The following is a 72,089-nucleotide window of genomic DNA, read 5'->3' as shown; positions in this document are numbered from 1 at the left end:
ATTTAAAAAAAAATGATAAATTCTTAGAGAGGAGAAACTAAATATACATCTTTTTCTTAAAAAAGAGTTTGAGGATTAAATCCATCAATATGAAAATATAGGGTCTTTGACTACTTTTGACAGATAGTATAAGGATGAAAAAAATATATTTTTCCAATTACAAAATATACTACTAAACATAATAAAATATTAAAAATTCAATATTCTTGTATCTATTTTTTTTATAAATATTTAATAAAACTCTTTAAATCTTATCGATACAAATTATAACGCTTTTTGTTTTGATGCAATAATAATAATGATCAAGTTTGCATTTAGGAGTCTGTCCAAACTATCCAGACATCTACCACTAATTTCACCATAGTGGTTTTAAAACAAATCAAATAATTTTTTTCACAAAAAAAACATAATCTAAACCCTTCAACAAATTAAATAGTAAAAAAAGTACTAATTAATTAGACATACTTATCTTAATTATATATAATAATTAGATTAATGTTTTTAATTATTAACTTTATATTATTGATGGGCACACACATAGAGAGTTTGGGGGACCAATTATAATATCATCAATAATTGTATATACAATGTAACTTTTACCAATCTAATATTTGAATCATAATTATACATTACCTTAATTATTTGTGTTAAATTTTATAGAAATGTATTACGTCAATTTTGATTTTGTCAAAAAAGCTTTTAGACACTTCCAATACTACCAGTCAATTGGCACACCAATGCTACTCAAATGATTATTGCACAAGTTCAAATAGGAAACAATGCCACCCAAATATATTTACTTATCTAGGCTTTAGGCACAAGGGAATCTCACTAAAAAAAAATTGTCAACAAAGTGAAAAAGATAGTGTTAAAGATTTTTGAACTCATCCAAAGGAAAGTGCATGGGAGTTTGTAGGGATTGTTTAACTAATTGTATCAATCCACATTGACAAGATTATATCTATTTTAATGTATAGAAATGAGGTATGAAATTATTAATATATTTTCTCATCAAATAAATAACAATACACTATTACAATATAAAAAATGTAATATTGACACATTCTCAATCAAAACCTGTTTAATGGCGAGTCAAATGTAAAAGAAATTTTAACAAGTTTTTTAGATGAATAACTATATATATGTTAGGCCTTTTTTGTCCAAATCGATGTTCTTCTTTATTTATAAAAACTAATAATATACTTTTTATTGATGACTCTAAAACTTAAACTTTAGTAGGCTTGCAAGCCGGCCTCGTTATCAATTAATATGCGAACGAGTATTAATATTACATATTTTTATAAAACTCTTTGAACTAATTTAGGTTTTTTTTTTAAAATAATTAATTTAGTTAATCAATTAAATTTATAAATTAATTATACTATTATTCTAAAATTATAATTTTTTTATCTCTCTATTCACTTAATTATTTTTTATTAATATTCGAATTAAGAATAATTAAGTCAGAATATATAAAAAAAATTAATGTATGTACAAATTAAAAAATGGTCTTATATATAAAATGAGATAAATAAATTTTTTTTAAAATCTTATAATTAGAGATAAAAAAAGTATTTTAGTATCAAGTTAATAAATATATATAAAAAATTCATCTCTATACAATTAATATCTTACTGTTATTCTTAATTTTGAGTTTTTGACCTATGAATCATGTGCTCGAGCCTTAAGCTGTCCTTGTCTTCTTCTGACAATCATTCACTTATCTTTTGCAGCGCCTTTCTTTATTCGGAAACTCTAACAAACACACACTCCACTATGGTTGGTTTGGGATCACCTACATTTCAAAATATAACCGCACCGTCCAGCAGCTACATCGAATGGAAGTATAAAAGGTTAAATTATATGAAAAACATTTTTAGTGGTCCAGATTTTGTGCATTCAACTATATTTATACATACACCCCTAAACATTCAACTTGCATCTCAACCCTCAGAATCATCAGTTAGTAAAAGAAAAATACTCACAACTAGCTATGTCAGTTTTCTTCTTCACTCTTCTAGTGCCCTTCTTAGGGTTTCTCTTTTTCTTCAAAACCACAAAACAACAGCAACGTAGTCATAATAACAACCATGCACCTCTCTCACACCCGATCATTGGATGCCTCGTCTCCTTCTACCAAAACCGCCACCGTCTCCTCGATTGGTACACCGAACAGTTAGCCAATTCCCCGACACAGACCATAGTCGTGCGCCGCCTCGGCGCACGACGCACGGTGGTGACGGCGAACCCCCGCAACGTGGAGTACATTCTAAAGACCAACTTCGGAAACTTCCCCAAAGGCAAACCCTTCACCGAAATCCTCGGCGACTTTCTCGGGTGCGGCATATTCAACGTGGACGGCGAGCTGTGGCACACCCAGCGCAAGTTAGCGAGTAACGCGTTCAGCACGCGCTCCCTCAAGGACTTCATCGTGAAGACACTTCAAGAGGAGGTTCAACAAAGGCTTGTTCCATTACTTGAGCACGCCGCACGTGAGAATCACGTGATCGATCTGCAAGACGTGTTGAGTAGGCTGACGTTCGATACTGTGTGTAAGGTGTCGCTGGGCTACGACCCGTGCTGTTTGGACCTCTCGAAGCCGCTGCCGCCTCTTTTGACGGCGTTCGATACCGCGTCGGAGGTCAGCGCCGCCCGCGGCTCTGCCCCGGTGTTTCTGGTGTGGAAGATGAAGAGAATGCTCAACGTTGGATCAGAGAAAGCATTGAAGGAAGCAGTGAAGCTAGTGCACGAGTCCGTGATGAATATTATAAAATTGAAGAAGGAGGAAATTAGGTTCAATAGAAAAAACGGCACGGATTTGCTTGATCGTTTGTTGGAGGCGTGTCACGAGGAAATTGTGGTGAGGGATATGGTTATAAGCATGATAATGGCGGGGAGGGACACCACTTCGGCCGCGATGACGTGGCTGTTTTGGTTGTTATCAAGACATAGGGAGCAAGAAGCATCGTTAGTGAAAGAGGTTTATGATGAAAATAACCAAAATCAGGGTTTGGGTTTGGATTATGAGTGTTTGAAGGAAATGAAGTTGTTGAAGGCATGTTTGTGTGAGTCCATGAGATTGTACCCACCAGTGGCATGGGACTCGAAGCATGCTGGTGGTGCTGACGTGTTACCCGATGGGACCCACGTGGAGAAAGGGGATAGGGTAACCTATTTTCCCTATGGAATGGGGAGAATGGAGGCTCTGTGGGGGGAGAATTGTTGTGAGTTTAAGCCACAACGTTGGTTTCATGAGGAGAATGTTGATAATGGGATTTTAAAGTGTGTGAATCCTTATATGTTTCCGGTGTTTCAGGCTGGGCCAAGAGTGTGTCTTGGGAGGGAAATGGCTTTTATTCAGATGAAGTATGTGGTGGCTTCTATTCTCAACCGCTTTGTGATTTCGCCTGTTTCTGATGAGCAACCTCGTTTTGTTCCTCTTCTAACGGCTCATATGGCCGGAGGGTTCATAGTGAGGGTCCACAAGAGAAATGGAACTGAAATTGAGAAGTAAGAGTGAATCACAATTCACAAGTGTGGAGAAATTATAAGCTAATAATGTCTCTTGCTCGGTGGGACGGTAGCATGCTATTTTTGCCGTTGATTAGCTTCTTTGGATTTTAGTTGTTGTGTTGGATTAACATGCTTGAACCAAAAATCATGTTCTATATAAAGTAATCTTATATTGTTTGATGTGATTTATCTTAATGCACTTGATTGTAAACTTATAAAAATTTGTGTAAAGATGCTTTTAGTTTATATGTGTAATTTGAAAAAAATTGTTTGAGTCCCTCTCCTCAAACGTCTTCTGCTCAAATGTTGTGTGGCAGGATGTTTAATAATAAGAATATAAATTAAAATGGTTTTCATGTAACTTATAATTTATTAGTCGTGTAAGCAAAACTTTCTAATAATGATTGGGTAAAGAGACTAAAACAAGTTTTTTTTTTTTTCAAATTATAGGAACTAAACTAAGATTAATTTTAAATTTGAGAGACTAAAAATAAACTTACCTTAAATTTGAGAAACTAAAATATGTTTAAGCATTTATAAAATAATACAAAAAGAAGAGTTTGCGAGAGGATAAATATTACTGAAAGAAATAGGACAAGTAGTTATGAGTTCGTTTGGTTAAAAAGAATGTTTTTTCATATTTTAAGTTTTAAATATGGTTGGTTTAGTTTTCCATTCTTCTTTATTTTAAAAATGAAAACATTGAAAATGTATATTTATTTTGTCAATTTTTAATAAGCATTCTACGGTAAGGGAAGAATATCTTCTCCATAAGGGAAGAGCATTGAAGGGTACCGCTTTGATAATAGAAGATGGTGCAGCCACTTAGATTGATGCTTTAATAAAAGGTTGTTTCAAGAGAGACACCTCTTGATGATAGAGCTCGGCCAAGCAAAAGACGGGAGTTAAGTGAAAAATAATCAGAACCACACAGAAAGTAGAAACATTAGATGAATGACTGATCATAATTACCTATGTAATGCATGCATGAGAAGTGAGGGGTTATGTCCCTGAGAAAGGTTAAGAAAGCCCTAGTTGACCAGGGTAGTTGAGTTAGCCTAAAGTGTTTAGAGCATTCACTGAAACAACATGTCTCATTTCTTTCAGTTGTATAGTTTTCAGGTTAAGTAAGTTTACTCTCTCTTAGGGGGGAACCAAGAGTGTGGAACTGTTTGCAAAATAATATGGCTTAGTTGTCCCAATGCATGGGAGTTTATGTTTTATGTTTTATGTCCAACGATTTTCATTAGTTATAATTTATGCTTTTGCTTTTAGTTTCCGCATAGAAACCTTTGGTGTTTTTATATTCACAATTTCTATTCATATATAGTTTCCATGCCCTAGAAGTCTAGGCATAGTAGAAGTAATACCTTTAGGGTGTTACATACAGGCTCAATATATCATTGTTAAACACAATCAATAATGTAATAACACAACATTACAAATTTGAGACAAAAAGAGAAAAAGGTAATTTATTTAATGTATGTGAAATTGAGTGGGTATCATTACTGCAACAAATACATTTTAGTCGCGTGTTAAAATAAAGTGTACTTAATCATTGGCATGAAAATACCATTTTTTTATTATTAGTATCTACTACTTTATTTTAAATTATTGATTGAAAATTCAACAATATTTAACAAAATTAAAAGATTAAAGAAGAGAAATCTAAAAATAGCTAGGCTTTGTAAGGGCAAGGATAGAGAGTTTGGAGAATCAACAAGTTTTTTTCTAAATAGCTCAAGGATGAAGCGATGTTAAGAAATCTTAATCAATAGCATAGGGACGAAACAATATGAAGGTTGATTCCCATTGATTGACTTAATTATGTTCTTGATGGAGACTTTCCTTCTTACGCTCCTCCAAACCTCGCCCAACAGTTTTACAAAAAGAGCAAAAGGGGTGGGGGGACGGAGGCATCTCATATTAAATGTCTAGAAAGAAAGCAAATGTTTCCCACTTCACTATAATTTTAGAGGGAAGCTTCATGGATTGATCTATATCAACTAGAAAATGAGTGAAATGCCCAAATGCTCTACTTTTAGTAGCCCTTCCAAGCGCTATAGAGGTTCCTACAGCACTGGCATTTCAAATAAAATCATCGATCTCCAGTATCGTTAGGGGAGATCAAAGTTTATAATCTAGACTTGGGGATGTGTTTTCCTTTTTGGTGTGCGGATTAAAATCTTGACTCCACTAGTAAAGGTGTAGCAATCCTAGTTGAAGATTCTAGGATGCCACCACCCAAACACTTCTCAAGTCTTCCACAAAAACAAAGATGAATTCGTAGTATCCTCTCCTAAAGGGAATCAATTTTCAGAGCTTCAATAACTTTTCCCTATGTTCAAGAGAATAGGTTTTGAACCTTTAGTCAAAATCAATCGTCGATGAAGGTTGTTTCTGCAACTTTGCAGTACCTATTGGTGCTCCACCTCTAAAATTTATATTGAGATTGCATCTCCTTTAACACAAGGTTTAGGGAGTTGGCTCCGAGGAATGTCACACGAATTGGATAAAGCTATGGGAAAGGATTTACGTGTGATAACGGAACGTTCTGGTGGGGCAATGGGCCCTGGAGATTCTAAAGTTAGACAGAGGAATGATCCAGGACAAATAGCGGCAGAGGTTGCCATGGTTTAGGGCGAAACCCCAATGGAGGTGGTTTTTCTAGAAAACTCTCTCCCCAAATTCAAACATGTAAATGAAGATCTTACATTATTATTATTTTGTTATATATATAACTGTTAAATATGAGTTAAAAATTTAAAATATAATGAAAATAACTTTAAAAATATTTATTGAACAGTTATTTATGTTTAATTATTAAGAAATGAGTTTTTTTTATTCATGATTTACAGATATAAAAATGAGGAATTAAAAGACAAAAAGATGCAAAAGATAACAAAAATATGAAAAAGGCCCAACTCAAAACGCGCTCAGTGCGCAGCATGCGTCCAGTGCGAATACAGGCACTCTCGCTAAGGGAGAAGAGACACGTTAAGCGCGCACTGACGCTAAGCGCGAAAACAGGCACCCATGTTAAATGAGCAGCGCAGGCTTACCGCGCAAGCCCAAGTCCACTCTAGCAACTATAAAAAGAGAGTCAAGCCAAAAAGAAAAAATACACTGAGTCTCAGAGCACTTTAAAACACACCCAAAGTCTAAGAACTCTTCCTAGGGAATTCTTTCTTCTCTTCCATTATTTTCTATTCCTTTTTTCCATCCATTCTCCTTCATCAATTTCTATACCTCTTTTCAAGTGTAAGACCCTTTATGGTTATGAGAGGCTAAACTCTTAGTTAGGATCTGCCAAGTCTAAAAAACCAAAAGATATATTGTATGTTTCATATCTATCAATGTAAACAGGTATTTTCTTTCATATTATCCTTTCTTATTTTAATTTCATGTATCATTTATCCTTGCATCATCTTTAGGAGTTAGGTGCTCGACAGAGGGTAATCCTTAATAGGAATACTGTTGGATCGAGTGGCCTCAGAATAATTAAGAAGGGGGGGTTGAATTAATTATTCCTAAAACTTTACCAATTAAAATTTTACTCTTTTAAGGCTTTTACTAAATTGTTAAGAGAAGAGGAGTAGAAGAGAATCTTAACAGAAAGTAAAAGCGGAAATTAAATGCATAGCGGAAAGTAAAAGAGTAGGGAAGAAGGAAACAAACACACAAAGATTTTTATACTGGTTCAGCACAAACCCGTGCCTACCTCCAGTCTCCAAGCGACCTGCGGTCCTTGAGATTTCTTTCAACCTTGTAAAAATCCTTTTACAAGCAAAGATCCACAAGGGATGTACCCTCCCTTGTTCTCTTTGAACCTAGTGGATGTACCCTCCACTAGAACTGATCCACAAGAGATGTACCCTCTCTTGTTCTCAGTCAAACCCAAGTAGATGTACCCTCTACTTGTACCACAAAGGATGTACCCTCCAATGTGTTAAGACAAAGATCTCAGGCTGTTACACCTTTGATACTTTTGTGAATGGGGATACAAAAGAATTCTCAGGCGGTTAAACCTTTGAACGCTTTTGTATTAGGGAATGGGAAGAATCAAACGAATTCTCAGACTGCGTCGTTTTGAATTCTTTGACAAGGGAGAAGGGAGACACAAAAGAATTCAGACGGTTAGTCCTTCCTTCTTTTGGAAAAGAGAGCAGAGAGACACAAAAAGAATTCAGGCGGTTAGTCCTTGGCGAATTCTTTTTGACAAAGGGAGAAGAGGATGAAAAGGATGAATAGCACAAGTTTTCAAGGTTTGGAAAACCAGAAAACTTCAGAAAGCTTTTGGTACAAAGAAGAAGAAGAAGAAGTTCAAAGAGATTTCAAGAGATTCAAGGCTTGTATAGGATTATAAGAGATTGTTAGAAAGATTGAAAAATGATTGATTCAAAATGCAAAACAAAGCCTTGCTTTTATAGACTCTTCATGTCTGGTCAAGAAGACCATTCAGAAGAGTTAGAACTTTTAGAAAAACTTAAAACCCATTTGAAAAAGTCAAAACCTTTTTGAAGAGTTACATCTTTAGATTTTTCAGAAACAAACACTGGTAATCGATTACCAAATATGTGTAATCGATTACACAAAGCTTTTGAGTGAAACAATGTGACTCTTCATATTTAAATTTGAATTTCAACGTTCAAGGACACTGGTAATCGATTACCAAAACATTGTAATCGATTACAGCCTTTTGAAAATATTTGGAACGTTGTAAATTCAGTTTGAAAACATTTTCAAACTTATTTTGCTACTGGTAATCGATTACAACATTATGGTAATCGATTACCAGAGAGTAAAAACTCTTTGGTAAAGGTTTTGTCAAAAACTCATGTGCTACTCAAAGTTTTGAAAAAAACTTTTTAATACTTATCTTGATTGAGTCTTTTCTTTATTCTTGAATCTTGAGTCTTGAATCTTGATCTTGATTCTTGAGATCTTGAATCTTGAATCTTGATTCTTGATTGTAGGCTTTCTTCTTGAGTCTTGAATTCTTCTTGATTCTTGAACTCTTGACTTGTTCTTGATTCTCTTGAGATGGATGTTCTTTGATCATCTTTTGTTGTCATCATTGTTATCATCAAAACACCTTTGAATCATTGTTGGTTCATCATGAAGCTTTGCTTCCACAAATACATGGAAGGTCTTATATGCATCAGTTCTAGAGATTAGTCGCTTGACAAAGGGTAATTTCTAATAGAACTAAAAGGAAGGGGTATCTTAATAAAATCATTGTTAGACATAGAGTGATTGCATTATGTCCATGCATCAAAGCAAGCATCTAGCTAGAATTAGGACTTCATGCATTTTATCTATTGAGTCTTTGCAAAGACATTTGGGAGATAGATAGGTAAAATAGACTTGTCATCATGAGACATCAGGGACAAGTATTCTAATAGATGTGGGTAGGAAAAATTCGCCTAATTAGTAGATAAAAATATAAAATAATACATTTTAGGCAAATAATGCATGTTAAGTCCTAACATTCCCATCTCATTGAATTCCTTATTATTTTCTGTGTCTTCTATTAATAGCTATTATTTTATATCCTGTTTTTTTTAAACTCATCTTTTATATATCATTTATGTAGTTGTTATCATAAATAACTATAACCTGCATCAAACACAAGCAAAATCAGTAGACCAAAATAAAAGAGCTCACCTTACTATTTTACTATACAATTATGTGTCCCTGGTTCCCTACCCCCAACACCACTTCACTACACGTGAAGTATGTTAATAAGAAAAGACGCCTCCAGCACACTCACAATGTATTCATTCCTCCCTCCCCAACTTATTCCAATTTCAACAAACCATTGTAAAGCATCACGAAAACTCCGTTCAAGATTGATCATCTACTAACTGAAAGAGAAAATAGAATTACCTTTGTGAGCCTTGAACCAACTCCACACTATAAAGATGCTTTACTGCAATACTTTCTTTTTGTGGAGTACCCTTCCTCTGAAAACACACTCACTGTGTTGGTTCCAAATACACCCAATAATAGCCCCCCATGAGATATCTATGCATTTTTTTTCTTTATAGAGTTTTTCCCGAAAATTATTTGATGTGCATGTGTATGTCCTCAGACAACATAGCGTAGATTCCTAGCCATGACATCCATTGCTTCCAAATTGATTCCATTTTCGAGCAAGAAAAAAAGAGGTATGTCACAGCTTCTGTAGCAACACCACACAATGGGCACATGTTCAATTCTAACTCTTCTATGCAATTTCTTATCCTCAAGTTATCAAGCATAGGTAGTCTATTGAGACATAATCTCCACAACAATATTTTAGCCTTGGGCAGGATAGAAAACTTCTAGATTTATGAATATAAGTCCACCTTTGAGCTTCCTTTCACAGAGCATAGAAGTTCCTTATATATAGATGCATTGTAAATACTCTGGTAGTGCTTCCTCTCCATAACCATGTATCTATCTCACTTTTTGATAAAGTGACACCATTCATCTTTTCAAGGAACAAATTTTTATCTAGTATTTCACATCCAAACCATCCATACGTCCATATCAAGTCTCACCAACCAAATTCCCTCAATTGCAAATCAAACCTTCTTTTTGTTCCAAATTTTGGAACATTCTTAGGAAAAAAAGCCACCAAACTATTCATCCCACACCACTTATCAAACCAAAAAGATGTTTAGCCCCCCTCACCTAGCTTTCACTAGGCTATCATACCAACCAACACCACTCCCCCCCCCCCCCACATACATTTCATGGATCCCTCTACCAAATAGATTCCTTACCCTTCACTTCTTCCCTAACTAGGTTCCTCCAACCACCATATCTAGACACCAAAGCCATGATCCATAGGCTAGTGTTAGAATGGAAAAAGTTTCATCTCCACTTTGATAAGAGAGCATCATTACAAATAACAAGGTTTTTCACTCCAAGTCCTCCATGACTTTTAGGACAACAAATCCTCTCCCAACTCACCTAACAAATTTTGTTGTCACCCTCACACCCACCCCACAAAAATTTTTGTTGGATCCTCTCAATTTTCTTTATGACACCCTTTGGAAAAAAATTTTTTTAAAAAAAAGACATGAAAAAAGGGGTAGGGAAGTTAAGACCAAGTTTATGAGACATGCCCTTCTGGCCAAGGATAATGCTTTGTGTTTCCAAGAAGCCAACTTCATTTGGAATTTGTCAATGACACTCCTCCAAGTTTGTTCACGTGTTGGATTGGCACCAATCGGTATTCCCAAATAGACAAAAGGTAGGTTCAAAGTCCTACAATTCAAGAGATCCGCAAACCGTTCCACATCTTTCACATCCACCCTCACCGCCCCAAAGTTACTCTTGTGGAAATTTACCTTAAGCTCAGAAACCAATTCAAAACTCCTTATCAAGCACTTGATAACCTTCACATTACTCAAAGATGCCTCCCCAAGGATGATATTGTAAAAGATTAACATCTACCTTTTTCTTTCACATAAGGAACCCTTTGAATAAGATTTTACTTATCGCTTCTCTCATAAGATCACTCAAACCTCTACCACAATAGTAAAGAGGAAATGGGTTAGGGGATCTCCTTTCCTAAGGCCTTTCTCCCATTTAAATTCCTATGTTGGGCTCCCATTTACAAGAATTGAGGCATAGCTAGTGGACAAGCACTCGTTGATCCATCTCACACATTCAAACAAAAGTCCAATCTTCTTAACATGATAATAGAAAATCCACCTTGAAAAGAAAGCAGCTTCTTTTTCTTTTTTGCTTTGTCAACCGCTTCATTAGATACAAGAGCACTATGAAGCAAGGACCTACCACTCAAGAGCGCACTTTGTCTTTCATCAATCACCTTTGGTAGGATTCTAGCCAAGATCTTAGCTAAGATTTTGTACATAGAACCTACCAAGGAAATTGGTCTATACTTCCCCAAATGAATAGGATCCTCTACCTTAGGGACAAGACAAATAAAGGATGAGTTGGATCCTCCTAGGATAATACTATGTATGTGAAACTCATCCAAGGTCATTTTTACATCAACCTTCAAAAGGTCCCAAAATTTCTTAATAAATTTGAAATTATACCCATCAAGTCTGGGGCTTTTCAAGTTCCTCCTAAACGAATTCCTTTATCTCCTCTTAACCAAAGGGTGCCACTAATGCAAGGTTATCATCTTAGGATATCTTATTAAAATCCTCCTCATCAACTTTGGTCTTGTCCACCTCTGCTCCTTAAATCTTTCACTAAAGAAATTGTGTACCTTTTCCTTCACTTCCTTTGGCTCCTCCACCCACTCACCATTCATTCTCAGTCCCCTCAACAAGTTCTTTTTTCTCCTCCAATTTGTAACAAACCCGGATGCCATTACATGAAGCACAAAAACTTTAATGCAAAAAGATTCACTTTTACTCCTTATAAACTCTTGAAATCATTTAATTAATGAAAATACACATAAATTTTTCATGAATACGAGCATATCATATAAACATCATTGATAAAAGGTTCTCGAGACATAAAACATAAAGGTATGTGTGCCCCAAGACACTACATCATTAAACCATCACAAACAAAACTTCAAATAAATCTGAAGAGTCCTATTAAGGAAATAAATACAACATAGAAAAAAAATACATATGTAAATCCTAAGTTGATCCCCACTAGGACAAAGAATAGATAAATGATTAAGAGTCAGATCTCGCCCCTAAGCCTACCACCAAGTCCATATCAACCCTAAGTGACATGCTCCTCAGAAGCAACACATAATTCGTTCCCTGTCAAATGACATGATCATTACAGTTCAACAAAAAATGCAATGGTAAACTCATTTTTAAAAGAAAAAAAATCATATAATTGAAAACAATATCTCACAATTTCACAAGATATATGGAAAATTCTTCACATATCCAATAACAATGTAATTATACAACTCATCAAGTAACGCATTATTCTCAAGTCACAAATATCAATGCATATGTCTATTTATCATGTTATGTCATACTAACTCTTTACTCTTGGAAGATTTCACCTTTAAGCGACTAACTCAAATGCATCCCTTAACATAGTTATACTCTATGATCTAACCATTCATGGAGACTCAAATTAACCCTATAGAGGAATTATGGTTTTATCAAAAATGGATGAATGGTGGGTAGTGGCTTACCTTGCTAAGGCTTCCAAGGACCTAATCTATTTAGGGATTCGCCCACCTATCCATTCTATAGGTCCATTCTTGTTAGCCACCACCGACAACCTCCAACACTAGGTTGAGAGCCTTCTTAGCACCCTCAAGTTAAATGCCTACTCACATGCAATGTCATTCATAAAATGCATGCATGTTATGATCATATATCACATTCAACATATCATCAATTCATTATTCACATCTTGTTCAATTCATCACCGATTCACCATTCATGTCCTTCTCACCAAACATGAACTCTCCCATAGTTCATTTAAACATCATGAGACTTTTCACACCACAAGTTCCCATAATCAAACACCAATCATATAAATGTGAATTACATGAGAATAACAAGATATGTCACTCCATTCATCCCATTTAAGGATCACACACACCTTAAGAAGCATTTAAGATTGAAATTCAAATGATATGCAGAAAAGAAAACTTGACAGATAGCCTCGCTTAAGTATGATTACCTTGTGCTTAAGCTTGGGCATTATCTTCCTTTCTGATGACTCTTGCTTAAGTGCAACTTGAGTGTAGCTTAAGCGCAAACTTATAATAGCTATCTCCCTTGTCTTGCTTAAGCGCATATTCGGTGGTGCTTAAGTGTGGACTTACAGTAGCTAACTATCCTGTCTCGCTTAAGCACACCCTAGGTGATGCGTAAGCGTGGACTTCCAGAAGTTAGCTCCCCTGCCTCACTTAAGCGCACCTTGGGTGACGCTTAAGCGCAACAGGTTTGCAAACTAGCCTGTGTGATTTCTGTCAAATCTCCTTTAATGGCTCCTAAATAGAATTTCAACTCAAATTTATCATTTTCAAACATGAACATCAAACTAAGACACATTTAGGAAACCAAAAGCAACGATTCAACACACATAAAACATAAGATTAGAGATGGTTTAAGCTTCTCTTACCTATCAAACACAATGAGTTGGCTTTAAGATGAAGAGAAGGAGTAAAAGAGAAGACTTTGGGTCCAAGATGAACGCTTTTCTTCACTCCTATAGTAGTTCTACATCATCCATACCACCCAAAACCCCAAAACCAATAGAAAGCACATTAAAACCTTGAAAATGAACACTTTTATAAAGTTTTGAAGAGTGTCCATGGGAAAACAAAAATGAACTCAAGGAGAGAAAAGGGGGGGGGGGGGGATTGCCTCACCTAGAGACAGCCAACAATACTAAAGGGAGAAGAAAGGAACTCCCTTTTTGCATAACACCAAAGCTTAAAGTTTCTTCAGTGGTGGTTTTTTTGGAGAAGATGAAGTGAGGGGAAATGAAAGATTCTCTTTTGTTATAAGTTTATGAGATCGAGGGGTTTTTGGGAGGTTTTTTTTACTCTTCTACTTCTCTCTATTTACACCTTGATTCCACTAAACACACCTGCTCCTCTCTCATAATTCTAAAGCCCATCACTTTAGGCCTAAATACTCCAAAAACTCACTAATACACATAAAACACATATTCAACATTACTAACTCATAAATAAATTAATTCATTCAAACACTTAATGTAAATTTAATTTCTCTTGTAATATAATTAAATCACTTGAACAAATAATTAAGAAAATACAACATTACATAATTCATGACCCTATGGAAAATATTTAGTATTACTATCTCTCTCCAAAAGTCACATTGCTCTTGACTTTTGCCTTACTAAGGACTCATGCCTTCTATGAATGTTTCCAAATTGAGATGAATTCCACTCTTGTGAATTTGACTTCAACAATTTTAGCTTTTCCTTTAAGACATATGCCCCATCCTTCTACATTCAACCCCTCCCTAGACAACTTCACAAACTCCTCAAACCTTCCATCGTCAAACCAACAATCTAAAGTTTTGAAGGATCTTACATTATTATTGTAATTGAAAGCTCATTACCCATTTGTCTTGTAGCATGAACACAACCTATGTTAGGGATTGATGAGCTTGAACATTGTTATTTCGTAAAAAGGCTTTATAGCATGAATTGCACCGAGTTAAAGTCTTAAGAATGTGTTTTTCGATACATTATTTATTTTGTAAATATGTTTAAATATGGAGTATATTTAAATACATAATATATTAATATCATTTAAATATTGATATGAAAAATATATGCAATTATATTTTGTAATAATTGGTTTTATCATTTAAAATTTTGTTTCTATTGGATGATGATGATGATCACTTAAACTGATGACCAATTAAATTCATAAGAACTTTACTTACTTTAAATTACGTGCTAGAATTTAAAAATCTAATAAACTAATTTTACACTTGATTTTCTTGTGGTAGTTTGTAGTTTTTTTTTCACATTCTACTAATTTTTTTTGCTGTTTTGTACAAAAATCAATTTTTTATAATGCAACTCCGGTGTTGAACGGGGAGTTGCCCAACTGTGTTACCAAGTGACCTGATAACTCGTATCCACTAGGGTTGGACACCGGTGGATTTAAAAATATTTTTTAGTGAAGTCAAAAAATAATTTATAATAATTTTACACATGAAAACATCATAAGATTTTACAAAAGACATGATTTTATGACAAACAAAATATCAAAATATCTAAAGTTTTACAAATTAAAATTTTCTTCTGTCCATTTTCATATTAGGTATTAAAAAGATTAGAGAAATTCAAAACGGTTAAAATTAAAATTGGTAAAGTGGGAAAATTAAAACCAATTTATTTTCTAGAGTAAAATTAGTGTCAATTTACTTTTCTTTATGTAAAGTTATTACTAATTTTTTTTAAGCTTTTATAATTTTTTACATTTATTTTTAAAATAATTATTTTATAGGAATAATACTTATTTTTATGGGAGAAAAAAATAATTACTTTGAAATATTAAGTAAAAAAAAATACTTTGTGGGGGTGGCCACATTGTGGATCCACAATTGGTCGAGCAAGTGGTGGGGGTTAGATTAGCATACATGAAATAATAAATTCAAACCTTTATGCCACTATTTAAAATAAAAAAAAAGTGACTTGATAACTCAAGACTCGAGATGAAAGGTCACTAAAAGATTCTATTCTCACTATCAAAATTGGTATTTTCACTACAAAATTTTGTGAAATGATGAACCTCCTTCCCTTTCTCGCACCCTATTTCCCTTTCCTTCAGAATCTCACCCTTAACCTTCATCCCACCATCGTGCACCATCCCTCCTCTATCACTATTGTGTGCCACGCCTCAGAATCATGTTTGTGTTACCAAACCACCACGCCTTGTTGAGATCTGCATTACCCCACACCGCGTTGACCACCTCACCCTGTCTAAACGTATATCTCGCCACCCATGCATTGCCCACTTCATGCCACTCGTGCATCACGCCACACTGACCCGTGCCTGTTGAGATTCAAGCATTTTGCATTTTTCATTTTGCTGACCTATTGATATTAGAAAGAGTAAATACGTGGTATCATTTCGGTTTTGAAATTAAATTTGTGTATCCTTCTCAATGGAAGCATTCTTTCCGTTTTAGTAAATTTGATCATCTTTTTCGATGGAAGTATACTTCTGTTTTAGTAAATAGGGGTAAAGAAAAGTAAACAACAACATGATTTATTATGGAATGAAATCTTGTTTTTATTGTTTAATTCTTTTTCACCTCGACTTTGTACATAAAAAATGCGGTCCCCATTTTACTAGTGAACAACTGAATCTTGTTTTCATGGGAAGGGTACTTTTAGAACTTAATAAAAACTACCCACGTGGGTAGTGAGAAAAGTAATTTACGCAGTGTGAATAGTATCTCCCGAGGTCACTTGGATACGACTAGATAAGATCCCCTCTCCACCTGATACACTTGGATTGCGCAATTTTCCCATGAGAAGTTCAGTGTAAAAGAAAATGAATTACCATATCAAAGGAAACTAAATGAGCTTCAGCCTATAGGAACAAGAGAAGAAATTCAAAGCAAAATAGAAGATGAGAAGAACCATGTGCCTTCGGTTCTATTTGCTTGGGCCAACTTGAATTGTAATCTAAATTCAAATGGTTCGCAATAAATAGAAACAACAATTTTGAAAAGTAATTGTTCTAACCTCTTAGTGATTAGCAAAAACGTGATCCTTTTATGAATTAACTAGATGTTGGATATATACGTTGATGCACGACCATATTATGAGTGAGGATTTATATTTAATTTATACTATTTTTTTATGCATGTAAGTTAATATTTTTTTTCTTATAAATTTATTTTTCTAATTTTAATGTTTTTAAATATTTTTTTTTAATTTTGATCTCGGTAAGATATTTTTTTAGTTCCTGTCAGTTCATGTTTGTTCAATTTTAATCTTTATAAGATTTAAATTTTTATTCATTAATAATTTCCATAAATATATCTACGCTTGCATGAACACTACTAGAAAATAGTCTTTATACATCGGTTCTTTTACCCATTTTATATCGGTTATGGCGCGTCATCGTAGCAGGCGATGTTGAAAGTCACGCGCCCTACAACGACGGTTATCTGATCGATGTAGAATCTCTCACGTTCGAAGACGGGTGTCTTGTAAAACCCGTCGTAGAATTGTGAATATTCTACATCGGTTGTTAGTACACAATCGATGTAGAATAGTGAACATTCTACATCGGTTGTGTATATAACCGATGTAGAATACCATCATTTCTGTGACACCCTCTACCCCGACATATATATATATAAATAAATAAAAGAAATAAGAGATCAAATTTAATTAAAAGTTTTTAAAATACATTTAAATACAAGCCTTTCAAAAGGGTAAAAGGCTCACATTCACTTTTCTAATACCATAATAAAACTTGTTCAAATAATTAAAAAATTATTTCGACTCAAAACAAGGTTGTCTAAGACCTCATACAATTAATATAGCAACTTATACCCTAATGTCACATCCTATCAGAGCATTGTGTCCCGATGTCCTTCAGCACAAGGTTCCTTAAAGCACTTCACCTAGCCATCGGCTTTCCCGAACACAAAGTTCAAGATCATCACAAGATCCAAACACAAACAACACACAGAGAGTGAATTATCACATTCCTAACTAATAGAGAAGCAAGATAACTAGATATACATATCATATAAACAAAATAAAACTTACTCAAATATAACTCACATAATTCCTCCACTTTGTCATTCAAAATTCACCTTTCAATCGTCAATCACACTTTTCAATCATCAATCACATTACACATGAATCACACACTCTGCTTAAGACATAATAACACATCAATTTCATAATAAACAACTAGCAAGCGTATGCAACAGTTATGCTAAGACTCAATCCTATATGTAATGTGGTACCATGTCAGTGAAAAACCACCCTGAGACGCTTAAGAGTACATAACAAGACACACCACACAATGAATTTGTCAGGTCACTCTCATTAAGTAAGATCATAGGGAGACCATTCAGGGTCACGATGTTTTGCGAGAATGTTCCAACCATATGGGATCAGCATAGGCTTAAAGGAGCACTCAAACCCGGTGACCCCCAAGGCCTACACTCTGAAGAGTCCATCAGGGCCTCTCCCTCCTGATTCAGGTCCAACCCCTAAAAAAATTTTGCATGCAGACACTGCTCATAAATTATACAATACCCACGACCTCACACTCGTGTTTTAAACACGTTCAACACAATTGTGCTATGATTTAACACTAGTTCCTAAATAGGAAACCTACACTTTCTCTTTAACACTGGTTCCTAATTAGGAACCTACATTTTCTCTTTAACACTGCGCATCAACGCTTTTCTCAAGATAACACTGGTCGGGTTATTGTACAATTCATAGCCTACAACACAAGTAATGTAACATCAAGTGTTAACTACACACTTATCCACAACCAAAACTCTTTCACAAATTCACGTCTCATAGTGTCACAATCCACTATCACATGTTTACACATATCACACAAATTAACGCATGTTTAACTTTACACTTATACTCAATCTCAATAACAGTATTATAATCTCAAAGCAACATGTTATTCCATAATTCATCACATATTCCATTTATAAACACTGCTCATGAATTACACAATACCACGACCTCACACTCATGTTTCAAACACGTTTAACACATTGCGCTACAATTTAACACTGGTTCCTAACTAGGAACCTATATTTTCTCTTTAACATTGCGCATAAACACTGGTCGGGTTATTGTATAATTCACAACTCACAATACCATTATTGTACATCAAGTGTTAAACACATCCACTTATTCACAACCAAATATCATTTCCACAATTTAACATCTCATAACTCATATACACATCACACAATAATCATGTTTGCATGACACAAAACATATATATATATATATATATATATATATATATAGTAAATCAAGCTACATTATTTTTAATCAAAAGAGTTTTTATAACAATTAATTTAATGTTACATCAAAAGAAATTACCACTAGGCATTAACCTTACAACTTTATTTAATTTATTATTTTAGTATTACAATAAATATATACACACAACATGTTGATCATCGTCGTGGAAATATATAGAATAAGATAATAATTCATATAAAATAAGTCATTAAAAATAATACTATTTAGAATATAATTCACGTTAATAAAAAGAGTTCAATTTCTTTTTAAGGGTTCACACTCAAAACAAGAACACATTAATTTCACAACAATTTCTCATTGGGACATCAACTAGTTCATCAAACATATACAATTCATATATAATTAACAATTATAATTATAAGGATAAAATAAAAATTGCAGGAACACCCCAAAACTCATTCCAATTGATACACTAAGGATCCATACACATGTTCTCACTAATTCCCAATTGTGAATAACTCGTCTCTTACCTCTAAGCGGACTCACGTGTCTTCTAACAACGATAGAGACATCTCTAACAAGTTCCTAAGATTCTTCTTGGTTGCTCTGATAAGGTTCTCAAACGTTTGAGAGGATGAGAAGGGATTGAAGGCTCCATTTGTACTATCTTCATGCGATTCCTTTTTCTCCATCCACAAACATTATCTTGCAAATCCCAACGGTGAACATGTGCGTAATTAAATTTCAAACAACATATCCAAAATTTAAGACAATCCAACGGCTAACGAAACCGGTGAAAGGAAAAGGCTACGATGTGAATGATATTTCTCTCAGCTCAAACATGATATCGAAATTCCCAACAGTGAAAATTCTCGAAAATGGGTTGCGAACCTGGTAATCAAATTTCACGACGATCCAACGATGAATGAGTCTGAGATCGTCATTTTTCTGAGACAGGTTTAGTGGCCTACGGGAAAAAGAGAGGGTTTTGGGAGGAGAAGAGAGAAAAACGAAAATGAGGGAAAGAAGAGGCATCGTCGGTGTGAAAACTGAAGTAACGCTATATATAGCTAGGTTTACTCTATTTATTTATTCATTATTTTATAAAATAAAACTCTATTTTATTCTCTATCAAACAAATAAATAAAATACCTTTTTTATTTTCTCTCAAATCATTATTTTAATTAATAATCATATCTCCTTATTTATTTATAAAATCTCATCATTTTTCTAAAATTCTATTTATTTATAAATAACAATTCTTTTTAAATTAGCTTACGAAAAATGTAATGTTACACTTTCTACATCGCGTTCTGTCAAACCGTAGTAGTATCTTAAATCATTCTACATCGGTTGTTTTGATAACCGATGTAAAATGACAGTTTTTCTAAAATCATTCTACATCGGTTATCAGCCAAAAATCGTGTCTTAATGCACCGTAGTAGATGCTAAACCATTCTACATCGGTTTTGGTTAATAACCGATATAGAATGGCGGTTTTTCTACATCGTGCCTTAGGGCACCGTAGTAGATGCTAAACCATTCTACATCAGTTTTGGCTAATAACCGATGTAGACTCGTGCACGTGACTGTATGAAATGCGCATTCAACGACAGTCCTCTGGATGAACTACCTTTGAATATAACAACCAATTTACCAAATTGTTATTCCATATTTACCTATAAAGACGGTCTGCCGTAAACATCGTCGTCATCTTCGCAATAATTACAAGACTACCACCGCTAACCAATCTACATCAGTTCAATAGAACCATAGTAGATTGAACGTCGTTAAAAATGGTTTTTTTTAGTAGTGGAACTTATTTAATGTTAACAATGCAATGAAATGAAGTTGAAAACCATTTCATTAATGACAGCAAGAACTTCCATCCCATTGCAATAGAGAATGTCATCAGTATCAGTCTCATTTGATCTTTGGATAGAAGGAAATAGCAAAACCGTTATATAAAAAGATGTAGAATTAATCCTAGATTGTTTAAACACAATTCTAAGAATTGAAATTTTAAGTGTTCATTTTGGACAATTGGAAATTTCTTCTAACTTTACTAATCCTAGATCTTGACAATGAAGCTCAAACAATAATCCATTTTGGAGTTTAAAAAAAGTTTAAATATATTTTTGATTTCTACTATATATTTAAATTTTGCTTTACTTTATAATAAATTTTTCCTTTATATTCGTTCTTTGGTATGAGAAAAGTTAGTTTAATGTCCTTGTGACGATTCAATCGTCAATATTCAATTTGGAATTAAAATTACAATTTCTAATAGTCAAAAACCGCTAGAATAAAAAAAATTATGACAATGACTCCTTCCTTAGCCTAATCCATATCCCTCCATTCATAAATGGGTAATTGAATCATAAAAAACATTTGGGCTACCAAAGATGATGCCTATGTAGATAAGGATTTTACTCCTGCGTTGTTTGCATTTCAATTAAAAGCGATCAATCTATCACTTAAGGGAAACTCCATAGTGGACATAAGAGAAATACACTTAGAGGAAATGTAAAATGTTGAACAACCAATTTGAATATTTCCACGGCCACAAAACCAAAGAAGATGCAATGATACTTCGATTGTAAAACAATTCACAAAAGCACAAAATAACAAAAAAAAATACATTATTTAAAAATAAAGGTTTAATTTTACTTCTACAAATAGGAAAATAAATCCTAATTAAATGTGAATCAAATCGAGTCAAAAGCAAACTCAAATCGAAACATAGAACCAATGAAGAGCTGATGAATTTGGTGATGGCCTTGATGCCTTCGAAAATGACATGTGTGACACCTTCTACCCCGACATATATATAAATAAATAAAATATATAAAAATATCGGTAAACAAATTCACGTGGGTAAAAGGTTCACATTCACTTCACTATTATCAATTAAAACTTATTAAAACATATTCGACTCAAAATAAGACTGTCAAAATTTACAAAAAATATTTTGTTAAATTAGTAAGGTAAAATAAAATAGACTAACAACATGCAATTAATATAAAAACTTATACCCCAATGTCACATCCTACCAGAGCATTGTGTCCCAACGTCCTTCAGCACAAGGTTCCTTAAAGCAATTCACCTAGTCATCTGCTCCCCCGAACGCAAAGTTCAGGATCATCACAGGATCCAAACACAAATAGCACACCGGGAGTGAGTTATCACATTCCTAACTAATAGAGAAGCAAGACAACTAGATATACATATCATATAAACAAAATAAAACTTACTTAAACATAACTCACGTAATTCAACCACTTTGTCATTCAAAATTTACTTTTCAATCATCAATCACATTACACAAGAATCACACACTCCGATCAAGACATAATAATACATCAATTTCATAATAAACAATTAGCAAGCGCATGCAACAGTTATGCTAAGACTCAAGCCTATATGCAATGTGGTACCATGTCAGTGAAAAATCACCCTAGGGCTCTTAGGAGTACATAACAAGACACACCACACAATGAGTATGTCAGGTCACTCTCACTAAGTAAAATCATAGGGAGACCAGTCGGGGTCACGCTGTTTTGCGAGAATGCTTCAACCATGTGGGATCGGCACAAGCTTAAAGGAGCACTCAAACCGGGTGACCCCTAAGACCTACACTCCGAAGAGTCCGTCAGGACCTTTCCCTCCTGATTCAGGTCCAACCCTTAAAATAATTTTTTGCATGCAGACGCTGCTCATGAATTATACAATAGTCACGATCTCACAATCGTGTTTTAAACACGTTTAACACAATTGCGCTACAATTTAATACTGGTTCCTACATAGGAAACCTACACTTTCGCTTTAACACTGCGCATCAACACTTTTCTCAAGATAACATTGGTCGGGTTATTGTACAATTCACAACTTACAACACAAGTAATGTTACATCAAGTTTTAACCACACATTTATTCACAACCAAAACTCATTCACAATTTCACATCTCATAGTGTCACAATCCACCATCACATGTTTACACGTATCTCACAAATTTACACATGTTCAACTTTGCACTTATACTCAATCTCAATAACAATACTATAATCTCAAAGCAACATGTTATTCCACAATTCATCACATATTCCATTTATAAACACTGCTCATGAATTATACAATACCCACGACCTCACACTCGTGTTTCAAACACGTTTAACACATTGCGCTACAATTTAACATTGGTTCCTAAATAAGAAACCTACATTTTTTCTTTAATACTGCGTATCAACACTTTTCTCAATATCAACACTGGTCGGATTATTGTATAATTCACAGCTCACAACTCAATACACATGTACCTCAAATCTAACCATAATATTCTCAAACTCCAACACTTGAATAATTTTTGGAATCACACTACAATATTATTTACATAAAATATTAATATAAATAAATATATAGCTAAATTTATATATATAAAACCAGCAACATACATCATATTGTGTCATGAATTTCAAAGTAAGCTTTCAATGTACCAATTCTAAATAATTATATGAACAATTTCCCGTATATATAAGTATACATGAATTCATATATATTATCTAAGAATACAACACACAATCTACTAGAAATCTTTGGTCAATTTCAAATATAATATTAATTTTAAACTATAAAAAAACCTAAAAAACATGAAAAGGAGAAAATACAAAATCAATATCTCACTCTCTCTTACGTTAAATCTTTACTTACTTAATTTCATCAATTCACGCTAATTAGACAAAGGTTCAATTTATAGGATTCACACTTAACACAAGAACACATCAATTTCATAGCAATTTCTCATTGGGACATCAATTGGTTCATCTAACGTATATAATTCACACTTATAATTATAAGGATAGAATAAAAAATTGCGAAAACATCCTAAAACTCATTCCAATTGATACTCTAAAGATCCATACACATGTTCTCACTAATCCCCAATTGTGAATAACTCATCCTTACCTCGATGTAGTTGCTCCTGCGTTCTCTGTTATCAATTGTGACATTTCTGGTGCTCTCTAGAGCTCCTCATCCAGTTGTTCTGTTAAGGTTCCCAAATGTTAAAGAGAAAGAGAAGAGATTAAAGCATCCATTCCATGGTCCTACGTGCGATGCATCTTTCTCCATCCACAGACATTATTTTCAAAATCCCCACGGTGAAAATGTGAGGAAATGAATCGTGAACCTCATATAAATATTTTATGACAATCCAACGGTTAACGAATCCGGGATCGTAGTTTTACCGAGACAGTTTTGAGTTTCTGCGGGAAAAGAAAAGGCTATGATGTGAAGTATATTTCTCTCAGCTCCGACATGATTTTGAAATTCCCAACGGTGAAAAGGCTCGAAATTGAGTTGCAAACAGGGTGCCTGAATTTTACAACGATCCAACGGTGAATAAGTCCGAGATCGTTATTTTTCTGAGACAAATTTGGTGGTCTACAGGAAAAGAGAGGGAAGCTATCGTCAGTCTGACCTAACATTTCGTTATTTATATATAGGGTACTCACAACCTATTATTTACTCTATTTATTTATTTTTATTATTTTATAAAAACAAACTCTATTTTATTTCCTATCAAATGAATAAATAAAATACCCTTTTTATTTTTCCTCAAACCATTATTTTAATTAATAAAACTATTTCTCCTTATTTATTTAATTATAAAAACCTCATCATTTTTCTAAAAATCTATTTATTTACCAAAAAAATTCTTTTAAATTAGTTTACGAAAAATGGGATGTTACAACATGCATGGCTAACAATGCCTCAGCATCGTTGACACGTTCTTCTCCCACCCCCACTAGCATCTCTAATTTTTTCATCAACGACCCATTGTTCAAATCCCTTAAAGATGTCCAAAACCAAATCCACTGCATCCAAGGAAGGATCTACCTTCATGAGGGACGCAAGGTGACAAGGGGGTTACCGGCGGTGACATTGATCAAGATGTGATGGTGCAATCTTTGGTGGCAAATGTCCTAGATTTGGGTTTCGAGGCGAAAAATCACGATCTTCGCATTAGGCTAAGCTTGGGTGGTGTCGATGGGGTGACTCTACTCAACGTTGGAAACTGAACTTGGATAGAGACAACGAGACGATTCTGCTCGACACTAGAGATGGTGGTAAGGGAGAAGCCTTTGTAGATGAGGCTGGTTCCAGAGAGAGAAAAGAGAGAGACAAGTTTTTTTGTTTATATGAATCTCGAGGAAAGAAAATGACAGGATAAAAACTCGCCATGTTAACAAGGGAAGGTGACCTTTTTTACATGTGTGTTTTTTATTGCTTTAATTGATTCTAGCGATTTTTAAACTATTAGATGTTGTAAGTTAATTCTTTACATGACTATTAGGAGTTTTTAAATCATCACAAATTGTCTTTCAAAATATTTATTGATCACATCATCATTTAACTGATGGTAGGAATCTTACAAAAAACTATTCAAATATCAAGAAGCAAATATGTTTTTTTTATTGAAAAATAAACACAAAATTTAAATATATGTTAGAGATTAAAAACATATTTAAGTCTTAAAAAAAATAATTCTATAACAGTCTTTCAAGTTTAGGTCTTAATCTTTCGCTCATTACCCGATATTCCTCCCATTAGTTTACCATTATACATGAAATTTGATTTAAGATTCTTTCAAACAAGAAATAATTTTGGTGTTTTAAAAAACAATCATATTAAAGCATTGACAAAAGAGTCGAAAAGGGGGAAAGATGAAGTGAAAGAAAATGAATTACTTGTAACAAGGGAAATGAGATTCAGCCTAATGGAGGAAGAGAAGAAACACAGGGCAAAAGAGAAGACCCACATGTCTTTGTTTCAGTTGGCTGCAATTAATTGTTATAACTATAAAGACCAAAGTAATTAAATTTAACTTCAATCAGTAGCAATCAAATCAAAATTCAAATGGATGGTGAATAAGAGAAGCGATTACGCTAGGAAGAACTTGCTCCTGAGATTAATAGAGATGTTCTTTTTCAATGGTAGTAACGAGTAAGGACTAACAACTAAGTCTTAACATTGTTTATAATGAGTAAATGGCTGTGCTATAACAATACCATAAGGCGATAAATCATCAATGGTTTCCTGTATTAGTCCTGAAGCTGAAATAACGCTTAAATGATCCAGCTATGTTTTCAATGATGAGTTGAATTGAAGCCATTTCAGTTTAAATCCCAAATGTAGTATAGTAGTTTCATGTAAATTTTGTTCAAGCTCAAAAATAAATGTCTTGGTCATGTAAACTTCAATACAAACTCAAGATTTGATTCCTTTTTTTTTTTTGTAAATTTGTTTTGTTGTGTTCCTTATTTTTGTCTTGGCTTAAAAATTCAATGGCTTCTAAGGTTGTTGCCATTTCTTCTCTCTAATATTCCAGTTTTACTGTTAAAACAAAACTTCGAAACCGTCTTTTAGCAAAGACAAGAAAAGGGACAGAAAAAAACCAGCTACCCACTACCATTGTTACTCAACATTGTTTCAAGATTCTAAAGAACATTTATCAAACATAGCAAAAACCCAAACTTCAATCTAATTGCATTAACTTCAAGACAGTAGTTACGTGAAAAATTAGTTAGTAATTTGGTCTATCAGCCATTCAATGCAAAAGAAAAAGTAATGTCCCCTGCATTTCAGCATTTTCTTGTTTAAAGCAGAAATTCACTGGTGTCATGTAATTGTTATCATACCTTTGTTATGATCACTGGTATCCAAAATGTATGTGCCTCCTTTTTAATGCGCTAGCACAAGTTGGACTCATTTGAAACCAAGATCCCAACCCAAGAGTACATGTTTCCCAAGCACCCTACGCTTCAGCAACAAGAGCATTGATAACCACCAATCTACACTTCAAACCTTTAATCCTCTGTCTGAAACTTTCCTTGGTCAATCCACCACAGCCAGAAGCACCAATCTAAGGTTTGCAGACTCCAAAGAATCTATGTTTACCCAACTATCCTTTCATCACCATCTTTTATCCTCATTCAAATTTTCTTCTTTTCTGTTTTTGTTTAAAGTCATTGGTGGATTCCACTTGAGGAGAAATCCACCCAACAACAGATACATTTTCATCGCGACCGGAAACAACAACATTCTTATCAGATGCATGGCAATACTCTAATTTCTTGTCATTTGGATTTGGTTCATCATAAATGAGATAAACTGTTGTCTTCTTCACAGTGAACCCATTCTCAAAAACAACAGCAACCTCCACTTTGTTACCAGGTTCTATATTTGATACTGCTCTCTGCCATTCTTCATCTTCGAAGGATACTAATGTGCCTCTCTTATAAAGCTGAATGGTGAACTTTGTGTGATTTATCACCAACACATTTTTAAGGCCATCTGATGTTATGTTGTCAGGGGTAAAAGAGTGGATAATGAACATCATTGTCTTCAAGTTATACCCATTCACTTGAGGGACATCAAAAATTACAGAAGAACCATCACAATTGAAGGTTAACCAATCAGGATAATTGTCACCTGGGTACAAACCACTGTCACACCCACTTGTAGTCATATTCTGGAAAAAAATAAATTGAAAGTATCCTCAAATGTTTGTAGAACAATATATTAATGAATACAACCTTAAAATTAAGTGACCAATTAAGGGTATAATTTTAATTACAAGATAATTACTTAAATTCATATCTGTTAGAAATAATGATTAGAAAATATATAAAGGGTTATGAGTTATAATAATAATTTGTTTAGTGAAAAAAATAGAAAATAAAGAATTATGAGTTACAGAGTTAGTTTTAGAAGATTAAGAGGTGTAAATTAATATGCATTGGGAACACTATTCTTATATATATGTAACCACTATGTATAATTAGAGGGTAATTGACATTATGTTCATTTGTGTTAATTGAAGAGTTTTGGAATGGTTATCGTCTACCAACTCGTGTATTTTAAGTGCCAAATACAATAGAATCTCTTCTATTTTCTCTAGTCTTGTCTCTATTTTTCTAACATTATCAATAAAATAAAAGATCTTTTGATTACCAAAAAAACTATTTTGAAGTAATGATAACTGATAGATAACAGTTAAATTGTTTTAAAAAATAAGCTTAGGCATTTTGAAATACCACTCAATTGTGCATTTTGAAATAGTTTTTTTCTTATATGAAACTATATATATATATATATGACATCACTCGTACTACTACATTTATCTGAAGTGAAATTCCATAACTGGATTTCTTTTTCTTGGGGGACAGGTTATGTACAGATACTAGTTTCCTAAAGTGAAGATATCCATTAGTAGCATGCTCAATTGGTTTACAACATCATTTTTCTTTTAGCATATTTATGAGAATGTTAGATTAGAGTATGGACTTAATTTAATTCAACCCACAAAATTAACTTATGAGATGGAGATTATCCTTACTTTTATATATATATATATATATATATATATATATATATATATTACTCTCATAATATCATTTGTCCATATGTAATTTTTAACAAATTCAAATATTAAAAAAGACTCAACTACAAAGACTATAAGGCCATAATTATAATTATTACTGATTTTTTTTTTAAGAAAATAACATTCATATTTCATTAACTTAAATATATTTTTGATTTTTAATAAATTTTCATATTTTATTTTTGTTACCTAATATTTTTTAATAACTTTCTACTCTAATGAAATTTTTATTTTGCTTTCGGTCCCTAAAGCGTTATTTGAACAAATTTAGGTATCATAAACAAAATAAAAAATTTATTAGGGACAAAAGGTTAATAAAAAATTAATAGAGACAAAAAATATATTTAAATTTATATCATATATTAAAATCACAAATAGATGCACAGGCAAGAGTGAGATGATAGTAGAGATAGAGACCTGTAAAATGTTTTCTTTTAGAATATTGGAGCCTTGGCAATTCGTTCCCATTTGAATTAGAAGAGATTTCAAAGAACTTTTTGATCCAGAAATGTGCTCTTGATTGCTACATTCAATTAATGCAGAAGTTTTTGTGTTTGGGCCATGTGATGTAGTTGTGGTACTTGATTCTTTTTCCTCAAAATTTGTGTCAGCATGTAAAGCATCCAAAATTATTCTTGTATCTTGAGATAGTTGAAGTTTGGAGTTGCATTCCACCCAAAGACTTCTAAGCTTTGGCAGTTCTTTGGAAATAGTTAGAAGATCGTGGGAACTACTACTATTTGGCACATTAAAAGAAACAAGAGATGACATACCCGCGTAAGACTCGACTAGGCATAAAGGATTATTTGTTGGTGACATCCAAGACCAAATGATAGAAGGAAATACATCACGTGAGAATCCTTCATAGCCACATAGAGAAATATATCCAATGCTATTTGACCGTACTACTGAAAAAGGCACTCTTGTTATTGCTGTCCTATCCGCAATCAGTGTTGTCAAAGATTTCATCTGTTCCAAGTCTTCTTCCAACTTGTCAATCATTAAACATCCAGAAAGAATAAGAGTTTTCAGAGATTTCAAATTATAAATGCTTCTTGGAAGGTTACGAAGGCTAACACAGTCTTCCAAATTTATCAGCACGATATCCCTGAGATGTCCAATGGTATGAGAAACCTCAAATAGTCTTGGACAATCTATGAGTATTAGCTTTTCAAGATATGGTAAGTTTGAAAAGTCTGGGGTCTGTGTCAAATAATGAGAATGACTGAGATTCAGAATTTTCAGCTTTTCCATCAACTGGAAGAAAAGAAATGTTACAGAAAAAATATAAATGAGAAGCTTGCAAATATAGATGGAAGCAATTACAGTGTATCAACAATAACCTTGCAACTAGAACGAAAAATATTTTCATTTATGTAGAGTCATTATTTGAATGTCAATGGGTTTAGTTTTACTTTTGCTTTCAATTTTTTCTACCAGGACTACATTCTGTATATAATATGTAACAGAAATTATTAAAAGCAATTTGTTGGCATACTATTGAGATTTTAAAATTTAAGGATAACAATTAGCAAATATTAGATAGGTTTTGATATTTGAAATTAGAGCCGTTTTAATGAAGTATTCAAAATAGCAATCTTTACATCTCCCTTCTTTTCATTTCAAAGTTTTTGCACAAGATGTAGGTGACTATATGTTTTATCTTTGGAACTAAAAGAGAATTTTCACGTTAGTGCTTATTAAATATATAAAATTTCAGGTTAGCATAAAACTTTTTTACATCACTAAAGTTTAACCATTACAATCACTGTGTGGGAGATTTATGTTTTAAAATAATGGGCTCACACACCATTTAAAGATAGTACAAATAAAATTAACATTGACAGTAAATTATATTTGAAATCATCTCCTAAACACTAAACTTTTAGGAAAAAGTTGGTGATTCTTAATTTTAAAAATTAGAAGAGCAAATTAGTATTAATATTTGAGATGCTTAACCTAGATTGCATCCATAGATAAGGAAAGAAAAGATAATTCAAGAAATGCCAAAAATTAAACAAAAAATTAATACCAGGGCCTCTTTCCACATATGGCTGATATTGCTATTTTCTAACTCAATGGAAACTAAACTTCCTTGATAAAGGTCTGCTGGTATGCATTTGAAAGGAAATCCATCCCAATATAGCCATCTCAAATCTCTTGAAAGATTCTTAAAATCTCCAGCAAGTTCAACACCAGCAAATTGAAGTAACCTGAGTTTCTTCATCTTCTTGAAAGATGTAGTACTCAAACATTTTGTATTACTCCGTGGAAGCATCAAAGTCAATCCCTCAACAGCTTTTGTTCCCTGTGAAATCAAATTGACAAAAATGTAAAATGAAAGTATGGCATTTAGTATAGCACATCCAAAATAAATAATTGTAGGTCTTACACTTTCTTTTAATAATACATCAAGCACATCCTCATGAAACCATAACCTGCTACGCTCCTCAGGTTCCTTTGGTGATTTCACACGGATGATTTCTCTTCCCATGTCTCGTAGCAAATCATGCATTCCAAGCTTGTTCTTTTTATCAACAGTAACAAGACTTCGCTCTACAAGGACACGTATTCCATTTTCAGCATAAAGTTCACTTCCATTTAGTATATGGATAACATCATTTCGGTCCATCCCAATAAAGAAACAAGCTATATCGAGAAATATTTCCCGCTCAGTATCATCATTTAAACCATCAAAGCTTATTTTTAACTTCTCCTGTACTTCATCATTAGGAATTTTCTTAAGTTTCTCCAAAACACACTTCCACTCTGTTACCTCCATATCAAACAAATAGGAACCAAGGACTTCAAGAGCTAGTGGCAATCCCCCAGAATAAGCAATTACATTTCTAGAAAGTTCGGTAAAATCTTCTCTAGGACTTGGTTGCTTGAATGCATGCCAGCTAAAAAGCTCAATAGATTCATCTTCATTCATTTCTTTCATAGTGTACACTTTGTCAACTCTTCTCCCTCTAAGTATATGCATATCTCTGGTTGTGATGATTATTCTACTCCCTGAACCAAACCATTCACGATTTCCACACAAAGCATTCAACTGGTGCAATTTATTGACATCATCAAGTATAAGAAGTACCTTCTTATGGCGAAGTCTTTCCTTCAATATGTTTTTTCCTAATTCAATGTTAGGTATCTTTGTTTTCGATTCTTTGTCAATATCAAATAGGAGTTGTTCTTGTAAATGGACTTGGCCAGCATCTTGCTCCCAAGCTTCCCTAATCTGTGCAAGGAAGCTCCTTCCCTCAAAGTTGCGGCCAATCTTATTGAAAATGGCTTTTGCAATGGTTGTTTTACCAATGCCTCCCATTCCCCATATCCCTAATAGTTCAACATCGTTTGAAAGTTTTTGGTCTAGCAGTTGAATCATATCTTGTACTCGAGATTCTACTCCCACTGGATTATCAGCAATGAATAACTCTGTCTTGTCTAACAAACGTGTAACATTTTCAACAATATTTTTAATAGCCTCACTTTCATTCCTACAGAAAAAACAAAGGAAAGGTACACGCATATATGCATCAAAATTAGTGGGACATTAGAGTAAAAAAATTTATAGTTTAATGTATGGTACAAACTACCATTTATAAGAAAATATATATAACAAAAAGATACATCTATTATGATTCTTGGACTATGTTAGGTTGTGTTCTTATTTTTTGGTTTTTGAAAAGTAATTTGTAGAACAATTCTCAAACACTAGTTTGTTAGAATGGGACGGAAGAGAGCAAGTGGAGGATCCGAAGATGATGTAGCACAAAGAAGAACATGAGTAAAGGTGAAAAAATAAAATAGCTTTTAAAGCTAAAACAGAGAGGCTTTATTATAAAAAAATAGTTTTCTGAAATTACTTTTATCAAACATTTTTTCCTTTCAAAAAAAAAAAATAAAGGAGCTTTGATTGCTCTGCTACTTTAACCAACATTTGTTTGATTTCCGAAAAATACAGTAAATAAGATTTATTATTTATAAGATCATCATTGTTAATTTATAATTAATTATAAATATCAGTTCATTTAAAATTTAAGTTTTGATTTTTTTATAAACATATTGATTTTTACCATTTTTTTTTTGGTAAACACTTGATTGCCGCAATTCTTAAACTCTGCCACATATTTCCTCTGTTTCGTCTTTTAAATATTTTTCCTTTCTATAAAAGAATTTAAACACAACTTCTCAATAATCCTTATATTTGTTATCTGCTATACGTTAACATGTTTAAAGTGTCAATTTAATTGGTTAATAGCATATTTACAACTATGCAATTCTGAAACTACGGTACATAAAAATTTGAAGTCTGAAGAACAGGAAGTGTTTAAATTACCTGGAATCGAGGACTACAACCCCTGAGATGCTAGCAGCCTCACGAAGTGCCTCCCTCCAACTCTTTCCGTGGAGGTTTGTCTCATTATTAAGCATCATCTCCATTTCTCCACTTGATAAATGTTATGAATTTGATAAATGTTATTTTTATAGAAAATATTAAGTAAAAGTCTCAGAAGGAAGCAAGTGTTAAATTACCTGGAATTTAAGTCTATGGACATTCTGTTTAAAAGGTTTTGAAATGCATTTCCAAAGTGGCTAGTTTGATGACGTACTTCAGAGGGATCAACATCATAGAACACAGGCACTACCACATGCCCTATGGTTCTGTGGCACTCCATTATTCTCTCCAACTCTTTTAAACACCATCGGGAATCTGCATAATTTCTTGAGAAAACAACAACAGAAATCTGAGACTGTTCGATAGCGAGAAGCAGTGAGTCTGAAATGTGATGTCCCCTTGGAAGTGACTCGTCATCCTTGAAAACAATGATTCCGGCATTCTGAAGAGCGGCATAGAGATGAGAAGTGAAAGAAGAACGCGTGTCTTCCCCTCTGAAACTAATAAACACTTCATACTTGCGCCCCCGCTGGAAGGTGGCGCTAATGTCGGGGCTTGAGTAACCGGCTGCCTTCATGACCTTGCTCACGCTGGGGTCGTCCAAAATGGATAAGATTAACTGTTCGAGTTCGACTTTGTCCGTGGATGGAGGCTGCCTGCCATGCTGCTGGGCACGGATTCGCTTGAAGGCAGCCTTCAAGGAATTGGAGATTAGTGGCTCCATGGAAGAAATGCTCATAGGCAATCGGTTCATGGCCACATTTAAGCATAGCTCCAGCCCCTGGTACTGAAGTGGGTAAGATGTCGGTTGCGATTTCATGCAGGCTTGGTGCAGGAATCCCGATGGGGAATCGAGAAGCTTGGCCACCACATGGAGCGGAGTGGTATGAAGGTGTTTCTTCTCGCGGGCCATTGCGATTGATTCCTTGAGAACGCTCGCGGTTTCCGGCGTCAGGGCTAGTTGGGTGATGATGCTGCTTTGTCCGTCTCTCATTTCCCCACTGTGATGCAATTCTGTTCTATCGGTTAGGCTCTCCATCAGAAAAAAGAAATCCCCAAATGGTTTCAGAATTGAATTGAATGAAGGAAAAATGTTAATGGGAGGAGAAAAAAGCTACGAATGTTTGTGAAACTTCTTACACTTGGGGGGTTCTAAGCCTATGAGCCCACACGCCATTGACTCAGAAGATGCTTTTTGACGCGGGATGGCATTTTCTAAAATAATAATAACATCAGCATCACCACCGCCTAGCCAGTCTAAAGTAAAAGTGCATGTACACAAAAGTTCTTAAAGCAAAAGTACTTATTAGAATAGTTTATGCGGGCTATTTGATGCTTTGCTCTGTATTAATTTAAGATTTTCAAGCATGTTTTAAAGACACTAACTAACGTCTCTATATGTAGTTCTTCTTTGCAATAGTAACAATATAAAACACGAACTATATATCTTCTCCGATCATAGTTTTCACTGGTACTAAGATTCAATCCATATTCATTCCACACTCTTCACGTACTGCTACTAAGATACAATCAACCATGAACACTGATGGATTAACACTTTGTCATTAATTTTGAGGAAGTAGTCACTTTTTTTTTAAATGACATCTCCAATAACTTAAAGTTGTTCAAAAAAATTCTGCACATAAGTGTCAATTATTTCTATTACTATTGGCATATTAATTACTCCCTTTGTCCTTATTATAAGGTATTATTGAAAAAGAATTGATGTTTCTTTTTATAAGTCATTTTATAATTCCTGTACAGTATTTAATTTTTTTTTCACTGGTTGCTCTTATTAAATAGTCTAAGTATTTGTACTTTTATTGATAGTGATGCATAATAGTTACTTTAATATTTTCACATTACTCATAGCAAATTAATGATTATTGATAAAGATAAAATTCATACATTAGTAGCATTTTTAAAAAAATAAATAAAATTAACTGCATTAATTCTTTTTATTTCTACGTGTGATCTTGTCTGAGATGTCTTAATAAGTAAAAGAGGGAGGAAGTACCTAATTACTATTGATATACTTAACGTTACAAAATTTAAATCAAATGTTTTGCTTTATGAGCATTTATTCTTGCCCATTTGTTTTTGTTTTCTATTATTAAAAGTTATCTTAAATCTTTGCCAGTTGTCTGATGTGTGTACATTATCATAGGAGTCATAGAGCAAGTCTTAAGATCCCAAATTTTTTTATATTCTATCAATCACCACTACTAAAAAAAACATTTTTTACGATACCAAAACGAAGACGGATTTTTCCTCAAGAACCGCCTTAGTATATCAGGTGGTGACATGTTTTTAAATAAATAAAATCACTCTATGACGGTTTTACAAAAACCATCTTAGAAGACGGTTATTCTAAGATAATTTTGTAAAAATCGTCTTACAAGGTTTTTACTTTATTTGATTTCTCCGTCTTATATGTTTATTTAATATTTGCTTATTTAAAATTTTAATATTGTCTCTCACACTCCCCTCTAGGGTTCGAAGCCGCAACAGAGAAGAGGAGGAAGCACCGTTGTTGGCGATGACGAGGACACCGAAGCTCACATCGCTCCAATCGTCAAGCTCGAGGAGGTTGTTGTCACCACCGGCGAGGAAGACGAAGATGCAATTCTGGATTTGTAATGCTCTTTCCTTCTCTCATTTTTCTCCTTTTTTCTTCCCGATTTCACTATTTTTCCATTGATTGGTGCGGTTGATGCTTGTTTTCTCGTTGATCACAACAAATTGAAGCTTTACCGGTTTGACAAGGATGAGAACCAGTGGAAGGAGCAAGGCACCGGCACCGTGAAGTTCCTGAAGCATAAGGCTTCTGGCAATGTTAGCCATCTCATGAGGCAATCCAAGATGCTCAAGATCTGCGCTAATCATCTCAGTATGTGCTTTCTTCTTTACTTCTTCGGTTTTGCATCTGTTTTTGTTTTAGAAATTTGATTTTGAGATTTTGTTTATTTGTTTTTTTGTTATTGATTGTTACAGTTTTGCCTACAATGAGTGCGCAAGAGCATGCCGGGAACGAGAAATCCTGTGTCTTCTACTGATATGCCAAACATAAGTATATTCTTGTTTAGTGCATTGCTCTGGTTACTTCACCAGCTTAACAATTTCTTCCTTATTACTATGTTAAATCATATTGGTATTCTTTTATTAAACAATCCATCGTTCTCTATTATTGGGTTTTGTTAAAGATTCTAAAATGTAATAATAAAAAGCCACGAACCTTTGAAAACATGATGAATTGCTCACATAATAAAAATATACTTGACTTTAGAGCTTTGGATTTTCATTTTATCTAAAAGGAATCATTGCGGTAATTAGAATAGTGAATAATAATTTAAGAATTAAAAGAAGGTAACAAAACAAACTTGAAAAATCCCCAGTCCAAACTCTTGTTTTGAGAATTTCTATACTCAAATAATGCTCCTCGACTTTTTTTCTTAGTAACTTTATTTCTATAAATAAATAAGGTGAACCTAGTTACTAAATTTTAAAAGTATATTGTCCATCCATGAGCATTGTGTGTATCTACTTTGTCTCTCCTTTCATGGGGGCATGGAACTCAAATTGTGACACCTTTTATCTCTCACATATATGTACTAATAATAAAAGGAATAAGAAATAATAATTAATTAAAAGTTTTTAAAACACATTTAAATAAAAGCATTTCAAAAGGATAAAAGGCTCACATTCAATTCATCATTACCAAATAAAACTTGTCAAAAAACATTTTTGGCTCAAAACATCATGTAATTAAATAAAACTCATGCCTCAATGTCACATTCTATCAGAGCATTGTGTCCCGACATCTTTCAGCACAAGGTTCCTTAAAGCAATTCACCTAGTCATAGCTCACGAGGAGTGAGTTATCACATTCTTAACTAATAGAGAGAAACAAGACAACATGTAGATATACATATCATATAAATGAAATACAACTTACTTAAACATAGTTCACGCCATTCCTCCACTTTGTCGCATAACATCACATCACAACACAACACATCTCATTCATTTTCACATCATTCACATACTCAAAGATCAAAACACAATATCACTAAATCAATCAATATCGATCAATACACAAGCGTTATGCAACAAATACACTAAGACTCAATCCTATATGCAATGTGATACCATGTCAGTGAAAATCCTCATCGAGCGCCTAGGAGTACATGACAAGACAAACCACACACTAGTAAGTCAGGTCACTCTCACTACGTAAAATCATAGGGAGACCAGTCAGGGTCACGCTATTTTGCGAGAATACTCCAACCATGTGGGATCGACACAGATTTAAAGGAGCATTCAAATCAGGTGTATTTACCTCCAAGGCCTAGACTCCGAAGAGTCTGTCAAGGCCTCTCCCTCCTGATTCAGGACAAACCCAGAAAACATTTTAGCACACAGACACTATATATGAATTGTACAAAACACATGACTCCTCAATTATTCTCAAAATAATTTTATCTTGTCGCATTTGTGATTAAAATCGTCGGGTCCTCATAGTGGTTCCCATCTTAATACTCGTCGCACATTAACTCGTCGCCCTTAAAGGGTCTTATAGTCGTATGATTGTATGATTCATAGCTCACAACTCAGTGCACACAACATCTTAATGCACATATATATTACAAGTCAATATATACTCAATTTATCACATACACTCGATCTCAATCACAATGGTATAATTCCAATTTAAAATGCTATCAAACCTCATGAATCATATACACTTTACCTATGAACTATGCAATACATAGAACTACTCAATTGTTTTCAAAATCATTTTAACTTGTTGCGCCTCAAAGTGATTCAACTCGTCGGGTTCCCATAGTGGATCCCATCACAATACTCGTCGCGCAAAAACTCGTCGCCCTTAAAGGGTCTTACAATTATTGCACAGTTCATAGCTCACAACTCAATACACATATCTCATGTTCATTCCAATCCCAATTGCGATAAACTCATCCCTTACCTCTAAGTGGGCTCACGTGTGTATTTCGATAGTGATAGCGACATCTCTAGTAATTGTTTAAGATTCCTTAAGCTTTTTCTCTGGTTGCTCTTTTAGGGTTTCCAAGCGTTAGAATGAAAGAGAAGGGATTGAAGCCTCCATTTTACTATCTCCGGGCGAGGGACGTTTCTCTCTCTGTGGACTTTATTTCGCAAATATGAATAGTTGAAGTCTACTAAGGTGAATTGAAAATCAGGTGTTTAAATTTTACGATGATCCAACAGTTAACGAGTCTAGAATCGTAGTTTTATTGGAACAAGTTTGGGTGTATGCGGGTTAAAAGAAAGCTACAATGTGAAGGGCATTTCTCTCACCTCAAAAAATATTTTGCAAATTCTGAAGGTACAAATGTTCGTAAATAAGTTCCGAACCCAATGCTCAAATTTCACGACGATCCAACGGTTAACGAGTCTAGGATCGTTATTGTACTGAGACAGGTTTGGGTGTATGCGGGTAAAAGAGAAGATTTTGGGAGATGAAGAAGGGAAAATGAAATTGAGAGAAAGAGGAAGCATAGAGACGTATTGTCAGTCTAAAAATTGACATAACATGTCTCCATTTATAGCTAGGGTACTCCCAACTTATTATTTACTCTATTTTTCTTTATTTTTATTATTTTATAATCAAGAACTCTATTTTATTTCATATCAAATGGATAAATAAAATACTTTTTATTTTCCTTCAAACCATTATTTTAATTAATAAAGTTATTTCTCCTTATTTATTTAATTATAAAAACCTCATTATTTTTCTAAAAACTATTTATTTTTAAATAAATAAAAAATCCTTTTTAATTTATTTTACAAAATATGGGGTGTTACATAGATCCTTGAAATTGTGATTAATTAATTATCTTATCACTAGGTAATCTATTAATTTAATTAAATGTTGCATTTTATTTCTCTCATCATTTTGCCCCTTGTTTGATGTAGGCCATGGATCGCTTTCATGAAAATTAAAATGGCATACTTGTTGCTACATATGTTGTTGCAAGGGGTCTTGATATTCCTAGTGTAAGAACTGTTGTCCACTATCAGCTTCCACATTGAGCGTAGGTATGCAATGCCTTGTTTCTTTGATTCATATATTTCTATAATCTATATATGACATCTGGAACTTGCTTCTTACTTTTAGGTTTATGTCCATAGAAGTGGAAGAACAACCAGAGCTTCTGCTGAAGGTTGAAGTATTGCTTAAATATCATCAAGAGATACATCAAAGTTTGCTTCATTGTGCAAGTCATTTTCCAAGGTGTGTTTTGGATTGTTTTAAATTTAAGCATCTATATTGGAGATATTAAAGTTGAACTTTGTAGCTATGATTTTAATTATCTCTTATTAGGGGTGGGAATAGGCCAGGCTAGGCCAGGCTTTAAAAGGCCTGAGCCTAGCCTATGATTAATTTTTTAGGCCTGAGCCTGGCCTATAGCATATCAAAGACTTTTATTTTGGCTCGGGCTGGCCTTTTTAAAAGCCTAGCCTGGCCTGGTAGCCTAATTAAAAACCTATTTAAAAGTCTTCTTCACATTAAATCTTTAACATTCCTAGTTGTTTTTACCAAAAATAAATAAATAACACACCTTCTATAATAGGCTAAACACATAATATTAATTACCTCTATCAAAAAGCTTGAAGTGAAAAGGATATTATTTTTGTTTGGTTAGGAACGTAATAAGAAAATTAAAAAAAAAAAAGGAAACCTCATAGAAAAAGGATATGATTTTTGTATAAGAACTTAATAGGATATGATTTTTGTATAGGAACGTATAGGATATAATTTTTGTTTGGTTAGGAACGTAATAGGAAAGTTAAAAAAAAAGGGAACCTGATAGAAAAAGGATATGATTTTTGTATAAGAACGTACTAGGATATGATATGATATGATTTTTGTATAGAAACGTAATAGGATATGATAAGATATGATTTTTATATTTGCTCTAGAATACAGGAACATAATAAAAGGAAAAGGAAACCTAATAGGAATAGAAAAAGGAATTGTTAACAAATAAGAAAACTAATAAAAATAATGAGAAATATAAAGGAACACCTGACTCACACCTTGTAATTAAAATTTTAATTAATTATAGGAATGAAATCTTCTAGTTTTCAAAAAAATAATATTAATTGTACCCAAAAAATAATAAAGTATATATATATATATATATATATATATATATATATATATATATATATATATATATATATATATATATATACTGGCCTATCAGGCTTATGAGGCTTTTAATAAGCCTAAGCCTGGTCTATTTAATTTAATAGGCTTTTAAAAAAGCCTGAGTCTAGCCTTTTAATTAAATAGGCCAGGCTAGGTCAAGCTTTATGTAGGTCAGGTCGTAGGTCCATGTAGGCCGGCCTAGCCTATTCCCACCCCTATCTCTTATTCAAACTAGTTAATGAAAATTAGTCAACATATGTTTATGAAGAAAATCAGTAATTGATGCTGCTTCATCTAGACCAAATTAATTAATTAATTTAAATTTTTGTATATTGTCATGGTCATACAGGATAACTTTCAGTGGTTTCCTTTATAGAACTCTTACGTGCCAAAGGTCCTATAATGATTGTCTCTTGCACGTCAAATAGACAAGATAACAGGGAAGGCATCCCAGGAATACTGATTCACCTGAATTCACACTGCTTTTGGACTTCATTCATGCAACCTGTGTATGATTAAAATGATTTTGAAATCAATTACCTACTCTGGCAGATTTTCTTTACTTTTATTGGTTAAACAGTTAAATTTCTATTAGGTTATCTTATCCTTGTCTATTTCTTTCCTTGTTAGGAATGTTACACTTCATCTATTTCTCATCAAATGTGTACTTTTATTTGTGGATTATATTTTTCTTATTGTAGGAAAAGGTTGAGAAAATCTAGTTTGATTGGAATGCTAGCTCAGTGGAATTAGTTACAAAAAATTATGACAGTGAAAAGGAACAAGTGAACAAACATAAGCAAATGAAGACCAGCTCTAGACAATTGAAGAAATTGCAGGAGGTTTGATACTTTTTTTTTTTAAATGCAATGATGCATAGTTGTTATTTCCCCCCTTTTCCAATTTATTTAATTCTTCTCAAATGTTACAAATTGCAGGAGCTCAAAATGCTGATTTCACTACCATTACAATCAAAAACATTTTCACATTGATATTTAGCAGGGGTATTATCCTTATGTTTATATTTCACCTTAGCACTTACTTTTTGATGTTATTTATGAGTAGCATAGTGATTTTAATATTTTTTGCATCATAGATTTGTCTTAGTTCCAGTCATTCCAAAGTGGATCATGGGTTGGGCTGTTTCTATACTACTTCTAGTAACTGGGATTAAGTTGCAAGTTGGGACTGTAGATGCAACTGATCTAAGAAATTAAAAACTTGTACCACACCACTAGAATGTGGTGCATATGTGTGTTTCCTTGTTTTCAATAAAATATATTATTGTAAATTCATTTGTTGCCTCTATATATGCAACCTAGACGAGTTAATAGGTTAGTTTGTTTAAACTTATTTTTTGAAATAAATGCTTATTTTAATAAAATAAGTACTTTTCTCTTTTTTTTAGTGTGTTTTGTCGAAATTGCTTCTACTTATTTTAAGAAGCAAATCTTGTTTGCTTCTTAAAAAATGCTTATATGAAAAAAAACTTAAAGTTGCTTTTTTTAAGTTTAAACAAACTCACCCAATATTTTTTTATAATAAAGAAATGATTATTGGCATTTTTCTGTTGGATAAGATAATATGATAATAAGTTAATATTTTAAAACTGGTTAGAGAAACACTATAGGAACATGTTTTCCATTGTTTCTTTTCTTTTCAACTTTTATCTTGAAGGTTTGAAGACAAAACTCTAATGTAATACTCTCTTTCTAGGCTGGTGTCACACCCCTCATGCAAGAGGGATTGCAACAATTAGCAAGGCAAAAACTAAGTGATCACCAGGGTTCAAGACTAGGCAAAAAGGGAAAATTGGTAGTGATTGATTAAGATTGTGTGGACTTTTGACATGGTTCTTTCACTCTTTATTAAGGTTCAAATTGCTATAATTATTTTTCTTCATGGCCAACTTCAACAATAAAAACCATATATATCCTCTGATTAAAACCTAGCTTGTAACTCACAGGTCCATATAATTCTTTTCCTGCTATAGGAAACTACTCAGTGCTACCAAAGAAAATGATGTTCAGAGCTTTATCTGAGACTGAGACTTAAGCATATGCACAAACCAAGGTTAAAACCATGTTACACTATACCAAATTCAACAAGAAGAAACATCAAGTCAAATGCACGTCAATTATTGGAATAAAATAGAGCCCACACACAACCTTGTTAGAATATAAAAACTCATAAATACAATGAAGAATTCATGCCATGAGAATCCAAGCATAAGATCGAAGTCAGAAAACAGTTATAGGGGACCACCCCTATAGTAAATGTATCTCTTACAGATTCAATTAATAGTTCAAAAACAGAGTGCTTCCACACCAATTGATTTTGTGGTTTTGAAGAACTTAAATTCATGGATATGTCATGTCATTGAGATTCAAGAATCGCATAAAGCATACAAGAAGAGAAACCACTTACATGAAGGGTTGGCAGCATGCTTTGTTTCTTTAAGCCATTACAAATTTAATATGGTACAGTTTTATGCTTGTAAGCTAAGATTTTTTTTTCTTTTTTCAGAATTACCTTTAGAAAAATCATGAACTAATAGAACCAACAAATTTGATTCTCAAACAACTCTGTAATACACAGTACCTAACACCGCACTGCACATACAAACTCCCAAAATCCACTCTTTTTTATTTTTACCATTATCAAATATACGTATGCTTATTATTTTGTACCAAAAAAAGGTTAAAGAAAACCACAAACAAAAGCAGTATCATACACAAGAGGATAACAATGACATTCAACCAAATGCAACATGTAGCATTATCACAAGGCAAAATTGTTCAGAAACAAAACGAAAATAAAATGGAAAAGCAACCAAAATTATGTTACAAAATGGATGAGGGAGACAAACTTTACCATAGTGGCGAGCAGATTGGAAACAAACCCAACAACCCTTTGATAGAGAAGAACAAAGAGTCGCGAAACGTACCTTCGATGGAGAAGAACAATCACGATTAGGTTGCAGTGTGACGATCTCGATTAGGTTGTGCAGAGACAAATAGTCGCGATGGAGAAGAATAGGCGCGAGCAAAATAGGGGTCGCGTTCTAATATTTTAAAATGTAAGTCCAACATCGGTCATCAATACAAAATTGATGTTAACTAAATGATGTTAGCCTTAACATCGATTTTCTGGAAGAAACCGATATTAACCTATCTTATGTTAAGATCGTTTTCTCAAAAACCGATGTTAATTAACTGACATTAACATTGGTTATCAAAAAACCGATGTTACCAATTTAATGTTAACATCGGTTTTTCAAAAACCGATATTAACGTCAATTAATTAATATCGGTTTTTGAGAAAACCGATGTTAACCACTACATATTAATTATAATTATGCCACCGCGTTAACCTTAACATCGATTTTTCTCAAAATCAATGTTAAAGTGACGATGTTAAGTTTACTTTTTCTAGTAGTGTCTGAATCCCTTTGGAAACGATGTTCATCCCTATGGCATCACGTGTGCTGTAGGTAAATCTAGCATAAACATTATTCCCAGCAACAACAAAACACTTAATACTTTGAAGGTCGACAAATCTACTCCACTTGTAGCACTAGAAACAAACATCTATTTTCAGTACAAATTGAAATCTATTTTCATATATGGATTCCAGTTGAGGAGAGATAGATCGTCCGGACAACACGTACATTTTCATCACCATTAAATAATTATAAATTCTTATTTGGTGCATGGAAGTCTTCTATTTTTTATCCATTGGCTTATATATGAGATAAATTGTTGTCTTGTTAACCTTTAATATGCTCCAGAAAACAACAACAATTTGCACTTTGTTTCCGGGCTCTATTTTTGATAGTACCCTTTGCCACTCCTCATCTTCAAAGGCGTCTAATGAATCTCTCTTATAAAGTTGAATGGTGGCCTTTGTGTGATTTATCACTAACAAATTTTTGAGGCCATCTGATGTTATGTTGTCTGGGGAACAATAATGGATATGGCACATCATTGTCTTCAAATAATGCCCATTCACTTGAGGGATTTCAAAAGTCACAGAAGAACCTTCACTCTTGAAGGCTAACCAATCTGGATAACTATCATCGGGGAGCAAACAAGCTTGATGATCACTAGTAGTCATATTCTGTAAAAATGAAAATATATATGCTCAAAAGTTTATCGATCAATGCATTAATACCACCTTATAATTAATTCAACAATTTAAGATATAACAAGATAATAACTCATTTTTTCGTAAATAAAAAATAGGAATATCTTTTTATTACCAAAAATCTATTTTAAATGATGATAACTTGTAGGAAAAAAGGTAAATTGTTGAAATTTTATAAGGTTATACATAAGAATATTTGCTTGGATTATTTAAACAAAGATTGTTGGTCCAAACTGTCAAAAGTTGCATGCCAACCGAAAAAAAAAAGTGAGAGAATAATTTTGATTTTTATTTTGAAATGTATATCATGAGAATAATAATTTGTATCTCACATTAAAATATGCACTTTGAAGATGGTAACAATTAATGATAAAATAAAGTATACATAAATGATGTTACAAGGATTACACTTAACTAATGTAAAATCCATATTTATGGATTTCTTCTTCTTATTGCGATGACAGATGGACTAATACGTATTTCTTAAGGAGTTAATATATTTATTACAAGTATTTTCAATTGGAGTATATTATCATTGTTTATACATATTTTTTTAAAAAATGTATATCCTATATTCAACAAGCATATAATATGTTATACATATGAATATGTTTTACAAAATAAATGTTATTATTTTGACAAAAAAAATTAAAGTCCTGTATATAAATTATTAAAAAATTTAAGTAATGTTTACAAGATAGTTATAATTACTAAATACCCATATCATAACTTTCTTTGTTACTCGAGTATTACTAGCCAAGTGTTCTTTTTAGTAAGAATATTTTAAAGGTTTAAATATATTTTTATCTTTAATAAATATTTAAATTTTATTTTTTTTCTAATAGATTTTTATTTTTGTGTTAATTTCCTAATAAAATAATAATTTTATTTTTGGTTCTTGAAGCTTGTTTATTAATCCTTTATAAATTATTAAATTTTGTGTTTACTAGCTAATAATTTTTTTTTGTAATTAGTTAGGAGTAAAATAAAATTCTCTAATTTATCAGGAATTAAAACAAAACATCAAGGACAAAAAATAAAATTATTGTTTTATTAGGAAGTTTACGCAAAACAAAAGTTTATTAGGAAACAAATAAAAAAATTGAGTATTTATTTAAGATAAAAAATATATTTAAACTATTTTTTAATGTATACTTCAAAATAAAAATAAGTCTTAAAAACACAATTATACAAGTAATTTGAGCTAAAGGCCTGTTTAATAAATTTCTCTACAAAAAGTTCTAAGAAAAGAAAATAAGAAAAAAACAAATTAGATGAACTTCTTCATAAACTGAATTAAAATTAGCTTTATAAGTTAATTTATAAAAGTTATCTCATAGCTTCTCTAAAAGATAATTTTTAATTTATAGATAAGCTAACTTTAGTGCATATGCTCGAATTACTTAAATTAGTATGTTTAAGTTCTCATCTTTATATTTTTTAATTTTTATACTAACGACACATAACAATATAGACTTTTACATATGATTAATATATTAAAAATAATTCAACTACCAAAAAGATAAGGTAATATTCAAACTTGAATTTATAAGAAATATAATACTATATGTACGTACACACATTTATTAAAATATTACAATTAGATACACTTACGAGAGAAGGTGATAGAGTGATACCTGTAAAATTCTTTGTCTCAGAATATGGGTGATTTCACAACTCATTCCTATTTGAAATAAAAGTGATCTCAAGGAATTTGATCCTGAATTGGAAACTACATTGTTGCATTTCATATTATACATTTGTGATGTAGTTGATTCCAATTTTTCAGAATGTGTGGCATATAAAGCATCCAAAATACTTGTTACATCTCGAGAAAGTTGTAGTTCTGAGCCACACTCTACCCAAAGACTTTGAAGCTTTGGAAGGTCTTTGGAAATATATGATAAATGATTGGAACTTGTATTTGGCACATCTAGTGAAACAAGAGATGATATGCCCGTAAATGTTTGATTGCGAGAAGAGAGACTGTTCATTGGTGACATCCAAGACCAAATGATGGAAGGAAACACATCATGTGACAATCCTTCATAGCCACACAGAGAAATATATCCAATGCTTTTTGATCTAACAATTGAAACTGGCACTCTTGTTATTGCAGTCTTATCAGCCACAAGGGTTGTTAAAGATTCCATTTGTTCCAAATCTTCTTCCAACTTGTCAATCTTTAAACATCCAGAAAGAATGAGTGTTTTAAGAGATTTCAACTTATAGATACTTCTTGGAAGTTTTCGAAGTCTGATACAATCTTGAAAACTTATTAGAAGAACTTTATTGAGATGTACAATGGTATCGGAAACCTCACACAACCTTGGACAATCTATGAGTTCTAGTTTTTCAAGATTAGGCAAATTCGAAAAGTCTGGAGTGTGTGTTAAGTAATGAGAATGGCTAAGAATAAGAATTTTCAGCTTCTCCATCAACTGCAATAAACAAATACCATAGAGAAAAATTAGAGATAAAACTAAAAAAATATAGGGAAGCAAATACAATGTGTCATGAACATTACATGTAGGAAGTGAAATATTTATACTCATATAGTCAAATTTTTAGTGCCAATATATATTAGTTTAGCTTTATTGCTGCTTTTGAAGTCTTCCACCCAATGTTACATTTATGTATATATATCACTCAAATTATTGAAAGTTGGTTATGAGCATTTTATGACTTCTTTAATCAGTAAGCTTTTGAACTCTTACCTAACCCTTTCTTTGATTTTATTATATTAAGTATTTGCACAAGAGGTAGGTGGTCATAAGCTCTATATGAACTTTGGAGTTCAGAAAGAGCAATCATGTAAATTCATAATAACCATATTATTTGATTAGACAATCTCTAAGAAACTGAATTTTGATTTCCAATGATCAGTTTAATGATTTTTTTTTTAATTTATCAAGGTTTCACGGATACATAGGGGCCGGATAAAGTTTTTTTTGTGGTTGTATCAAAGTTTTATTGATACAATTATTATGAAGAAAATTGAGTTTTTTTATGATGTGCTAATGTATAATGATTTTTTTAGGTTAAAATATATTTTAAATTTTTGATAAATTAGTAAATTTTATGTTTGTTTCTTGATAATTTATTTTTTACATTGGTTCTCTAATAAAACAATAATTTTATTTTTGATCTTTCACACTTTTTATGACCCTTATAAATTATTAAATTTTGTGTTTGTTCCCTTATAATTTTTTTCATTTGTCATTAGTTGATTTGAAAAAAGCTAATAACAAATGATTTTTTTACCAATTGTAACGCGCTTTATTATTGATGTCTCAACTACTCACGTTCTATGACACTTCACATGGTGATACTTGACTCAACTGCTGTCACTTTCAAGATCAATGACTATCCCCATAAATCAACACAAATCATATCTACGTGTTTTGTCCTCACTCACATGTTTTCTGGAAAACTTCCTAGAAGATTACTCATTTCATAATTGCTTCAAACCAAACACACATAACTATGAAGTTTTTAAGTGATAAACTTCCGAAAAGTAGATGCATATGTTGGGATAGGTAGTACCAATTAGATCCTTTAAGTCATCCTCAATTGTATAAATTCATACATGCACAACTTTAGATCCCTCTCATTCTAGCGTGATTCGATTGTGGTGTTACATGTCCACCAGCTTCCACCTGGTTTATCCTCGAGCCGCATCGTACTGGAAGAAAGGTCTGGTCTAATGTCGTTTGTAAAGCTCTTGATTATTAACGTCTCAATGGCTCACACTTTACGACACTTCACTCCATTTCCTTGTTGATTAAAACTCTTCACCAATCAATACCCTCCACAGGTAGCCTTTTCTGATACCTCAACAATCTGTGTCTTGATACTTTTAGAATCAATGACAGTCCCCACAAAATAATACAAGACTATTCAGTGTCCTTTGTCTTAATTCACACGCTTTTAGAAAATCTTCATAGAAGGTCACACCTCATAATTGCTCCAAGCCAAACATGTTTAACTATGAAGTTCTTAAGTGATAAACTACCCAAAAGTATAAGTGTCTTATTGGTATAGGTAGTACTAATTAATTTTTTTATGTCATGCATCTTCAACTATATAGTCTCATATTTGCACATCATTGGATCTCTCTCATTCTGGTGTGATTAAATGGAGGTGTTACATTTAATAAGAATCAAAAACACGTTTTATGCTTTTTTAAATATTGCTGCATAATGATTGGATGGGAAGCTTATTTATTTGTCACATATTATACCAAACAACACTTATGTTGTTATTGTGGCAGCCAATTTATGCATGATTCCCATGAAAGGCACCTGCAGGTAGTTAATAGAGTCTTCCAATATTTGAATGCAAGTCTAGGAAAGGATTGTTGTTCAAGAAAGAGGGTAGATTGTCCACAAAGATATATAAAGATGCTGACTATGTTGGATTCATGGAAGATAGAAGGTCCAGCTCTAGATGGTACATGTTTCTAAGAAGAAATTAATCTAGTAACATGAAGGAGCAAAAGCAAAATGTAGTTGCTTAATCTTGTGCAAGAGCAGAATTTTGAGCCATGATATTTGCAAGGGGTTATGGATGAAGATTATTCTTAATGACCTCAAAGTAAAATAATAAGGACCTAGAAGGTTGCTTTATGATAACAATTCAGTTACTAGCAGTATTGCCAGTTATACAGTCCAACAAGACAAAATAAAGCAAAAGGAATAGATAGGAAGTTCATCAAAGAGAAATTGGATATTATAGTCACAGCACATATTCCTATCGGGCTCCAATTGGTAGTTGTGTTCCCCATAGGACTCCTTACAACAAGATTTCAGGAACTGATTGACAAGTTGGGAATGATTGATATCCATTCACAAACTTGAGGGGTTGTTATAAATATTGTAGATATTTTGGGATATGAAAAGATATATCTCTGCATCTTGATATTTATAATATTTTTATATAGATTCCTTATTTCCTCTTTTATGTTTACCTGTTTACCATATAAAAAGGGAGATTGGAGCTTATATTAGAAGTATTATTATATAAAAGTTTGATTTCAATTCTTTCAACTTAAACTTTTACTGAAAGAACATGCAATATAAAAAGACTCGAAACATTGATGGAATCTCTAACAGTACCATATGATCAAATAGTATTAATATAGGAGGCAATTTAAATTGCATCAATAAAAAAGAAGATAACAACTCATGAAATGCAGAAAACAAAATTAATACCTGTGCCTCTTTCCACAAAATTGTAATGTTACTGTTTTCTAACTGAATGGAAACTAGACTTCCTTGATAAAAGTTTCTTGGTATGCATGTCAAAGGAAATCCATGCCAACAAAGCCATCTAAGATCTTTGGAAATGTATTCAAAATCTCCAACAAGTTCAACACCAGCAAGTTGAAGCAGCCTGAGTTTCTTCATCTTCTTAAAAGCTTTGGTGCGAACTTTTTCTGTATTAGCTTTTGGTAACTTCAAAGCTAGTCCCTCAATAGCTTTTGTTCCCTATGGTAGGAGAAACAAATTAAAGGGTAAAATATACACAAGTTGCAGATATATAGTTGTCAAAACTCTCCTTGAAACACCCACCAGTAGTTATAGGAACTAATCAAGGAGCAAAAAAAATCACATCCAAACTAATTTTCAAAATTGTTGTGACTACCAATCATACAAATGAATGTTAATAACTAACTCATAATGGAGTATGTTGTTTACTTTGGCTTGAGATATTTTAAATGCAAAAACTATAAATGAAGGACTTACAGTTTCTTTTGATAATACATCAAGCACATCGTCACGAAACCATAACCTGCTACGCTCCTCAAGCTCCTTTGGCGACTTTTCACGAATAATTTCTCTTCCCATGTCTCGTAATAAATCATGCATTCCAAGCTTGTTCTTATCATCAACAGATACGAGGCTTCTCTCTACAAGGACAAATATTCCAATTTCTGCGAAAAGTCCACAACCATTTAATATGCGTATAACATCAAATCGATCCATTCCAATAAAGAAACAAGCTATATCAAGGAATATTTCCCTCTCTGTATCATCACTTAAACCATAATAGCTTATTTTTAACTTTTTTTGTACTTGATCATTAGGAATTCTCTTGAGTTTCTCTAATACACTTTCCCATTCTGTTACTTTCATATCAAACAAATAGGACCCAAGGACTTCAAGAGCTAGTGGCAATCCCCCAGAATATACAACTACATTTCTAGAAAGGTCGATAAAATCTTCTCTAGGACTGGCTTGCTTGAATGCATGCCAACAAAAAAGCTCAATTGATTCAACTTCATTCATTCCTTTCATTTTGTACACTTTGTCAACTCCTCCCCTTCTAAGTATACTAATATCTCTGGTTGTGATGATTATTCTACTCCCTGGACCAAACCATTCATGGCTTCCGCACAAAATATTCATTTGGTCTAGTTCATTCACATCATCAAGTATAAGCAATACCCTCTTATGACGAAGTCTTTCCTTTAATATAATTTTTCCTGATTCAACGTTACGTATCTTTGCATTTGTTTCTTTGTCAATATCAAAAAGAAGTTGTTCTTGTAAATACACTTGACCAGAGTCTTGCCCCCAATCTTCCCTAATATGTGCAAGGAAACTCCTTCCATCAAAATTGCGGCCAATCCTATTGTAAATGGCTTTTGCAATTGTTGTTTTACCAATGCCTCCCATCCCCCACATCCCTAGTAGTAAAACATCATTTGATTGTTTTTGGTCTAGCAACTGAATCATTTCTTGCACTCGATGTTCTACCCCCACTGGATTATTGGCAACAAACAACTCTGTCTTGTCTAACAAATGGGTAACATTTTCAACAATATGTTTGATAGCCTCACTTTCATTCCTACAATAAAAGAAACAATGAAAAGGTTCACACATTTATACACCAAAATGAGACAAATTTGAGTAAAAATTTATAATTGCAGAGATGTGTGTAACTCCATATTATGATTCTTAGAGTGTACTAGCTTGATTGAGTTTTTTTTTTTTATTTTGAAAAATAATTTTGAAGAAAATTCTCAATAACTAATATTTATAATGGGGAAAAAGACAGTTAAGGAAGAAGATGGAGCGACACAAAGAAGAATACCAGTAATCGAAACTAAAACAAAGATTAATTTCAGAAATTACATTTATCAAACATGTTTTTTTTTTATTCTTACTTTTTGTTATTTAGAAGCAAAATTGATTTGATGAACACGAAACAAACTAGCTATTGTTCTCGTACTACTTTAACCAACATTTGATTAATCTCCTAAAAATACAGATAAGTAAAGAAAAATTATTATTTTATCAAACCATTGTTATTAATTAATTGTAAATATTATGTAATTTGAAATTCAAGTTTATATGTTTAATAAACACTCAATTACCATAATTATTCTTATTCTACCATGTAGTATATTTCCTCTCTGATTCATCTTTTAAATATTTCCCTTTCTATAAATTGCTTTAAACGCGAACTCTGAATAACAGAAGTAACAAGAAAAATCAATTTACGGTTGATTTATTTGGTTAATAAAAAATTTAAGAATTGTGCAATTATGATGCGGTGATACATAAAAGTTTATCAGTATTAAGAAATGCTGAGAATTTGATAGACAAATGTGAGAAAGCATGAAGTGTTTCATTACTTGAAATTTTGGACTACAACCCCTGAGATGCTAGCAGCCTCACGAAGGGCCTCCGTCCAACGCTTCACGAATTGGTTTATCTCATTAGAAGTGTCCATTTCTCCTCTTTGATACATGTTAAGAAGTTCATAAATGTTATTTTTACAGAAAATGTTCAATAAAAATTTGAGAAATTAAAGCAGCAAGTGTGAAATTACCGGTGATTTAAGACTGCAACCCCTGAGATGCCAGCAGCCTTATGAAGTGCATCCTTCCAACTCTGGATGAGGTCGTCTATCTCATTATTAGCCATCTCCATTTCAACACTTCATACATGTTATAAATTTCATGAATGTCTTTTTAAGAGACGATGATGTTCAGTAAAAATCTGAAAGCAGAAATTTTCTAAATTACCTGGAATTTAAGACTGCACTGCCTGAGATGGTTGCAGACATTTCTGGCGGTGAATGGTGGTTGCGGCGAGTCAAACAATCTTTATATTGTGGTGAGCAATTGCAGGAAAATGCAGCGGATGCGACTGTAACTGCTGTCTTGATGCAGTTGCAAACAGTCAAATAACCGTTATGTTGGGACCGTAGTTGCGGTTGCGGACTGCAATTTAAAACGATGCCAGCAGCCTTACATAGTGCCTCCCTCCAATGCTTAAGGATGAGGCTTATCTCATTAGCAATCTCCGTTTCTCCACTTCATACATGTTACGAATAGCATAAATGTTATTTTTGGAGACAGTTCAGTAAAAATCGGAAAGCAGGATATGTTTCAATTACCTGGAGCTGAAGACAACAACCACTGGGACGCCACCAGCCTCACAAAGTCCCTTCCTCCAAAGGTTAACGTGCGAGTTTTTCCAACACCTTTGGTTATGAGTCGCTTTGTGAAGTGCCTCCCTCCATCCCACAACTTGCGGCCACTTATCTCCTATCTCTTTTAAAATCGTATTCAGAAGCTTTTCAAATGCTTTCCCAAAGTGGCTTTTTTGATGACGTACCTGAGAGGGATCAACATCATAGAACACAGGTAGTACTACCTGCCCTGTTGTTCTGTGACACTCCATTATTTTCTCCAACTCTTGCAAACACCACCGCGACTCTGCGTAATTTCTCGAGAAAACAACAACAGAAATTCGAGACTGTTCTATTCCCAGCCGCAGCGAGTGTGAGATGTGTTTTCCCCTTGAAAGTGTCTCATCATCCTTGAAAACAGTGATTCCTGCATTCTTAAGAGCGGCATAGAGATGTGAAGTGAAAGAAGCACGCGTGTCTTTTCCTCTGAAACTCATAAACACATCATACTTTCTATTGTCGTCCTGGTACCATTCACGGAAAAAGTCATCATGGAGATCGGAGTCATAACGGGAGGAAGACATGGAAGAGATGAGAGGAAATGGTTGTCAAAGAATGATCAGGACAAGAAGATGGAGCCTGAGAAACATGTTTAAGGTCAAAAGCATTTAAAATCCCAACAACTCATTGTGGAGAAAACATTGCCGACGACTGTGTCAACTTAAAAATTAGTATTTTAATAGTTAATTAATAATACTGTGAAGTAAGTCACGCCAAAAACAAACAAATGGGATTTTTTTAATATAAAACTCATTATTATATTTACTTTCTTCAGCAATTATAATTTTTAATTTTAAAAAATAAAACAAAAAAATAGAGTTGTACATTGTTGTAAAAGCATAACTATTTGTAAGTTTTTCAAAGGACAATGATATTGGCCTTCGATTTTAAATATTCTATTTATCAATAAAATTTCTTTTTATTGGTTAGAAAGTGCTAAATAAAACTAATATTTTATATTTCAAAACTGGATATGTGATACTTGAGTTTCACACCTACGGATAAAAAAATAATATTATCAAAGGACAAATTAGATGGTATTACCCAAATAAATAAGGGTTGCTCCCTACAAGTAACAAAAGTAGAAAAGATGTTTTTTCTTTTCTTGACATGGAAAAAGTGGAATGTTATGTTATTAATTTTTATTAGGGTTAGGTTATTATTATCTTTATTATCTATTTATAAAAGTAAGTAAAAATTATGTCAGCAATTGTGACAACTTCCTGTCTAAATTGAGGGTATTAAAGACAATAATCTGTAAATAAAATTTTAGTAAATTTCATTTCTCTACCTTATTATTCCACAGACAAAAATGCATAACCCAGAAACGATCTAGGTGAGAAAGCCTCTTTCGCTAATTTTTCGTGTTTTTGGTTATATTTTCAGAGACTTTTCATTTTTGTGATTGCTCATTTTTCTTCTTTCTTTTCCCAAGAGCATGGAGGTGGTGTGTAAAGAGAGGTTTGAAGGTTGGTGCTCCAGTGATTTTCTTTAATTTAACCCTTTTAGCATTTAATAGGCTAACCCTACTATCATTTAATACTCTTTTAAATGCTTTTCTTCCTTCTAATATCATATTTTGATAAGACACTATACAACAACAACTCTAGTTATATTGTTTCTGCAGTGCTACAATGATACTTTATCCAAACTTTTTTTTTACACTCTTCAACTTAAATTATAATTGGTTTTATACAACTAGCCTATGACCTCAAAAACTGGACGCTCATACTATAGTATTAATTTGTGTTCCCAATAAAAATAATAACAAACATCACGCTCATACTACAACACTGATTTATTACAATCAGTACCCTTTGGATATGGTTAAGAAACACGTACGGGTTAACATTTGGCTTATTATAATACATGGGTGTTCATCTGCAACTACCATAAGCTCAAATAATTATTGAGGGGGCAAATTCAAAGGAATACATGTAAAAAAGAAGCTTCCAAGTTCCAATATTGTAAAAGGACAATAGATAGTGTTAGAATAAATGAAAGTTTGAAAAAAAAAGAAAGGAAAAAAAAAAAGCTTCAAGTCCCACATCGTTAAGGATAAACACTTGAATAGTGTTTCACTCCCTATATATAGAGAGTTTATTTCTTCTTTTTTCCTTGCCTCAGTTGAGAAGCATTTCCTCAACTTTTCTTTCTCCCTCCCATATTTCAGCCGATGCATTTCCGGCAAACTTCTCCCTCTTTCTTTCTGTCGCTCTAAAATTTTCGGTTGCCTTTAAGAGTGACTTTGTAAGTCATATTTTTCGGTTGCCTTTAAGAGTGACTTTGTAAGTCATATTTTTCGGTTGGTTTTAAGAGTGACTTTTAAAGTCACATTTCTCGGTTGCCTTTTAGAGTGACTTTTCAAGTCATACAAGATGGTGTAATTCTAGAAAAGGTTCCCTCAGTGCAGTGGGAATCTTATACAGTGATCTGGGCTGTTTTATCCTGGGGACGTCGTGGTTGATAGTCTGCTTGCACAATTTTTGGCAGTGCCACGAAACGTCTTAAAGAAAGCGACATTGTCCGTGACTCAGCCAGTAATTTTTTCGATTTGCCATAAACTATTGTTACAACAATTTTAAGACGGTTTCGGTTTTGCTATGGCTACCGTAGATATTACTGGCTCGAACAACAATGACCTCAACAAACCTTTTAGGTTTGAAGGGTATCATTTCAAACGTTGGCAACAAAAGATGATGTTTTATTTAACTATGAGAAAAGTTGCCTATGTTTTGAACACTAATATTCCGGTGGTACTTGAGGATGCTGAGAAGGAAGTGAAGGATAAAATGACTATGGAATTAGCTCTCTGGAATGAAAATGACTACCTATGCAAGAATTTCATTCTGAATGGGTTAGCTGATGATCTCTATGATTATTATAGCCCATATAAGTCTGCCAAATTAGTTTGGCTGGCTTTGGAAAAGAAGTATGATACTGAGGAAGCTGGGACTAAAAAGTATGTTGTTAGCCGCTACCTCAAGTATCAAATGACTGATGATAAATCAGTAGAGTCTCAATCCCATGAGATACAAAAAATTGCTCATGATATCATATCAGAGGGTATGACATTGGATGAGCAATTTCAGGTTGCTGTCATCATAGACAAATTGTCTCCTAGCTGGAAGGATTTCAAAAACCTTCTCAGACACAAGACCAAAGAATTCTCTTTGGAGTCTCTGATCACACGTCTGCGCATTGAGGAAGAGGCACGCAGACAAGATCAGAAAGATGAAGTGTTGGTTGTGTCTCACAACAACACTAAGAAGAACACATGTGCAGTTCTGAAGCCTATTGGCAAAAACTTTAAGAATCAGAACCGCAATGTGAGCAATACCTCCAACCGCAACAAGAACCCCCCAAGGGTCCAACATGCTAGACAACATCCACCTGCCAAGAATAATCCCGGTGAGCCATTCCTCTGCTACAATTGTGGCAAACCGGGACATATGGCACGTAAATGCAGAAATCCTTCAATGACAGGTGCTCCCCAGGCTAACATGACTCAAGAGCCATACATAGCTGTGATAACAGAAATCAATATGATTGGAGGATCAGATGGATGGTGGATAGACACTGGCGCCTCCCGCCATGTCTGCTATGATCGTGCTATGTTTAAAACATACACGAATGTTGAAAATAAGAAAGTGTTGCTGGGTGATTCCCACACCACTACTGTTGCTGGAACTGGAGATGTTGAACTGAAGTTTACCTCTGGAAAGACTTTGATTCTCAAAGATGTGATGCATACTCCAGAGATGAGAAAGAATCTGGTTTCTGGTTTTCTTTTAAACAAGGATGGGTTTACTCAGACTATAGGTGCAGATTTATTTACTTTGACCAAGAATGGGGTATTTGTAGGGAAAGGGTACGCCACTGATGGCATGTTCAAATTGAATCTTGATATTAATAAAGTTTCTCCTTCTGCTTACATGCTGTGTGATTTTAATATCTGGCATTCTAGACTTTGTCATATAAATAGTCGTTGCATATCTAATATGAGTAACTTAGGTTTTATTCCAAAGCTATCTTTAAATCACTTTGAAAAATGTGTTTTTTGCAGTCAATCTAAAATAACTAAGAAATCACATAAATCAGTAGTTAAAGAATATGAGCCATTGGATTTAATACATTTTGATATATGTGAATTTGATGGAACGTTGACCAGAAATGGAAAACGATATTTTATCACTTTTATTGATGACTACTATGATTATACATATGTATATCTTATGAAAAATAAAAGTGAAGCGCTTGACATGTTTAAGTTATTTGTAACAAAAATTGAAAATCAATTCAATAAGAAAATTAAGAAACTTCGAAGTGATAGAGGCACAGAGTATGATTCCAGTTTGTTTAATGAGTTTTATAATTTGCATGGAATCATACATGAAACGACTGCTCCATATTCACCTGAAATGAACGGTAAAGCTGAAAGAAAGAACAAAACTTTTACAGAATTAGTTGTAGCTACTATGTTGAGTTCTAGTGCAACATCTTTTTGGTGGGGCGAAATTTTGTTAATTGTTTGTTATGTGCTAAATAGAATCCCCAAATCAAAAAGCAAGACATCTCCCTATGAGATATTAAAGAAAAGACAACCAAATTTGTCTTATTTGAGAACTTGGGGATGTTTGGCCTATGTAAGGATCCCAGATCCTAAGAGGGTTAAACTTGCAAGTAGAGCCTATGAATGTGTGTTCATTGGTTATGCTATTAATAGCAAAGCGTATAGGTTTTATGACCTAAACGCAAAAGTGATCATAGAGTCAAATGATGCTGATTTTTATGAAAATAAATTTCCTTTTAAATTAAGGGATAGTGGGGGTACTTCATCCAATTATCTTCCTGCTATTAGTAGTGAAAATCTTGCACAACTAGAACCATATATAGAGCCTCGAAGAGGTAAGAGAGCAAGAATTGCTAAAGATTATGGGCCCGATTATATGGCTTATACATTAGAGGAGGATCCATCAAACCTCCAAGAAGCTTTGTCTTCTTTGGATGTTGACTTGTGGCAAGAAGCCATTAATGATGAGATGGATTCTTTAGAATCTAACAAGACATGGAATTTAGTAGACTTGCCTCCTGGTTGCAAACCAATTGGTTGTAAATTGATATTGAAAAAGAAACTAAAACCTGATGGTACTGTGGATAAATACAAGGCTCGCCTTTAGCCAAGGGTTTTAGGCAAAGAGAGAATGTGGATTTCTTCGACACCTTTTCACCAGTCACTAGAATAACATCTATTCGGGTGCTAATATCTCTTGCTGCTATGCACAGTCTAGTGGTACACCAAATGGATGTTAAAACTGCTTTTTTAAATGGTGAATTGGAAGAGGAAATCTATATGGAACAACTTGAAGGGTTTGTGATTCATGGACAAGAAGATAAAGTCTGCAAGTTAGATAAATCTTTGTATGGCCTAAAACAAGCACCTAAGCAGTGGCATGAAAAGTTTGATAACTTAATAGTCTCGAATGGGTTTAAGGTGAATGAAAGTGACAAATGCATTTACTACAAATCTGTAAATAATATTTGTACTATTATATGTGTATATGTCGATGACCTTCTCATATTTGGTTCAAATATTCATGTAGTGAACAATGTGAAATCATTGTTGTGTAACAACTTTGATATGAAAGACCTCGGAGAAGCAAGTGTAATCCTTGGTATTAAGATTACTAGGTCAAAAGAGGGAATTTCTCTGGATCAATCTCACTACATTGAGAAGATCTTAAAGAAATATGACTACTTTGACTGTAAATCTGCTAGTACACCATATGATCCAAGTGTAAAACTGTTTAAGAACACTGGTGAAGGTATACGACAAACTGAGTACGCAAGTATCATTGGCAGCCTTAGGTATGCCACTGATTGTACTAGACCCGACATAGCCTATGTTGTGGGATTATTATGCAGGTTTACCAGTAGACCTAGTATGGAGCACTGACACGCTATTGAAAGGGTAATGAGGTACCTTAAGAGAACCATAAATCTTGGATTACATTATAAAAGGTTTCCTGCTGTACTTGAAGGATACAATGATGCAGATTGGAACACTCTTTCAGATGATTCCAAAACAACCAGCGGCTATATATTTAGCATAGCTGGTGGGGCTGTTTCTTGGAAGTCAAAGAAACAGACTATCTTAGCTCAGTCCACTATGGAATCTGAGATGATAGCACTAGCAACTGCTAGTGAGGAAGCAAGTTGGCTAAGAAGCTTACTTGCAGAGATTCCTTTATGGGAAAGACCGATACCAGTTGTGTTGATCCATTGTGATAGTACCGCGGCTATTGCAAAAATTGAGAATCGTTATTACAATGGTAAGAAATGACAGATACGTCGTAAGCACAACACTGTTAGAGAATTACTCTCAACAGGAGCTGTTAGAGTGGATCACGTACACACTGATGATAATTTAGCAGATCCTTTGACGAAAGGATTAGCTAGAGAGAAAGTCCATAACACTTCTAAAAGAATGAGACTATTGCCCTTACTGCGATGATCATTCATGATGGTAACCCGACCTATACGACTGGAGATCCCAAGAACTAGGTTCAATGGGTAATAACAAGTTATGAAGTGATATGAGATGAACATGCTGTTATAAGTGAAAGCAGCATGATTCCTGAAGTAACAAGAGGATGAGTTATGAAAAAAATTCATAATTCTTAATGAGATATATGCTCTACATTGAGTGGAGTACCTAGGCTACAAGAGTACTCTTGATAGACTCACCTATGTGAATGTTGAAGTGGGGGCCGCTTCATATGAAATTTTGGGCAAAAATTTCTAGAGCGTTCACTATACCGGGATAGACATGCATGGCCTTTAACGCACAGGCTTTATAGAATACACCTATGAAAAGGTTGTGTGTGGTTTGATGTCGGAGATAGAGTTCAAGACTTCAAGTCACTCTAATAAAATCTGAATCTTACTCACTATGCAAAGGTTCAAGTTGTATGACACCTTTGTTTATGCACAATTTTATGAAATCCTCAAAAATATTCTTTTCAAATTTCAAGTGGGGGATTGTTAGAACAAATGAAAGTTTGAAAAAAAAAGAAAGGAAAAAAAAAAGAAAAAAAAAAGCTTCAAGTCCCACATCGCTCAGGATAAACACTTGAATAGTGTTTCACTCCCTATATATAGAGAGCTCATTTCTTCTTTTTTCCTTGCCCCAGTTGAGAAGCATTTCCTCAAATTTTCTTTCTCCCTCCCATATTTCAGCCGATGTATTTCCGGCAAACTTCTCCCTCTTTCTTTCTGTCGCTCTAAAATTTTCGGTTGCCTTTAGGAGTGACTTTGTAAGTCATATTTTTCGGTTGCCTTTAAGAGTGACTTTGTAAGTCATATTTTTCGGTTGGTTTTAAGAGTGACTTTTAAAGTCACATTTCTCGGTTGCCTTTTAGAGTGACTTTTCAAGTCATACAAGAGGGTGTAATTCTAGAAAAGGTTCCCTCAGTGCAGTGGGAATCTTATACAGTGATCTGGGCTGTTTTATCCTGGGGACGTCGTGGTTGATAGTCTGCTTGCACAATTTTTGGCAGTGCCACAAAACGTCTTAAAGAAAGCGACATTGTCCATGACTCAGTCAGTAATTTTTTCGGTTTGCCATAAACTATTGTTACAACAAATAGTTTTGGATTCATTAACGTTACCGTGATTGTGCACTGCTTTATTTTATAATTAGACAGAGGTGATATTAATCACTGTATAGTGATAGTATCTAATATAAATATGGATAAATAACTATTTTTATCCATCAATGTGTGATTCGCTAATAAATATGTTTCTGAAAGATGTAAATACAAAATTTAGTCTCTGAAAGTGTAAAAAGTGCGATAAATATATCTGTCTGTCATCGTTAGTAAAATAGCCTACGTGGCACAAAGAGACAAATTTGTCATTGAAATGATTGTCAACATGAATTGCTAATATATGTGCATATTTGTCGTTATATTTTTTAACTTTTTGTCTTCTCAGTCCACTGACAAATACGTCCATAAAAGTTGAAAATACAAAATTTAATTCCCGAAAGTATAAAAATTGCAACAAATATATACAGACGTTAATAATGAATTGTATATGAGAGAAATTAGGAAAAAAGGGACTAAAAAAATAGTAAAATACAGCTTAAGATTTAAACTTTTATACTTTGATTATCTATTTATTTATCCATCTATCAAATTGTTAATTAGTTTTTTAATAATTAATCGATATAATTACTTGTTTTCCAAAATAAAATAAATTTCGATGTAAAAAAATTGAGTTACCATTTTAAAAAATGAAAACCTTTTATTTCTTGAAATTCTTTGTTTCTTCAATTAATTATCAATCTTTATTACGTACTCTGCCACAGTATGCTAAATGGAATGTAAGGTCGTTGTAGCCTCTAAATCAGCGAGAGATACAACTCTACGTCTCAAAGGCAAAGAATAAACCTCTGTATTAATTTTTTTTGTTTTGTTTTGAAGTTAATCTCTGTATTAGTTTAAGAACTATTATATTTTTTAATTAAATTTATTTGGATTATTTATTTGTTAGTAATTGTTTTCATTTCATTCATATTATGTATAATAAGTGTTATTTCGAGTGAAAATAGATGAGGTTTATCCAAGGGATTCTTTCATATTTGAGGTATATATATACATTTTATTGATTAAGGAAAAAGACTTGTAATTTCACTTTAGCTTTATCTAGTTTAAATTTTTTGAGACATTTTTTTAAAAAAAAATAGTTGATTAAATTCTTTTTTTAAAATAAATATATAAATAAATTTGGTTTCGTGGCCGATTATGTTTTTTCTACTTAAAACTCTCAATTTCAATCAAAATATAAGGGTATTTAAGTTGGAATTGAGATATGGAATACTTTTAAAGATTAAAAGTGAGAAATTTAGTAAAAAATTGATAAAATTATAATATAAAATAAAAAAAATTTAACTGTAAAGACCAAGGTTTGACAAAGAAATCGAAATAATAAAAATACATATATTAAAAGGAAATTTAAAAAATATATGTATTAAACGAATAGAAACAGTAAATTACAAACAAATAATAATAATTAGTCACAATCTATTATTAATGTTAAGATATATTTGTCGCATGTTTTATATTTTCGGAGACTAAATTTTATTTTCATCTTCCAGGGACATTTGTTATCAAAGTAAAAAGATGAAAAGTCAAAAAAAAATACTATAACGAATATATCCCTATGCTGGCAATCCACACTAACAATCATTTTAATAACAAATTTGTCCCTCTGTGTCATATATGCTATTTTATTAACGGTAGTGGATGAAAGTTAATGGCCGAATATATTTATCGCATTTTTTACACTTTCGAAGACTAAATTTTATATTTTTTATCTTTCAAAAATACATTTATTAACAAATTACACATTAAGGAACAATAATAACTATTTAACCTGTAAATATCAACAGAAGTTGGCAAATTTACACAAGGGGGCTTCTTTTAAAAACATTTTACGTAACAGGGTCTCTTTTAAAAGAAATTCCAAGGGGGGTCTCTTCTGTAAGTGGGTGCCGCCATTAACAATGGCGTGAAGCTTGGAACCACCAGAGGCAATGGCGGGACAGGGGGTGCCGCTATTGGCAGCAGCGGGACAGGGGGTGAGGCGAGGGTACCGCCATTGGTGCTGGCGGGACATGTCTACGTGGGCAGTTCCGCCATTGGAGCTGGTGGGATAGGCTTTGGTACGCGTGATGACTAAAGCGACCTAATACATTAAAGAGAAAGAGGGAGTGTGGAGAATTGAAAGCGCAAAACAAAGAATAATAAAAAAGAGAGGAGAGGAGACTAGTTTATTGCAACCGGAAGGAGCTGGAAGTTCAACCGACAAAACCTCGTCGTTTTGCTGCATCATCTCCTCCGCATTCTCCATTTCTCTCTCACTCTTGCCTTTTAGGAGTTGAGTTTCAATTTGTTTGGAATAAGAAAAGATAAGATTAACAAACGGTCAATCTCTCTCTCTCTTCTCTTATCAACGACATATGATAAACTCACCCGGAGCACCTCACTCCTCATGCCATTTCAAATTGAAACCCACGTGATTATTTTATTTGTCCCTTCACACACCAAACAAAACAAACAACACTTTTCTTCCTTTTTTTTTTAAATTAATTCATTTTCATCCTATAATTTAAATTGAACTAAAGATATAAAAAAAACTTCACTTTACACCAATTTAAAATTATATAATTTTAAACCAAAGCCTATCCCGCCAGCTCCAATGGCGGGACTGTCCACGTAGGCATGTCCCACCAGCACCAATGGCGGTACCCTCGTCTCTCTCCTATCCTATCCCGCTGCTGCCAATAGCGACACCTCCTGTCCCGCCATTGTCTTTGGCGATTCCAAGCTTCACGCCATTGTTAATGGCGACACCCAGTTACAGAAGAGACCCCCCTTGGAATTTCTTTTAAAAGAGACCCAGTTTCGTAAAATGTTTTTAAAGCAACCCCCTCAGTAAATTTGACACAGAAGTTTCACGCCACTTGTGAGGTCGCACCTTAGGACTGTTTCGTTACTCTCATGGAGATTGCTTCTACCATATATATTAAACTATTCATCCAGAGTTGAATGCTGCTCTCAATTAAATATACGAGCTTCGTCAAGAAAATATATATATATATATATATATATATACACGCGAGCTAGTGTTTGGTGTATCAACGCTAACTATTTTATATTTATATAGAGGTGACATTAATGTTTAAAATATTAATCTGTACGCAAATTCCACACCACACGAAAGACTAATTAATTAATAAATTTTGAGGTCACACTTTTGGACTGTTTTGAGATAGACTGCTCCACTAGTGCAAAAATACCATTTAACAACGATTTTGAAAAATATCCTTATTAAAAACATGAGCTTTTTAAAATGGTTGTTAGATAATAATCATTTTAGAAAAATTACCTTGTAAAACGATTTTTATGTAATAACCATCTTAAAGATATACTTTCTAATCTAAGACATTCAATAGATTTTGATAATATTATTCTGATCAGTTGAACCTAAATAAATATAATAAATGACTATATATAAAATTACAATAATGAAATGGTAACAATAAAATCTGCTGAATACTTTAATCATCATTAGCACAAATAATTTGGGGAAGAAAAAAAACTAAGTTCTGCTTAGAAACATAATTGTTATCATAAATTAAAACAAATTTCATGAATAACATATTTAATAAAAACATAGGTAATATATTCTCGTGTGTGTATATATATATATATATAGTATGTTTAACAACTTCTAACGGCAACAAGTCAAAAACATACAGATATAAAATTATCAAAAACTTAAAATGAAAAAAGATAAATTATAATTTAATTCATTCAATAGTCACACATACTATTGCTCCATTTTGTAGCACCTCTATCATGCATAGCTACAAAATATATTTACCATGAAGACAAAAATCATTGATCCTATCATAAATAAATAACATAATTGTGAACAATGTCCGTTCTTTTCCCCCCTATTCTATTCTGTTGTACTCCACTGCTGACGACTTGACAAATTTAATGATTAATGATGGTAGAATGTTTGTTAAAGAAAAAAATAATTTTATAGAGTTTACTTTATCAAGGGATTTAGTTAAAAAATACTTAAATTATTATAAAATTTTTAATATTTATATTCAATTTTTGACATATATATATATATATATATATATATATATATATATATATATATATATATATATATATATAAAGTATTTTTTATCAATTAATCAAGATATTAAGAATAATTTTAAAATAATTAATATAAAATTAATAAATTTATCATATATGATAATTTATAATTAAATTATGATTTATTTTTTATTTTTACATTTGTCACATATTTAAATTAATTTTTATTATGTTTATATAACAGTTTTAGTATAAATATGCTAAAAATATCTAATTCGGTTATATGTGAAATGTTGTAAATACTTTAATACTTGAGTTTAATTTCTAAAAAAAAAACTACTATAAATACATTGAAGAAATTTAACTAGCAAACATTTACACTGTAATAGTAAACCTTGGAAATATTTAATTTTGTGTGTGTAAAATTTTTAACAATGAGAAACGGAATCAATTGACCCGAGTCAAATCCGATAAAGATACTTATTATGAAAATTAAAATGTTAAGATACTTATTATGTAAATTGAAGCTTAGTGTTTCTTTCAAAGATGTGTCCCGTGTCCGGATGCCAAATGTGAATTCAAAAAGAGCAGAAAATGCTGCCACACAAGACAAAGTGCCAAACTCAGTCTTAAGATGATGAGTCATCCCATAATTAATTAAATTAAAAGAAAAGAAAACACCAAACTTGGGCAACAAGGCTACTACAGTATCATCGACAATAGAGGACATATATATACTTATTTTCTAGATTAAAAGTTAAATAAACTTCTGACTGCACACTATTAGAAAATACACTTTCAACATCGGTTATTTAGAATATTCTACATCGGTTCTAAAGCGATGTTGAAAGTGTCGATGTTGAATGTATCAATGTTAACATCGGTTTTGGAGAATCGATGTTAACATGTATATGACAACATCGGTTCTCTAAATACCCGATGTTAAACACAATGAACAACAACAAAAAAAAGTGTACGCATGATGAACGTTTACATCGATTTTCCAGTAAAACAGATGTTAATATGTTATATTAACATAACAGATGTTAATATGTTATATTAACATCGGTTTTTTTAATACATTAACATCGGTTTCCTACGCTAACCGATGTTAATATATTCCATTAACATTGGTTTTGCTAGAAAACCGATGTCAACGTTGATGATGTATACACTTATTTGGTGTAGTTCTTTGTGTATAATATCGGTTATGTGTATATAACCGATGTTAATATTCAAATGTTCACATCGGTTATTTATAACTAACCGATGTTAATGTACAAGAGTTGACATCGGTTATCTACATATATCCGATGTTAAAATACAAATGCTGACATCGGTTATACACAAATAACCGATGTTAATATACAAACGTTAACATCGGTTTTCTATTACAACCGATGTTAAGGTTCATATCGACATCAGTTTTTGTAAATAACCGATGTTGTTTATGATATTAACATCCGATGTTGTTTGCAAATATTTTTTTTATATATACTTTCTGTTTTTACAGTAAACCCAAAATTGTACCTGTCAAATGCAATTTCAAGAGACCCAATTCACAGCAAATAAACATTTTATTCTGCTTTCAAGCATTTTCAATGATAATAAACATCAAATAATTGATTTATCATAAAGAACAATCATCAAATGAATTCAATGTTCATGTTACTTAGAAAATGTAAAAAATGTTAAACCAAAGTAAACTAAAGTTAAAGATAATGTCCCTAAATCCTAGGGCTGATCTCTAACTCGGAGATAAAACTGTGCCCATTGGATTCACAATGCTTTTAATCTCTCTAGCTCCAATGGTCTAGGATCGTTAAAATACTGCATGATGAAATAAATCATAATAAGTTAATAATGTAATACAAATTATAAATAAATCGATTTTGTTTGAAATAAACTTACCGCTTCCTAATTATTCCTAAAAGTTCCTAAAATGATGGTGGACATCCAGTGAATCACATAGTAGCCGCACTCAGTACTTCCTTTTTGTCTATTACACTAAATACATAATGAAATTTGGATATTAATTAAACAACTAGTGTACAGACACATAAAGAAATATATATAAGTGGGTACCTTGACGACAATCCACCTAGCAGAAGCCTTTGATTTAGGCTGTGGACCATCATCAAGACCCTTGATAGTACTGTTCCATATGAGTAACAATTAAAAACTGGTGTTGTACGTTGAGGTATTACAATGCAAATGTATTGAAAAGAACACTAACCTATTAATAATCCCCTTAAGGTAGTTGTCTGGCCTGTTATGCAATGAACAAAACCAGACAACTAGGTGTTCCTTGGGCAGGATGGCCACCATCTGCCAATGTCCGCTGCAGTGGAACCTAAAATGGGTTAGTACATTAGTAAACATTAATTAAATTTAGTTATTTTGTGACTTACCCATTTAGGTAGGCTCCAAGATAGACATCGCGTTGTGAACTCTGCATCCAACTCTTTATGTAACTTTCAGACTCAAACTGTGATTGCGCAGACCTCTGAATGGACTGTGGGTCGAGAAATCCATAGATATCAGAATTCCCCACTCGCATACAAGTTTCAGTGAGATGCCTGTTTATGTTAAGTCAAAGTTAAATATTTATGAATTGAAAGCCATAACTTAGGTAATTAAAAGCCTTTTATATAAAGACTTACAAAATCCACAACTGTAACACTGATATGCTGAGACATTGACCACCGTGTGCGATTTCGGAGAGGTCTTCGTGCTTTATGTAGAGGGGGAAATCTGGATTAACGACCCCGAACACGGTGGCATCCCATCTAACCTGATAAGGCCTCAAGAAAAGCTCTGGGATGGTCAATGTCATCAGATAAAGCGGATCATCGACCTCCGGATCGGGCTTCGGAGGTGGTTTTGCCGGAGACACAGCTACCTGTTCATGAAACAAAGTTAAATAGCCTAATTTGAGGCACGCTTAATGAATTAATTTAGAAAGAAGAAACATATAGTAAGGACAATAAATACCTGCTGTGATAAAGACTTGACCAGATGTGTCGGCTAAGCAAGGAAGGTGTGAAGTGCTTGCCCCACTAAGGAAACCTCATCAGTGGGTATAAGAACTGGAGCATCTGCATCTGTAACCTCCTCCACACTCACCTTTACTTGACCAGGCAACAAAGGAGTGTTATGAACAATAGTGGATCCCTCATAAACTCTCCCCATGGCAACCAGGTGGGCAGGATCTGCTTCTATGTACAAGCCGCACCTGTCAGAGTCACCCATCTCAGGATCGTTTCCTGAGGGATCAACACAGCTCCCCTTTGTGCTCACTCGAGGACCGGAGGGACCAACCAGAGGCTTAGGAGGCACTGCAAGTCCCTGAGATTGCATCTGCGACTGAAGCTGGCTGAAGGATGCCATGACCTGCCTTGTCACTTTCTCTGTGATGGACTCCTCCGTGGAGCCGATCCAAAGTATTGCTTGATGGTGACACTGACTCCAGTAGCACGGACACGTCCAGGGTGCTCTGGACATCCAATAGCAGCGGCGAGAACATCCTGACGTCAATGGGGGGCGAATGATCCCTGTGTAGCCTGCTCCTCAAACGAATCCTGCACAGAAAACACACAGTGGTACATGACATTCTCAAAATATTGAAACATAATTGTAATGGTTAGTTGAAAATGACTTACAATCTTCTCAGCGATTTCCTTTGTGGCCTCAGTCGTCATCTCCCCTGTCTTCTTCGTGCGGGCCATCTTCCACTTCACGTGGCGTCTGACCGGGGATGGAGGGTCGATGACGCCATCAACGCTTCCTGACTGTGCAGCTTCCTCCAGCTTCTTTTTCGTCTTCTCAGCCAGGAGCTTCTGCTCCAAATAATCATAACCCCCACGAGACAAAACGTGGGGGGCAGTATTCTGCTTCTGGATGGCCTGTTCCTTCATGCGCACATCATGAGAAAATTAAACAATAATGTTTGAAATGGATAGAATGAAGTATAACAACATCATGTTTAATATGAAAAACAACTTAAATGGCAAGGAACATACCTCCCAAGAAGGGTCTCTGCGAGTCTGGCAAAACTGGGCCCACTTTTCCTTGCTAATGCCATATTTCTCATAGACAGTGTCCTCGACACCGTCCTGATCGGCTGCAAGGGTCCATTTCCTCGTGAGGTCTGATTTAAACTGCCTCCATCTCTCCCCCACGGTCTGTAGTAACTTCCTTTTTGTCCTACTTTCAGAAGCCTCTGGGATATCAAATTCTGCTTGACAACATCAAATAAATTTTATTTGTTACAATAATGTATTTTTTGGCTATTAATTAAACAAAATCAAATAAGAAAAGAGAAATACCTGAATATCCTCCCAAATCAGGTCCTTCTGAGCAGTAGGAACCTCCTTCCAGTTCTCGTAGGTGATGTCCACCTTATCACGCGCCACAATCCCCAAATATGTTCTTAATTTCTTCCTGTGGGGACCGTCGGCCTTCCTGGTAGCAGGATCAACATGCACCACTAGTCTCTCAGCATCAGGTGGTTTAGTGGACAACGATCGTAGACATGAGGCTTTGCGTGTCCGCTTCACGGCAGGCAGCGAAGCCGATGCGTCCAAAATAGGAGGAGGAGGAGGAGGAGGAGAAGGAGGAGGAGGAGGAGGCGGAGGAATGGAGGCAGGTGGAGAACCCATGATCAGTCATAAGTTTTTTTTGGAAAGAAAAAGTATAATATTATTAAACAAAACCCCACCACAGAAGGAGACAAGACAAATTAACCAAAGGACTCTGAAAGATTGGTAGTTGTGCTTTTTAATTGTGATTTGGGGCAACCATGTTATAAAAGGTCTATTACATGTAATCAACAGTCAATGTATGCTTGATGGAATATAAATACTATATCTTCAGAAATACACATGTACATGGCATCCTTAGGACTTCATCCATGTTTTCTTTGATATTGATTTTCTTTTTTGCAGAAAACAAAGAGGGGAACGAGCAACAATTTGAAGGTTGTACATTCAGGAACTAAAGAATTCAAAATAGCTAGTAATAAGAGGGATTTGTTTTTGGGATTTTCTGAGCACCAAGAGCGGCTATGCAAGAAGCTTGCACTTGAGGAGGGAAGGATATTTGTAGCTAATGAACAACTTTCTTAACTATTTGTCCTTCAGATTTTACTGTTTCTTTTTGCTAATATGTAAATATAAATAGTATAAGGCTATGACTTATGGACATGGTCTTTTTTACCCCTAACAATCTTAGAAGTAAATATAGACCATGTTTTTATGCCATAGCCTTATACTATTTATATATACATATTAGCAAAAAGAAACATTAAAATTTGAAGGACAAATAGTTAAGAAAGTTGTTCATTAGCTGCAAATATCCTTCCCTCCTCAAGTGCAAGCTTCTTGCGTAGGTGCTCTTGGTGCTCAGAAAATCCCAAAAACAAATCCCTCTTATTACTAGCTATTTTGAATTCTTTAGTTCCTGAATGTACAACCTTCAAATTGTTGCTCATTCCCCTCTTTGAGAATGAGGAGGATCTTCATATTACTTCATGCAGCTGATGTTTATCGCTAGTTTCATCATCCACCACCCTTTTCTTCTCTGCCTTCTCAAGTTTGTTGTTGTTAAACCCATATTTATGCCTTCTTCCCTTCATGTCTTGTTTTATCACAACTTTACCCGAATTTCCTATCTCCAGCACAGTTAAATCTCCTCTCTTATTCTCCAATGACACACTTTGATGGCCTGTATCTCTTTTCTTCATATGTTCTAGTGGTTCAGCTTTAGAATGCATAGAGCAATCAGAATTTTCCAGTGATCACGAAAGGCTTCTGCATCAGCGTTGACACTCTCTACCTTCTTTGGTTTATGCTTCTGTGTTGCATTCTGTGCTTCCTCCTTATAATTCTCAGATTTATTGGAGGTCTCACTAGAAGGATCAGCACCAATCCGTGCCTGTTCCTCCTCTACCAGCTCAATATCTTTCGTTTCACCTTTGCTTTTGTAAACTACACTGTAATTTACAAAACAAAAGTTGAAAGGAAAGATATTGAGCTGGAAGACGAGGAAGAAGCACAGATTGGTGTTGATCGTTCTAGTGCAATCTCTAATAAAGCTGAGATTTATAATGAGGAAGCACAGAATGCTGCACAGAAACATAAACCAAAGAGGGTGGAGAGTGTCAATGCTGATGCAGAAGCCTTTGGTGACCATTGGAAAATTCTGATTGCTTTATGCATTCTGAAGCTGAAGCACTAGAACATACGAAGAAAAGAGATACAGGCCATCAAAGTGTGTCATTGGAGAATAAGACAGGAGATTCAACCGTGCTGAAGATAGGAAATTCGGCTAAAGTTGTGATAAAACAAGACATGAAGGGAAGAAAGCATAAATATGGGTTTAACAACAATAAACGTGAGAAGACAGAGAAGAAAAGGGTGGTGGATGATGAAACTGGCGACAAACATGAGCTGTATGAAGTCCTAAGGATACCATCTAAAACAAAAAATCGATGCCTCAATCAGAGAAAAATGTAGCTGTCACTTACTTGCTTTGGTTACCTCTGTCTCTGCAAAAAATTACATTAGACGATGTTAACCAATTCTCCTTCATCATGATCATTTCGATTAGCATGAACGTCGTCAGCTTCTTCTTCTCCGACAACATTACGAGTGATTTGAGCGGTCAAAGGACTAACATAGGTGTCCATGTATGAATCATCATCTTCTACATTAACACCAACTGTTTTGCCCTGTAGAACCACGCACCACCTTTCATCACAAGGGTCTTGCACGTAAAATACTTGTCTAGCTTGTTCTGCCATGATGAAAGGGTCATTGTGGTAACCAAGTTTCTTTAGGTCTACCAGCGTAAATCCTATATCATCAGTGCACACACCGGTGTTGCTGTCAACCCATTTACATTTGAAAACACATACCATAAATTTCACATAGTTAAGCTCCCAAATTTCATCAATGAACCCAAAGTAAGGGATGGAAGCTACACAGGGATTAGCGTCATTGACACTTGCAAAGTCTTGAGATTCAGCCCTTAGGGTGACCCCGCTGTTCTGCATTGTACTTTTGTCATCTTGTGCTTTTATGTAAAATGAATACCTGTTTATGTCGTATCCTTGCCAGGTTATAACATTTCTTTTAGGCCCATCTGCTAGCTTTCTTAATGTTTCTGAAGCATTCTCATCTGCAAAGATTGTATCTTTAAACCAATCATAGAAATTCTTGTTATGCTTTTTCAACACCCAATTCTTTGACATTTTCGGATTATTCTATTTGACTAAAGCTTCATGCTTAACTATGTATGGCAAAACTTCATTACTGTTGTTCAAGACATACAAGTGAGCTTGTAACAAATCTTCTACACTTGGAGTGATCACATGCAGTCCTCTTGAACCCTTACCACCCACTCTGTCATCATGCCGAGACTCAGGAAGCCCAACAGGTTTAGTCTTCTCTAAGTATTCTGAACAAAATTCAATGGCTTCTTCTGCAATGTACCTCTCAACAATAGATGCTTCTGGACGATATAGATTCTTTGTATACCCTTTTAAGATCTTCATGTATCGCTCAACCGGGTACATCCACCGTAGATAAACAGGACCACAATATTTGATTTCTCTGACCAGATGCACAATCAAGTGAATCATGATGTCAAAGATAGCAGGGGGAAAATACATCTCCAACTGGCACAGTATAATTGCGGCCTCATTTTCCAACTCATCAAACTTGATTAGATCAATGACTTTCCTACATATAGCATGGAAGAAAAAGCACAGGCGAGTTATCGCTAACCTGACTTTG

The 72,089-nt window shown here is 33.7% G+C and overlaps 2 protein-coding genes and 1 long non-coding RNA gene across 3 annotated transcripts; 2 read left to right on the top strand and 1 right to left on the bottom strand.

The window, feature by feature from the left end:
- The first annotated feature begins 1,993 nt into the window (after window positions 1-1,993).
- LOC100810294 (cytochrome P450 94B3) lies at window positions 1,994-3,646 on the top strand. Its single transcript, XM_003516290.5, has one exon. The coding sequence runs from the start codon at window positions 1,994-1,996 to the stop codon at window positions 3,512-3,514; it is 1,521 nt and encodes a 506-aa protein (XP_003516338.1). The 3' UTR covers window positions 3,515-3,646.
- Window positions 3,647-26,384: 22,738 nt separating this feature from the next.
- LOC100808685 (uncharacterized) lies at window positions 26,385-53,251 on the bottom strand. Its single transcript, XM_014774549.3, is given in 17 exon segments — window positions 26,385-27,473; window positions 28,803-29,642; window positions 30,418-30,693; window positions 30,778-31,882; window positions 32,725-32,835; window positions 32,922-33,898; window positions 35,266-35,412; window positions 35,539-35,710; window positions 43,678-43,720; window positions 43,723-44,101; window positions 45,766-46,569; window positions 49,342-49,617; window positions 49,876-50,980; window positions 51,771-51,875; window positions 51,968-52,075; window positions 52,164-52,454; window positions 52,538-53,251. Coding segments are annotated over 17 exon segments (7,881 nt in total). The 5' UTR covers window positions 53,137-53,251; the 3' UTR covers window positions 26,385-26,930.
- On the top strand, window positions 35,282-35,951 carry LOC100809226 (uncharacterized). Its single transcript, XR_412824.4, has 3 exons — window positions 35,282-35,420; window positions 35,533-35,674; window positions 35,779-35,951. It is a non-coding gene; the product is annotated as an uncharacterized lncRNA (long non-coding RNA).
- Window positions 53,252-72,089: the final 18,838 nt, after the last annotated feature.

Source organism: Glycine max, chromosome 1 (genome assembly GCF_000004515.6).
Source record: "Glycine max cultivar Williams 82 chromosome 1, Glycine_max_v4.0, whole genome shotgun sequence".
Taxonomy (NCBI): domain Eukaryota; kingdom Viridiplantae; phylum Streptophyta; class Magnoliopsida; order Fabales; family Fabaceae; genus Glycine; species Glycine max.
This window is presented reverse-complemented; position numbering and strand designations above follow the sequence as displayed.

Bases quoted from the DNA above. Each gene is read 5' to 3' on its own strand.
- LOC100810294 (XM_003516290.5), top strand. From the start codon at position 1,994: ATGTCAGTTTTCTTCTTCACTCTTCTAGTGCCCTTCTTAGGGTTTCTC.